Consider the following 72,089-nt stretch of genomic DNA (forward strand, 5'->3'; position numbering starts at 1 on the left):
ATTAAAAACATTGCCCTTAAACAATTAAACTGAGTTTCTTTCTTTTTCTCCTTCCTCCTTTCCTCCCTCCCTCTCCTTCCTTCCTCCCTTCCTCTCCTTCCTTCCTTCCTTCCTTCCTTCCTTCCTTCCTTCCTTCCTTCCTTCCTTCCTTCCTTCCTAAAGATTGCAAGTGTCTACCTTGGTGGTTTCTAAAGAAATTCTGAATTTTCTAAAAACAAAAGGTCAATTTCAACAGGTTTGAGTCTTTTCTGTATGCCAGTGAGTAGAAATTGACAAGTAATGTGCTAGAGGATTAATAATGAGCCTGATCTTGACACAGCCAGAGAACTAGCTTTTATCATGGGATGTGCTGGCTTTGCAAGTAACTTTCCATCCTATTTAACAAAATGAAGCCTGAAGAAAAAAATCAGAAACGGGTTCCAAACTACATGTGAGCTGTTTATCAGTTTTCTGAATTAGACATCATGGAAAATGTAGAATATACAGTTTAGTGATATTTTATTAGAATTACAGGACAAGAGGGGAAAAGAAAAAACCACAGCAGATACATGCACGGTACACTTTGTGGTTAGAGTAGATGTTACTTGAGAATGTTTGATTTTTATGACCCTCATTTTAATGTCTACAATAAAGTTACATTTTTCTCTGGGTGTAAGGAAAATAAGGATACTATGTTTATGTGGCTTTCTTTAAAAATATAGTACAAGCAGGCTATACAAGCACATACTATAAAATTTAGAAAGTAGAGGGGCGCCTGGGTGGCACAGTCGTTAGCGTCTGCCTTCAGCTCAGGGCGTGATCCTGGCGTTCTGGGATCGAGCCCCACATCAGGCTCTTCTGCTGGGAGCCTGCTTCTTCCTCTCCCACTCCCCCTACTTGTGTTCCCTCTCTTGCTGGCTGTCTCTCTTTGTCAAATAAATAAATAAAATCTTAAAAAAAAGAAAGAAAGAAAGTAGCAAAGGGATTTGAGATAAAAAGTAAGCCTTCCCTCAACTACCCAGTAGCCAGCTATGTACCTAATCGCTTCTCTGCAAGTATACTTCTAGAGACACATTCCATGAACTTACAACTATGTGTGTCTTTGTATGTGTGCACGTATACACAAATGATAGCACACTGCATGGTGTTCTCTACCTTGAGTTTGTTTTTAATTTAACAATACTTTTTAAAAAGTTTTCCATATCATTACATGCCGTTGTCTCATACTTTCAAAAAACTGCATAGTAATTCATTCTATGGGTGTACCATAATGTATTTTACCAAACCTCCATTGATGGACATTTAGGTCTTTTCCAATTCCTTGTTGTGCTGAATAACATTGTAACAAATATCCTCTTACATAGATTACTTCTTACACATGCAAGTATATCTGTAGGTTATATTTGTGAGTGGAATTGTTGGGTCAAAGGGCATGTTTAAGGAAAATTTGGGCAAGCATTGCCAGAGTGATGTTTTAATCTTTAACAGTTGGTTCAGCACAGGGTCTGATCCGTCAGAATAGATGTCAGCTGTATGGCAACTGGTCAAGGCTGGATATCAGATGAGAACTCTGTCAAACCCCCTCCAAAGATGTAATTGATTGGTTTCCTTTAAATCATGTTTATGAGAATAGATACCATGCTCTTCCGTTATTATTTCCACTTATAGAAAATCTAAATCTCTAAAAATCTCACTGGTTTTTATATGACCATTATTGCCAAGAAAATGTTACCTGGAGACCACTGCAGTGGTAAATTGCCATATTCAAACTACATATTAAGTGTAGTAAGTATTCATAACAAAGACAAATTCAGCATTGCCTGTCAACGTTAATGCCATGCAGGGGTCCCTGCCCACGTGACTGAGTAGGTGACTAGAGCAAAGGGTCTATCTGCTCACCATTAGAAGGTAAGCTTCACGGGGGCAGAAAGTTGTTTTTTTTCCTACGACATTATCTTCAACACCGAGAGAAATGCCTGGTGGTAGAGAGCAAAATTGTATTTCCCTATTGATTAAATAAATGGACATTGAACTGAGAATCAGGGAGATAGAGACTCTTCCCTACAAGAGCAGTGAAAGCTTGTGGAATATTCACATAGTGACACTTTTCTGCTTGTATATTTTCTGTTTCCTAACTTTTTGAAATTGGTCACTTATTTTTTTTTAATATTTTATTTTTATGTTTTTATTTTGAGAGAAGGAGACAGCAGAGCAAGAGAGAGCACGAGCAGTGGGGAGGGGCAAAGCGAGAGGGAGAAGCAGGCTCCCCACTGAGCAGGGAGCCAGATGTGGAGTTTGATCCTGGGACCCAAGGATCATGACCTGAGCCAAAGGCAGATGCTTAACCGACTGAGCCACCCAGGTGTCCTGAAATTGGTCACTTACTAAAGATATACCCTGAAGTCAAAATTGTTGAAGCAAAGCCTAGATTTCACCATTAGGTCTTTTAATTCAGCTCCTTGAGGAAGAGTATCTATGTTTGAATATTCTTAGACCATGATTATTGCTAAAATTTGCACATTTTATAATGTGGTAATTGTATCTAGCTGGTGGATGTCTTTTGTTTTGGAGGGCTGGGGTGTAGATACTTTCGAATGTAGAATTTAACACCTGAAGTAGTAATTATGTGTACTTAGAAATTACAGGGTAGAAATTGGAAATTGGAATGGAAAAGGCAGGTTATAGAAAATAATATGCAATATATAGATGTATGTGTTGAGTACTGTGGGGACACATAGCAAAAAATGCTTGTGATACCTTAAAACAAAGTTGCTGAGTTTCTTAATTCTCTCCCACCTCCCTTCCACCTCCAATTCATGAGAAACAATGAAATAAAGTCAGGTAGCAAAATGATGCCTCAAACACCACAGTAGTAACGCGGAATTTAGTGCTGTCTCATAAATTTAAATTGTCTAGGAAAAGCATGCTCTAGAAATATTGTTTCACAAATAATACAATGTCTTCAAAACAAACAATTATTTGGACTTCTTCAGTCTTTCTCCCACATAAATGTAATACTGTATTATAAACACAGGGACTTGAGATGACTAAAAAAACAGCCCAGAATTTCACATGAATGGAAATTAGCTAAATGTAGTAGTGAGTCTCTACAGAAACTTTATTTATTTATTTATTTATTTATTTATTTATTTATTTTTAATGATTTTTTATTATATTATGTTAGTCACCATACAGTATATCCCCGGTTTCCGATGTAAGGCTCGATGATTCATTAGTTGCGTATAACACCCAGTGCACCATGCAATACGTGCCCTCCTTACTACCCATCACCGGTCTATCCCATTCCCCCACCCCCCTCCCCTCTGAGGCCCTTAGTTTATTTCTCTTAGTCCATAGTCTCTCATGTTTCATTCCCCCTTCTGATTACCCCCCTTTCTTTATCCCTTTCTTCTCCTACTGATCTTCCTAGTTCTTATGTTCCATAGATGAGAGAAATCATATGATAGTTGTTTTTCTCTGCTTGACTTATTTCACTTAGCATTATCTCCTCCAGTGCTGTCCATGTTGCAGCAAATGTTGAGAACTTGTTCTTTTTGATGGCTGAGTAATATTCCATTGTATATATGGACCACAGCTTCTTAATCCATTCATCTGTTGAAGGGCATCTCGGCTCCTTCCACGATTTAGCTATTGTGGACAATGCTGCTATGAACATTGGGGTGCATATGGCCCTTCTCTTTACTACGTCTCTATAGAAACTTTAAAAGAGTGTGAGTGCTATGCAGTTTTCTGGAAAGGCTCTCACTGTAAGCTTCACGAGGAGTGGGTTTATTTGGTTCACCATCATGATCTAGGATCTGACACATAGTAGGTACTCAACAATTATTTGCTGAATGAGTAGGAAGAATGCTCTGTGTGAGGCTCAGGAGGTTCTCAGCAAAAGCAACAAGTGGTCAGCATTTGTTAAAGTGTTGAGCTTCATACAGAAAAGAGTTTGAATGTTGAGTTATTAAAGAATGGTCATGAAATCACTCCTGGATCCCATTAAGCCCCAGGCTGAGGGGTGAGCCGTTAATTTTCATAGCTGTACTAAATAGTTACATGGCGTATCAGTCAAGGTGATATATCCCTCTAAATCCCTTGGAAAGCACCCAAGGCCAGAAGCCAGATATCATTATAAACTTGGCTTGGAAAACTGCTCATAAAGTGGGTCCTGGAATTTTTTTTCCCAGTGTAAAGAAAATAATGTAATAACTGGATGGTGTCTCTTCCCCTTTTCCTTTGAAAATGCTTTTAGTATTACGATCTATTCAATCAAGGATTTAGGGGTATTCTAATAATAAATGTTTCTGTGTTTTATATTCAGTACTTACTAAAGTGGATACTTGCTGCGTTGTGTTATCAGATCAAAATCTCTATCAATCAAAGGGGGAGAAGAGAGGAGCTTATTGGGTTTTGTAAAGATCGTTTTATCAGGAAAACTGAAAATTACTAAAGTTTTATTTGAGGGTAGTAAATGGGAAGATTTTCCGTGTAAGGATTGAATGTAGTTAAATAATAATGGAAGAATGTTGAACAGATAAGGCTTCAACAGATAAGGCTTTCGAATTTTACAGAGAGCTTTAGTTATAATATGCAATTAAGCGTATTGGAAAAGCTATTGAAAAGAAAGCATAGTTCCACATTGTTAAAGAAATGAAGCCTGGAAGCAATATTCACAATTAACATCAGGTTAGTTCATCATCCCTTGATTTACAGCGATACAACAATGTAGTGTGGCACACATTTTTCAAAATCCAATTGCTCATCTATTTCAGGGCGAAATGAATTGGAACACTATTAGAACTTCATCTTGGTGGCTGACCTAAAGTGGAAATGCACGCAGCAGTGCTATCAAGCTGACATTACTTCTGGGGACTACATCAGGTTTCTAGGATTGTTTTTCATCATGAGTGTCCCTCATGGCCTTTTTATTCCTGGAAAGGGTGGAATTCCCTTTGAAGTAAAAGTGAGTTCTGCACGTGAGGTAAATGTGAGTCTCACCGCGGATGTGGTAGGATAAGGAGGGATTAGGATGAACGTAAATTACTCTTCCAACCCTTTTCGTGCACCTGTTCTTCCACCCAAAAACATCCTGCTGAAGCCCTTCTCTCCCCTCCCCTCCCCTCCTCCTCGTCCCTGCTCCTGCCCCCCACGCCCCAACCAAATAAAGCTTTTTGGTGAATCCATTTTCCACTTGTTAGTCAAGAGATGATTTAGCAGGTTTCCAAGGATTTTTGCAGAATGTGTTGAGAAAAATATTGAATTTCCCACATACAGTTTCCTTTGGGGCCGTGTGGTCAAGACGCAGCTGTGTTAACTGGTGAACTCTGCTGATGGACTGAAATCTCCTTGGAATACTGCATCCAAACTTGACTTGATCTCCCCAACCTAAGATTCCTGCTTTGTGTGAGTCTAAACTGTGAAAAGTAAAGGAAGAAACACTTAACAACCGGCCTGCTCATGCCTTCATAGATATTTTTTTAATGGCATCCATGCACGCTCCTTTAATAAGCTGAAAGAACTAGATAGGCTCATCATAGCAATTTCTCTTCACAGCTGCTGCACAGATGTAACTTGCTTTGAGAAAACCTAATTTAGGGGTGCCTGGGTGCCTCAGTCAGTTGAGGATCGACTCTTGGTTTCAGCTCAGGTCATGATCTCAAGGCCGTGAGATGGAGCCTCATGTGGGGCTCCATGCTCAACACAGAGTCTGCTTGTCCCCTTCTCTCCCCCTCTGCCCCTCTCACCACTCTCTCTCTCTCTCTCTAAGATAAATAAAATCTTTAAAAAAAAAGCAAGGAAAACCTAATGTATGGAAATCCAAATTTAACCTGAACTTTACAAAAGAATGACCCTTGAGAGTCTATGAGAAACTAATAATCCAAAGAACCTTAACCATTTGCTTAGTTCTGAAGGCTTTTCTATATTTAAAAATGTCTAAGCGTGCTCTGGAAGGCGGGCGGTGGGGGGGGGTTGTTTCAGTTTGTTGAACAGAGTGCTTGTGGCCACAAGTGAATGTGTGGATTTTCCACACACCGATGGGAGTCCAACACTTCTTATAGGATGCCATTGGTCATTCTGGGGGAAATGGCAGTTGTGAGGATTTGAGAATGAGCTAGAAATAAATGCCCTGGGTTGGACCTTGGACCCGAAGGGATTCCACAGACTTGCCTACTATGTAACAAGAGAAATGGTAGTACTTCCTTGATAGGTCAAGGTAGCTCTTAGGAGTCCCGGAAGCTGGAAAGGTGACTCCCTGGGGGTCTTTGCTAAAGGAAGACCCTGAAGCTTAGGATATGATTGATAACATAATGTATGATTTCTCACTCCCTGTGTAAAGCAAAATACACATCACTCTTGAATAATAATATACTGAGCTCCTACTCTGGGCCAAGCACCATGTCAAAACCTTACTGAATTAGTTTCCTCGGGCTGCTATAACCAAATACCACAAACTGGGAGGCTTGAAACAGCAAAATTTATGTTTTTATAGTTCTAGAGGCTAGAAGCCCCAAACCAAGGTGTTGGCAGGGCCGAGTTCCCACCCAAGCCTCTAGGGGCAGATCCTTCCTGGGCCTCTTCCGGCTCCTGGTAGCCGCAGGCATTTTGGTTTGCGGCAGCATAACACCAGTCTCTGCCTCCGTCTTCACAGAGAATTCTTCCGTCTGTGTGTCTTCTCCTCTTATAAGGACACCAATCACATTGGTTAAAGACCCACCTTCATTCATCATCTTAATTTGGTTATATTTGCAAAGACCCTGTTTTTCCAAATTTGGTCACATTTACAGTTACCAGGAGTTAGGACTTCAACATTTATGGGGAACACAGTTCAACTCCCAGCATTTACAGATCCCTGCTTTCATCCTTGCAACAATCCTGGGAAGAAGTCACTGTTATTACCCTCCTTTTGCAGTTGAAGAAACAGACTCAGGGAAATGGTATTATCGCGTGAGGTCACTGAGCTAGATTCGCGCTAGGATTCCATAATTGCTACTGAGGCCTGCTGACTCCTGCACCCACACATTTAATTCTGATGGAAGTGAGTTAATCTTTTTCATCTGTCTATGTGATAATTATAGCTAGAGCTTTATTTAGTAGGAATCAAGAGAAGGGACTTCCATCACCCATTTCTTAATTCTCCTTCAAGATCTTCTTGAACTGCTTGAAGGACATCATGTCATAAACCTTATTGGCAGTGGGGGACAAAGGGGTCATTCCAAAGTATCTGATGGTCACATTCATGTGGTTCGAATAGTCTCATCAATCTCCCAGTTAAAGCTACCAAAATTTTCCTGGCTCAGGTTTCTTATATGCGATTGTGTGTGTGTGTGTGTGTGTGTGTGTGTGTGTACGCACGTGTGTAGTTGAGATCAGAGCAACACAGCTAGAATTTTTTAGATGTTCAGTGGCAATGTGGTGCTACCAAGTATTTTTGGAAGTAGAGAAGTAATTGCTTTTTTTCCCCTCTCTCATGATTTATCCATGTTAACAAAAATAAAGATGGCTTGATGAGTTCAAAGAGAATCAAAATATTATTCACAGAAATTTTCCAGCTGTTTGGAAAAATCATACACTTTTCTTTCTTGGGCAATAGAAAAAACTCCTTGCCAGAGAAATGATTGAGTACATGGTAAAAGGGAGATTTGATTTCCCAGCCTGGTCACAAGTTATTTAACCCCTCCTGACGCCAGTTTCTCATTCATAAAATGTGGAAATGAGTAAAGATAATTAAGATACTTTCTATGTCAAATTATTGCTCTGAAAAGCTTTCATACAGTGTTGACATTTAAAAAAATGTTAGCTACAATTAATCATGAAAGCAAATAAACAATTTAGAATAAACACCCACCATTTTTCTGATTTGCTAATTGTTTGTTGTATTGGCGATGAAAATTTTTGGTTAATAATTATGTATTTAATGTCACTGATGAATGTATATGTAGAGTTTCTATGGCTGTGGGTCCTTTTACTCTTTGAAACACATAGTATAGATAATCTGTTGAAGTATCTCAGATCTAGAAACTTCCATGTACCTGGGGTAGGTTCCCTGATCGGCTGGTCCCACGCAGTGCCCGGGGTGTGGGCTTCTGCCTCAACACTATCCCGCCCCCTCTCTCCTGTAGGATGCTTGCGAGTTGTACCCTGCTCAGGTGGCACGGAGCCCAGCAAAGGCTCAGGGCAGGGTTACAAGTCCTTCTGCTGGGCAATGCCCGATGTATGTGGGCAGCTGGGAGAACGGGTCCATACCCCACAATAGTGAAAACTTCTGGTGAGGACAGGTGCCATTCCCCAAGGAGAGCCTGAGGGAATGGCTGCAGGACGGCATCCACATGGCGCTGAGAGAGCTCGTCCGCGCCTCTGGCCATAGAGCTCCGTCCAGGACGGCGGGCCCAGGTAGGCCCCCTCTGAACAACATCCCTTCTCCTCCAGTCCTCCAAATTCGTGCTCTAATTCCCAGTTCCTGCCAAGGTCTGGCTGGAGGAGGATGACCTTTAATAACAAACATACCCATGAAGCCACATAACAAGGGTCCATCGAGGTAGTGATATGGACTCAATGATTGCCTCCCACCCTGAATTCATAGCGTGAAACCGTATTCCCCAGTGGGATGGTATTTGTAGATGGGCCTTTGGGAGGTAAATAGGTGATGAGAGTAAAGTCCTCCTGCTGGAATTAGTGCCCTTATAAAAAAGGACATGGGAGAGCTTACCTTCTCTCTCTGTCCTCTGCCGGGCATGGAGACAATGAGAAGATGGCAGCTCAGGAACAGGGCTCTCACCATAACCTGAATCTGCAAGACCTTGATTTTGGACCTCCCAGCCTCCAGAAATGTGAGAAATTCATGTTTATTGCTTAAGCAATAAAGTTGATGGCATTTTTTTTACAGAAGCTCTCACTAACATAGGTAGGTATTCCTATGTCCCTTGTGTTAGTAAATGAACAGATGTTAAACTCTGTCCCCTCACCTGTCTAAAGCAGCATCAGTAAAGTACACTTTTACTGACTAGTTTTCTTGCTGTGTAGGGCCCTACGAGGCAGTGAACTGAGATATAAAAGATGTGTTACTTTATTTATTTACTTGTTTGTTTTCTTTCATAATTGAGATTTTATTGAGATGAGGGTTAGTACATAGATATTTCGATTTATACACTTCTGAAAATTTGTGCTGGAAATTTTAGAAGTCCTATAGTTGTGATTCTTTTCTAAAGTTATTCCAGTGACTTTCTAGCTCAAAATTTATAGGCAGCTCTTCTTTAAGAGGATATTGAGTGCCAATATCTTCAAATATTGATTAGCTGTTACATTATAGGTCCCACTAATTCACAATATAATATATACACCACATGCCCCAAATTTCAGTCGTTCACGGCACAGAAAAAAAGTTATTAGAAAAATGGGACCACCATGACCAATGAATGATGGGACAGAGGACACACAGTTCGGCTAGGGAGAGCCAAGACCAAGGAGTGGTTTTCTTTTGGGAACACTTCCTCAAAAACCACATGGGAATAGAATTGACCTAACATGTTCGAGACATATTAAACGCGCAACTGCGACTCCAAATTGCCTGTCAGTATGCTTTGTGTTACCAGTGTAGAAACTAGCCCTTCTCCAGTCTACAGAGTGTTAAACCAACACTCAAGACAGTCAACCCCTGGAATAATTCAGTATCTCACTGTTTTCTGGTTGTACCAAAACATAAACAGCAGGCAAATGATTTGCCTCTTAATAAAAGCGCTTACACTTAAAAAATAGGATGAGGTTAGATGTCCTCCTTATTAAAAGTGTTTCCACTGAAAAACACCCGCTTGCAAAATAATTGGTAACAATATTCCTCTGGATTGTTCAGGAAGGGAGACAGCACTGATAAGACCTGATAGGTGATATTAATCAGATCTGGCTTCTTTCTCTGCAGCTTTGTCAGGGGCTGGACTCTTCTTTTTACTTCCTCCTTTTTCTGCAGCTTGACCTTGAGTTTCTTGGCTAGACACTTCATCTGTTTTCCCTTTGCTCTCTTCTTCCCTTTTGTTTCACTCTTTTGTCTGAAGATTTAACCTTTCCTGCTGCCATTTTTGGTTTCTTTTCCACTTTTGGAGGAGCAGGTTTAGCTGACAACTTTGCCAACGTCTTGAGTTCCTCCGTCACGGCCCCTTTGGCTGCGCTGACCTTCCTCCTGGGCCTGTGGGCACTGGGGAGGGCACGTGCCAGATGCCTGGTGCCCGGAGCCTCGGTGAAGCTGGACTGCCTGGAGGCTGCTGCTCTTCCTGCTACCTCGCCCTTTGCCCTCCAGTTTATTTAATAATGCCTGTTCATTCATTCATTTGTCCGGTCAGCATGTTTATTGAGCGATCATTTGCTGTGAATCACAATTCTAGGTGTGCAATGGTAAGGAGCAAACCAAAGGAAATATCTCTTGCTCTCATGGAGCTTACAGTCTCTTTTGTTTAAAAAAAGGCTGTGTCAATGTATAACTGAAAGTTGAATTATGAAACACATTTTCCAGTATTTATTTTTATTTGAACTTTTCACATTCACTAGATTTAAAAGGTATGCCATATTTGTTTATCCCTCTATTTCATCTTTTGTATTTGTGACTATTGTTATTTATTTTTGGATTATGGGATCCTTATAAATAGGGATTTGTTTTTTCTAGCTCTCTTTGGTGGAAGCCTTATTGTAACAAATGTATCTTATTCAACACTAGTTAATGATTTTTTTTTTTTCATTTAGATCCACACAATTTTAGCCTTGGAAGACACCTTAACTGATCATCTAATTTAATCTTCCAATATACAAGTATAGGTGAGACAATGGACGCTCTAGGTGATAGAATTGTTTTGTGTAATAAAAGGTTAGAAAGAGTTGTGGTCATTATTATTGTTGCCAGGTACACATAGCTAATTTTGTCAAAATGGCCTGGAATCTAGTTCTTCTGAATTATTTAATTAAATATATAATCTAGTAACTATTGAAAAATTGGTGTTTAAAGAACTTTAACTTCAGACAGATGTCATGAATTTAAGGTCTGTTATTTCCTACCTGCACAATCTTTGCTCATTTCTTAATTTCTCTGAGCTTTGTTTTTATCACTGGAGAGAAGAATATACATGGGTGGCTCAGTCGGTTAAGTGTCTGCCTTTGGCTCAGGTCATGATCCTGGGGTCCTGGGATTGAGCCCCATATCAGGCTCCCTGCTCAGTGGTGAGTCTCTCTCACTCTTTCTCTCAAAATAAATAAAATCTTTAAAAAATATGCATTCTTCTGTGGGTTTTTATTAGGCTTAAATAAAATATGACATACAAAGTACTTGCCATATAATAACTCAAAACACAGCTTCTGATTGTAAGGCTGGCCTGTCTTCAATATGGCTGCCAAATCCTGGAGACAGAACATGAAGAGGTGAACAGTACCTGAGGTGGGTTTAATATATTCTCCAGCTCTGTCTTAGAGACAACCAGAAATACCACTTCCATCCTCAAACTAAGAAATCTGGCATTTGCATGTCATAGGGAGGAGGCAGTCTAACCCGGATTCGATAAGAACTCAAATGACTAATTTGAATATTAATGATAAATACTTGGTTTTTTATGTTGTTGCTCCTCAGGAAGGTGAGTTGGATCGTACTGATTACAGGACGATTACTCCTTAAGCCTGCCATCAGCGGTTCATGCAAGCATCTTTCACCACATGACAGAGATCATACTCCTGTCCTCTGGTAGAGCAAAAGGTGAGTGTAATAAGCATTACTTGAAACTATGAAGATAACATTTTTCTTTCTTTTCACTGGGAAGTTTCATTATCTTAGACCTTTAATCTCTGCAATTGTTTGCTGTCTTTTAAATAAACAGTATCTGGGGAAGAGAAGCATAGAAGCTTTTATGTTTAATAGCGCCTGATTACCCAGGCCTTTATTTGGTGGTGGGACTTTGGCTGTGAGGAGTAAGAGGTATACTTGTCAAATGAAATATAAGTTTTATTCTGTTATCTTTTTCTACCCTGATCACTTAACCACGTCAATGGCTATTTCTGAGAAGGGAAGTATTTAAAAAATAAAGATAAGGTCAAATATGCCTGAATAAACAAGGTATATCCATGCAGTGGAATACAAAATGATCTGAGACCTACTTGTGATAGAATACTTGACAAACTATTAACATGCATTAATTTCTCAATTCGAATGTTAGTGAAAAATTTTAATCAAATTGTTATTAATATAAAATTTCAAAATGCTACTATAATTTAGGAAAAATATATTTTAAGAATGGGTGGGAGAGATGCTCATCACGTTCAGTATAGTGGTTCCCATAGGGGATGAAGGGAACTGTAATTGAGAAATGGGACAGAGTCTTCAGTATACTTTTTTTGCATTTAAAAAATATGCAATAAAAAGTACCTTAAAATATGATTGGAAGTAATAGCCCTAGGATAAAAAAAGGGAGGTGTTCAGACTAGACTACTTATTGGTCATTTTTTCTGTTATTTAGACTAGCATTGTCCCATAGAACTTGCTTCAGTGAAGGAAATGTCCTATCTCGACGATGCCCAATCAGGTAGCCACTAGCCACATACAGCTACTAAGCACTTGAGATATGGCTAGTGTGACAGAGGAACAGAATTTAATTTTAATTAATCTCAATTTTAAAGTAATCTAAATTTTAATGTGGCCAGTGGCTACCATATTGGACAGTACAGATCACAAAGAACATTATAAGACTTACATTTGACTTCATTTTGGTAAGACCCTATCTTGTTCTTCATGATGAATGTGGATGTGCATATTTGAAGAAAAAACAATAATCTCTTGCTAATACCAAGTATGGCAAAGGGCAACTGAAAGTTATTGGGATACTGGGGGAGGGTAGAAAAAGAAACCTTCCTGACTGTTTACATTTGTGAAGTAGAATGAGTAGAAAGGTCACCAAACGGTTCCATTGGGTGTCTATAGAAAAGAAAGAATCAAAAGCCCTCCAAGTACTCATGGGGGTGCTTCGGATTTGGTAACAGATTTGATAACTGAAGACTTAATTTCCCCAGTGACTCAACTGATACAGGAGGTTTTATCTTTTCCAGAAAATTAAGAGTAAATTGGCTGGCTCAATAGACTTCCTGACTCTGGTTAGATAAGTATTTGCTGTTTATTAAGTTGTTTATGTAGTGCAATAATACAAGGGATTTAATAAAGATAAGACTTCAGATAAATGTCAACACACTTCCCACTCTGCAGCTGGTCCATTTCAAGCAGTTAAAATAAATTAAAAGATAAAATACCACTCACAAAAAAATTGATCATTGTCCAAGGGAAATGTTTAAAATTGAAAGAAATCTCCCACTTTCGGTGCACAAACGCATATGCATATGTGTACGAAATGACCCTCTCTGTAATCTTTACTGAGAAGGAAAGGGACAGGAAGCTGCGTTTTGTAGGTATTTGCTATAATGAGATAAAATTAAAAAGTACTTACAGTATTAATAACCAGTATTATTTATAGTGCAGTTAATGGAGATCTTTGAATTAGAATAAATACTATTAATTATGTTATTTATCTATCTTTACATACATCAAGGCATAGCTAGTGAAAGCTTACTAGGGTGTATGATGTAGATGCTGTTACTGGAATTTAACATAAAGTGGATCTGAATTTTACCCAACCGTCTCTGTTTACACGGCTTTGAAAAAAAATTATGCTTTTCTTGTAGTTTCTGTAGACATAATCTGACGTGTGAAAAATATAGTACAAAGGGTGATAACAGACATGTATCTTTATGGTGGTCAAATCATTATTTCTGTTGCTTTCCAGGTTAAGGTGGATGAGATCCCTTTCCTCTATTCTCTCAAATTACCTGGGGCAAATCTCTACCATTTCAGTATGCCCTTGCCAATTTTTGCCATCCAAAGCCTATCTCATATAGGCCTATCTCATATCTCTTGGCATATAGTACTTGTTCAAAAGAGCGTTTAAAACACTGTTCAGTTTAGAAATGGCAGTCGAGTAGGCCTACGGTGAGCTGAATTCTGAGTCACTGAATTTTCTTATTAGACACACAACAGGAGATATTGGATTGAAGCATGAAGCATGAGGCTTATGACATCAAGTTCTTGGTTTGAGCGGGAGAAAATTATTCATCATAGTTCTAGATTACTCTACTTGAAAATTATGTGGAATATTTAATATTTATAGTATTGTACAGCGTGTTTTTCAAATGCTTGACACGCGGAGACACTGGACATGGTCCAGTGTCTGGGATTAGATGTCCACCTGCCCTATCAACGGGGAAGTTGGGCTTTTGAACAAGGGCACTAGATTGTTTAATGACCACAAATTCCTCCTCCCCCTTTGCAGTATAACTTTGCTGTTCCTTCCTTCCAGAAATGGAGTCTTTTTCTCTACACCTTGAATCTGGGCTGATCTTGTGATTTATTTGACTGGCAGAATGTGCCAGAAGTGACATTGTGTGTTCTTGAAAGGATTTGCAGTGTCTGCCTTGCATTCCTGGAATGCTACCCTGAGACCTCCACAGGAACAGACTTGCTTATTGAAAGATGGGAAGCCGTTTGGTGAACTGAGGCTCCCCAGGTAACTTGTCTCTACCGATATTCTTGTCTCTGAGTATCAGACTTGGGAGCAAAGTTACCTTAGGTCTTCCCATCTCTCTCATCTTCTAGCCGGCTTGGCCACATGAGTGAGCCTGGCAAAATCAGCACAGGAGTTGTTGTTTGATTAAAGCAGTCCACCGAGTTTTGTGGTAATTTGTTGTACAGCAAAGGGTAACTCGAGAAACAGCTTCTCAAGAGAGATTGTTGAGATAGCGTATAGAAAGATAAAGAATAAGGGTGCATTATTTTTCTAGGCCCTTTTGTGTTTGGGAAGGATCTGAATTCCCTGATACAGAGTGACGTGAGTAACTTAGTAGTCAATGACAGATAGTGTAATCAGTACACTGATTACAGTGTTTAAAATTACAAGATCAATGTCCATACATCATTCCCCACTTGTCCATTTTGTTCTTGCAAATGTATTTTGTACAACGTATTTTTTTAGTGGTAGAAATTAAAATTCTTTGGGAATTATAAGAATGAAGTCACGTGATGAATGGCAATAAGAGCGATTGGGATTTCCAGGGATTTTATAGGTAGGAATGACCCTTCTCTATATCCTGACTTACACATATATTGTTCCCTTGTGTATTTGTTAACCACGAGAAAGTAAGTGTGCCTGGAATGCTTGGAATACATTTCTGTCTACCCATACTTCTTGTCATTTTTCTGTGTTTTTTTTTTTTTTTTTTGTGCTTCTGGTGGTGGTTGTTTCAAATTGCTTTGGGCCTCTAAGCATAAAGTGTGAAGTTTTTTCCCAAGTGAAAAAATTTAGAAAAGATTGAAAAAAGAAAAGGTGGAGGAAAGATGAAGAAGTAGTCACAAAAATCACTCTTTAGTGCATCTTGCTAGGAAGCTGCAGGCTACAGAAAGGTTAAAAGTTGACTGGCGAACCATAAGCAGTCTTAAAATATGCTCATATTAATCAATATTTCTCCAAATACCGTAACAGTGCACAATTTCAGGAACAAGAGTAAGTATCTTTTCACCAAGTTGTAGGCAACTGAAAATGCTTCTCGATAAAACATTTTCCAATCTTGGCTCAGAGAAATAATAATCTTATAAAAATATAGTGTTTAGAAGGTTGGAAGAAAGAGCAGAAGATTGCAAAACTAGGCACAAGAAGTCTACCAGCTGTTAGAAAGTTCAAAAAGTCAATAAACGGAGCTAAATACTAGTCTTCTAAAATCATTTTTCAGGTAAGATAAATAGGGTCCTTTTCACCTTAAATTCTCATTTGACAGTATCCCAGCACATGTCTTGGCTATTAATACACTTGGGTAGCCTCAGGGAGACTTTCAAAAAGTGGTTCTTAAGATACTGATATTCTTGTCTCTAGACTCATGAGTCATTTGGACACAAGCGTTGAATTTAAGAGGTACTCACTCCTCACCGTTGAGGAGCTGGTAGAAAAAAGCACAATTATTATATTGAAGATTCAATAAACATTCTTTCATTTTCAAAGTAGATTCTCACAACACTATTCTCAAATCTTTCATGACTAGGTCTTCCGTGAGGAAGAAATAACATGTCTTCGATTTGTCCCTAGACCTGTGGTTCTGGTCATCACTGTGTACCCCTCCCCAAATAAAAAGCCAGGGAAGTAAAATACACAGCTGCCACAGGTATGCTGCCATGGGAGGCAGTAAGAAATCTTGCTCACTAGAACATGGATTCTGTTCATCTTTTTTCACATGAAGATTTCTGTGGCATTGAGATTGTTTTAATGGAATTTGTTGTTAGGAGAATTCACTTTTTAAAGATGGATGTGGGATGTTGACTTTTTTGGGAAATGGCTGAGATGTTCCTCAGTCTTGGTTTAGTTAGGGAAGGTTAGCTGAAACTGAGGCAGGGAGTAGGTTTTCTAAATATCTGGGTCTAATCGTATTTCCTTTTCAAGAGGGGCATAGGTGTGTGTGTGTGAGTGTGAGTGTACTTGCGTGGGTACGCACACTGATGTGCTTGCACGTGGTGAGCTTTACAGAACCAGTTCTTCTGTACTAACTAAACATTACATAATATGTTAGCATTCTATGCCTTGCATGTCCACTGTGGATATGGCGCTCCACGGAGGGTGGCCAAGGAAGCATTCTTAGCTTCCCCTCCTGGATCTTATCGTATACTGGGTTTATGTTGCCTGTTCTTGGTGTTTACATTGAATTACTTGCATCCCAAGAATAGTGTTCCTTCTTAGGAGGTACATATAGTTTTCATCAGTCACTAACTATAGAAGTAACTTGGTAACGTGGAAATGCTGTATCTGTGACCCGTTCATAGGCTGTTGGTGCATCGTTTCCTTTGGCACAAAAAGAATAAGGTAGTGTACAAACCAATATTTAATGAATGAACAGAGAGAACAGAATATCCTGTTAAACTAGTACATAATTTGTGCATGTTACTGACAAATGATTTGTCAATTTATGCCAGAGTAGGTAAGAGGGAAATTATTTTTTTAAATCTTTTGAAACAAATAAGAGAAAATTATATTAGGTCTCTAATATTGCCATTAGGAAAAAAATTTTTGGCACACAACCATGGCATTTTAATTAGTTTTTTATTTCCTATTGTAATGACTCTTGTTTTGTGTCCACGGATTTTGTGCTGGCTGGTTAAGTGACTCAAGAAACAGTTTTGTGGTGGTATAATAGTTTTGTTTAATCTATAATATACATAATGTACCAGGCAATGTCCAATTTAATGAAATATACTTTATGGGTGAAAGAACCCATGTAATATCCTAAGGTACCTTAGTCAAATTTATGATGGCCAATTCATGGGCAGGCACAGCATTACCCAATTAGCAACCTTGGCTTTATGAATCAATTGCATTATGTATTTTTAGATTTCAGTGTCTCTTGTGGTCAATCATCTTTCAACATTGAGTATTCAAATGCAATTTCAAAATGAAGGAGCCAGAATCATTGAATAGCTTAGGTACTTGGCCAGTTGTTTTATGGTGCTGGTTATTGAGAAAGTTAATACGTCTCTGTTGATGGCAATCATAGATTTCTAACAATGCTATCATCAAATTAAATATTATAGAAGTTAGCTAATTTGTTTGAAATATTATTAGGCAGTAATTGTCAGATATATAAACCAAAGAAAAGGAGAATATTTCAATCCAATTGTTTTATTAATCATCTCCTTGTGGGGTTTCCCAAGTATCTATTATATTTGATGAAGAGAATGATGCATTTTATTCAGTAGAAAGCTGAGCTATGCCCACATGTCATTCAACCCAGCTTAACTGTACAAATTAAAAAAAAAACTAAGATAAAAGTTAATATAGAAAGAGGGGTAACAGAGACCTTTGAACAGAATAGCTCTGTGTCAATTCAGCAACAACTCTATTATCTAAAACAAGCTTATCTTAGGATCAATTTATCTATTGAACAGTTTAGAACTCAATCCCTTGTTGAGTGGCTTTGTAATTATTTGAGTGTTTTCTCTCTCCATCTCTATGGCCTTCTTAGAGTTAAAAACAGAGAAACATAACTTACTGATTTAGGTAATTCTGCTTAACTTTATGACTTTAATGATAGAATTGTTTTATACAATTATGGGTATCTTATTTTTAAAAATACCTACTGTGCTTTTCAACATATTAGGAGATTTTTAAAGTCCAAAGACCCATTCTTCAAAGTTTAACTTTAACAGGGTCTATTTAAGGTGGGCTACATATTTAGAGAAATTTTCCCAATACAGAGCTTTCAAGAATGCTGAATAAAATTCTTAAATATTATAAATGCACGACTGAACCCCATTGGAACATAAGGGAAATTCTTGAAAGACCAGAAACAAGGAGAAGTGAGAATGCAGAGCTAAGCAAGCATGGAAACCCTAGAATGTGGGTTACATCTGCAGGGGGACAGGAAGCAAAGTTGCAGCTGGAATAGTGTGGGAGTTTGTTTGGAGACGGGTAAAGAAGGGACATGAAAAAGATGCTCAGAGAGTGACCTGGAACTGCTCCCCACCCCCAAAGGTGAGAGTGTGCAGATAACTTGTCCATGTTGACCTTAGCTCTGGGCAAAGAGCTAATTTAAAAAAAAAAATTTTTTTTTTTAAATTCTCCTTTGTGGATTGATCCTTAAAGCCAGTTCACCTATGAGTTTGGGTCCAGAATCCATACTAGTGTACTATTACAGAGAAAAACAAAACCAACTTGGACTGATAATAAAGTTGAAAGGAATCCAGGCTGAGCTGGTCCGTGCTCCCTGGAAGAGGCAAATAGGAATACATTTGGAGCAACACCATTTAAATGAAGAGGCTGAAGTGATCAGCTTTGAAGGTGGAAGAAGAGTTCATAAATCAAGGAATGCAGGCAGCCTTTCACTGGAAGAGATAAGAAAATGAATTCTTCCCCAGAGCCTCCAGAAAGAAGGCAGCATTCCTCACACCCTGAGTTTGGCCCCATAACACTTATTTCAGTCTTCTGACTTGCACAACTCTAAGATAATAAATTTTACTGTTTGAAGCCACTAGGATTTTGGTACTTTGTCACGGCACCAATAGGAAACATATATGGTGATTAGATAAATTGGCTTCTGGAGAAGTGGTTTTAAGTAGGGAGCTGATATTAGAACCACCAGAAAACAGGGAAAGGGATTTGTATTGGGATTGCGAAATTGAAGTATCTGTTTAGAACTTGAAATATCTGTTTAGAGCATTGCCTTTAGGAAGTACCACTGATTCTTCTCACTCGCTTGGAGGGCATATTCTTTCCATTTTGTGCATACAGAATACCAGGCTCGAATTTTAAGACTCTGCCAATGTGTGAGACACATGTAGAGTGATAAATCCAGAGTTACACAACCGAGAATTGGCTGCCTACTCACAACATGTGATTTTATTTCCTGACAATCAAAATGTTTTAAATTGTTCACCAGAACTTTGATCTTCAGTGTTGAAAAGTGTTTTCCAAAGCAGGTGTAACAAAGGGTATTTAGGGAAACTGAGCCCCAAAATGTGATTTTGTACCTGACTTTTAAAGTACATACCAGTGACACAGAGTAAGACAAAATGCAACAATAAATAAAAGTGTTGCAATATGAGAAGTCATATTTGAGTCCCTGACCCAAGACACCGTAACTCAGTTAGTTGTAGTAGTAAGTGTCTGTCCCCATAACCAGCCACTTTGCCATAAGATACAAGACCACAGATGTACCAAGACGCCTCTCTGGCAATTTTTATACATCGATGCAAAAGTGTGTTAAGCTGCCCTTCCTGTTTTTCAGGTGAAAGTCCTGATGCCTGAGCCTGACTGCTGGCTACACGCATCCTGAATTAAGATTCTCTGTGGTGAAGGCTGGTGAAAAAGTAAATCTCTCTCCCAGTCAATACAATTGCACGCTATGATTCTACCTAAACAATATTTCCACCTATCAGAAGATCACGTAGTATCATTTCCTCGTAGTGTTTTCTAAATATTTTTTATTTACGTAGATCTTGAACTTGGGATATATGAACATCTCTGTGTTAAGGGGCACCTGGGTGGCTCCTTTGGTTGAGTGCCCAACTCTTGATTTTGGCTCGGGTTCGGATCTCAGGGTTGTGAGAACCAGCCCTGTGTTAGATTCTGCACTGGACACAGAGTCTGCTTAAGATTCTCTCTCCCTCTCTCTCTGCCCCTCCCCCACCTCTTAAAAAAAAAAGGAGAAAATGTGTAAAGAGAATTTGAGCTATCTCAAGACTTAGTCTATAAAAAATTTGGTTGAAAAAGCTAATTTCAAAAATCAATATTGCGGAATCCCAAGAATTTGGGTTTTCCATGTAAAATCTGCTTCTGGTTTGTCTTTCCATCCCCATGGAGTGTGTACTACAATGCCTGATCATGATAAGCATTCCATATTTGCTCCCAATATACAGCCACTATGCCCACAGTTGCTGGTTTTAATTCGGAGTCTTCTTTGAGATTCCTGAGTAGCTGGCTTATGGGAGTTGCCAGGATGCTTCCTTAGGAAGTCTCAGGAAGACAAGAGTAGGAATATAAATTGGAGAAGAACGGGACATTTCTCACTCCTCTGCCTCTTCACACTCCATTGTTCTATATCCCACGGAGCGGTGGGTTGGAAAGGAATGGTTGACTTGGACCATCTTGTGAGGATGAGTGAGATCACAGCAAGAACAGGGCTGGGGTGGCAAAATAGCCGAACAGGTATGTGCTGAAACATTAATGCAGCTACAGTTTAAGAAATATGGACAATTATTTCATTCACTACTAGGAACAATACTTAAGTGCAAAAGAACTTTTAATATGAGGCAATATGTTCATGCTAAGACGTCTTAGCAAGCAGTTATGTGCATAATTAGCAATATAATCTTCTCTACCAAAGTAACCTTCCTTCTCTTAAAAATATAATCCAGACCACAGAGCCTGACCCTTCCTTCTGTGAGTATTTTAATATTCAGGTGAGCATAATAGAAATGTGAAAAGTGAGGTGCTTGGGTGGGTCAGTCAGTTAAGCATCTGACTCTCCTTTTTTCAAAAGATTTTATTTATTTATTTATTTGAGAGAGAGAGAGAGCGCGCGCACGCGCGCGCTCGAGCATGAGCAGGGGGAGGGGCAGAGGGAGAGGCAGACTCCCTGCTGAGTAGGGAGCCTGACCCCAGGACCCTGAGATCATGACTTGAGCTGAAGGCAGACTCTTAACCGACTGAGCCAACTGAGGCACCCAGGGGCCCCAAGCGTCTGACTCTTGGTGTCAGCTCAGGTCATGATCTCATGGGTCCTGAGATCGAGCCCCACGTCAGGCTTCGTGCGCAGTGGGAGGGTCTGCTGAGATTCTCTCTCTACTCTCCCTCTGCCCTTCCCCCCACTCACAGGCACGTGCGCTCTCCCTCTCTCTAAAAATAAATAAATCTTAAAAAAAAAAAAAAAAGAAATGTAGAAGTAAGGAAATTTCAGGAAAGAGTGAAAAGTGAAATTAAGGAGAAAAGTGCTATCTTTAAGATTAAGAAAATTCCTTACGGCGGTGCCTGGCTGGCTCAGTTGGTAGAGCACGTGAGTCCTGATATTGAAATTCTGAGTTTGAGCCCTGCATTGTATGTAGAGATTACTTAAAAATAAAAATTAAAAAAATATTTAAAAAAATCTTAAAAAAATAATTCCTTACAAGGGACTTTGGAAGAGGAAAACTGTAGCCACATCATAAAAGACCACCCCTTTATTACCCAATTCACTGTGGTCTTTATATCCATCAAACTGTAAAATTGAAGGTTAAAAAAAAGTAGCCAGAAAATTAGTCAAATTAATGAGTGTAATTTTTCTATTATCCAATAACAAAAAATGTGCATCCCACACGTCAATATTTATCCCACATGATTTTCTTGATCAGTAAATTTGCAACAATCTAGAATGATCTAGAAAGTAGTTAGACTGTGTCTCGCTCTTATGCAATTTTTGTATGGCTGTGTGCCTGAGTCAGAAAAGGAAACGGAATTTGTGTCTGTAGGTGTTCCTGAGAGAGGGGCATGGCCTGCTTTCATAGTAAGTGATGCGTGTAAGTAAGTACATAGTAAGTAAGTACATGGAGAAGTAGCTGTATAGTATATTGCTGCTTTTCCCAGCCGGCCCTTGTGGCACTTGGACTCCAGGCATTTTATAATAAAATGTTCATGGAACGTACAGATGTCTGAGTCTTGCAGTCTCTGTGTAATTGTGATATAGGTGAACGTGACTGTGAGGTTCCACCCAACCTTCACGTGAGGGATTAACTCATGAAGATTGCAGTAAAAAGTGCTTACAGGGGCACCTGGGTGGCACAGCGGTTAGGCGTCTGCCTTCGGCTCAGGGCGTGATCCTGGCGTTATGGGATCGAGCCCCACATCAGGCTCCTCTGCTGGGAGCCTGCTTCTTCCTCTCCCACTCCCCCTGCTTGTGTTCCCTCTCTCGCTGGCTGTCTCTATCTCTATCGAATAAATAAATAAAATCTTTTAAAAAAAAAAGTGCTTACAAAATTAGGCTCTAAGCACTTGGGAATCTTTGTCTCAGGACAACACCTTTGTGGTCTTATTGTCCTGGTGGGCAGGCAGAGTTCCCTTATGTCCATGTCTAGCAGAAATGTCCCTGAAGTTCATTTTAGAATGATTTTTTTTTTCTTATTGGAACCTCCATCATCAGAGTCACAGGCCAGGGCTCCCAAAACCTGAAGCATCTTAGAAACAGCTTTCAGGTCACCCTGGAGCCACTTTTTGAAAGTGTTTTGTCACCTTTTCTGCTTGGGCTCCTTTTCCATCCCATTACCTAGTCGTCTTTCTCTTTTTGAATGCTTTTGGGTTCCTCACAGATTTTCGAGTGTGCTGTCCAAACCAGGATGCTTTCCTCCCTCTGACTAATGGGGAGGAGAGAAGAAGAATTATGTCTGAGCCTTGCCGACTCTACTCCTATTGATTTGTGCTGGTATCATATTGACTTGTATCACAATAGCCCTGAATTGCTGATTCACATTCAGCTTGTGGCTGTCCCCTAGCTCTCTGTCTGCTTTATTTGTCCATACTTGCTTTTCCCTGTTATGTATGTGTTAGAGCTGGTAATTTTTCCAGGGTGTATTACTCTGTACTTGCCCTACTAAATAGTTTTTAGCTGTTCCTCATAATCTAATCAGGTATTATTTTCTTTTTACAGCAAAATATGCATATGTTTTGTAAAGCACTAGTATCTCTCTGGGTTGTCAGCAGACTGATCTGAACACATAGCTGATTTTGCATAGCTTTTTATCAAAACCGCATAATGTCCAATCACACGTACATGTCAAATATCACCGTTCGTAACGTGTTGTACATACGTAGTGCTTGGAGAGTAGATCCTGGATAAATATTTATTGATAGTTAATGACCACAGACTGTTGCACACAGAAAGCCTTCCCAGAGCTTGGAGAAATCACTGATTTTTTTTAAAAAAAAGCATGCATTGGCCTGTCTTTCTTTCCTGTTTACATTTAAACAATAAGGTTGAGAAACTACAAGGCAGAGGGCTTCTGTTGTTCTCAGTGAATAACAGAGATGGTGTTTGGGTAACATGCTCACAAGGTTGGTGGAAATTAACTTCACACCAGGAACTCCGTATTGAAATAGATTGTTTAAGAATAATTCTTCTCTTTGAGAAGGGTGAGGGATTAATCTGCAGAGATGTTCATGCTAGAGCTGTGCATGTGTTGAAATTTGTCAGGGGGAAGATAAATGGGCCCTTCTTGAAAAGTAAATCGCACCATGGCTAATCCCTTGGGAAAGCTGGAGAATTGTTATGGTAGCAAAAGCAACCTCAGAAAAGGAGGCACCGTCACTGTTTACTTAGGAAGGAGAAAGATGGGAGAAGACATGATTGGAAAATGAGATGAAAGCATACTTGACTTTTAAACTGTGTTTATTAAAATATATGCACAGGATGTAATTATATCTGTGTGTGGATTCTTTGGGGAATCATTTGTGTGGTTTAAAATCAGAGTCGTACTTTGGGGTGATATTAAAAATATTTAATAGCCGTGTGTCCAGGCACTGACCATTCAGAACGGATGTCATGGAGGTACCTGGAGCCGTGTCTTGGAGACCCCAGTCCAGGGCCAGATGTTAACCCTTTCGTTGCTGACTCAAGAGAAGGTGGGAGGAGGAGGGAAAGTCACTTAGGGGGCTCAGAGCAAGTGTGTATTTTCTAACATGTATAGAAGATACTAATATTTTAGCAAATACTATGACTGCAGTGTATTTTCTAATATGTATAGAAGATACTAATATTTTAGCAAATACTGTGACTACAGTTTACAGGTAAACTGTAAAACTCTCAACCCTCATTCCAACAGAAAATTATCTAGTAGACTGAAAAAGATTTAAATTTCCTCAAAGAGGAAAGTCACGAAATGTCCATGAAATTTGAATATCGGGTAACAACAAATACTTTTTTTAGTGTTAAGTATGTCCCAGGAAATATTTGGGATATATTTATACATTACTTGTTCATCCGATATTCAGATTTCAAACTGGGAGCCCTGTATTCTATGTGGCAACCCTAAGTAGGATATAGTTAGCAGGAAACGCATCAGTATCCTGTGGAAGATGTTAAATGAAAGAGAGGAGAAAGGTATGCTACAGGCGGCCTGGCACACTGGGCACCTGAACATACTTGGCAGAGAGTTGCTTTGGAATTCCAGACATATGGCACGAAATCTTAGCTGTAGAGCTACGGAACCGTAGGATACAAAGGTTGCACATAATAAAATGCTTTTGAAATTATACTGAGAGAAGATAAGGTGGCACTTGGATTTAAAAAGTTGCATTTCCCAACTAGGAGAAGCTAATTCAGTCATCATCAAATAGCATCCATCAAGGGCTGTCTATATGATACTGTGCCAAGTGTTCTCAGAAAACTATCATGGCAGATGGCCTTTGTCAGCCTGTAACGTAGACATCTATACTGAAATGGAATCATAAAGGAAATAACTTGAAGAAATGTTGATCAAGAATCCATAATCTCTCTCATTCACCTGAAATGGGGAGGAGAAAAATTAGTCTGATTTATAGGAGAGGGTTTTATAAATTGTTCTAAAATACAGTTTTATTACATAAAAACCTTGGTATATACAACTATATTGTAGGTTCAGAAATATATGCCCCTGAGCAGGGCTTTTCAACCTTAGCACTATTGACATTGTGTATGAGTAATTTTTTCTTGTGAGGAGTTTCCTGTGCCTTGTGGGTATTACTGGCATCCCTGGCTTCTTCCCATTAAAGCCAGTTACATGCCCTTTCCTAGTCGTGTCAGTCAAAACTGCCTCTAGACATTGCCAAATATTCCCTGGGGGACAAAATTGCCCTGAGTTGAGAGCTACCATTCCAGGAAACTACGGGAGGGAGATCCCGAGCAATGTGGGTGGGTGGGTGGGTGGGTGGAGGTCTCCCTAAACTCACAAATGTGTCCACAAAAGAGTTAGTTTTAAACATCTGCTATGCACACAAAGCCCTCATATTCAGTCACCACCAATGGTATTAAAAATACTGACACCTGGCCCCACCTGAGACTCCGGTTTATGTGGTCTGGAGGAAGGCTTGGGCAGCCTGATGTTTACAAAATGCCTCAGGGGTGCCTGGGTGGCTCTGTGGGTTGGGCATCTGACTCTTGGATTCAGCTCAGGTCGTGATCTCAAGGACGTGAGATCAAGCCTTGTGTCGGTCTCCGCACTCAGCTCAGAGTCTGCTTAAGAGTCTCTTTCTTCCTCTGCCCTTCCCTCCCCTGCTCTCTCACCCCCCCCCCCCATAAATAGATCTTTTTAAAAAATGCCTCAGGTGGTTCCGTGTTGAGAATTACGCTATGGAGCAGTGGTCCTCAAACCTTCGTGAGCATCAGAACGACAGGAAAGCCTGTAAACACACATTGCTGGGCCTCTATACTGGCCTCAGAACTTGCGTTTCTCAGGTTCCCAGATGCTGCTGATGTTGCTGGTGTTCGCATCACACTTGGAGAACTGCTAGTTTAGAGACACGCTCCCTGCCTCTCTTCAGCCTTTCACTTCCACCTCTCAAGGGAAGGAAGTATGGCGAACCAGGACACGCGGGACTGGCGAGCGATAGAGGAGGAGGAAGCCCATGTCTTCCCATCCCTGTTAAGACCTTTTTTGAATCCTTCCCTCTGTAGGCTGGGTACATTCAGGTGTTCTCTGTAGTACAGCAAAGCCATCTGCTCCTACCCCAGTACCTGGTGGTGAGTTTCGCTAAATTCTAGACTGTGTTCCAAGAATCCAACAGTGCTCACATGTCTAAGCATTGTTCTCCAGAGCTTGACCAGGCGTGAAGCTATTTGATCTTCATGTGCCAGAATCCCTTATTTATCTCTTAATCAGTTCTGACCTTGGATGGGAAGGAGAATAATTGGTTAGACCTCTCTCTTTACTGAGCATGCCCTAATTCAGTCACTTGGACTTCTGTCTTGTTCTTCAGCATTGGAGAGGGAAGGTGGGACCAGAGGGTACATGTAGAACCTCTTTGCGGTGTCCTCATGCAACTCTTGACAAAACATAATTGTGAGAAGCATAATAAAAGTACATAAAATGTTAGGAAGCATAAATCTTAGGATTTGGTTGTGGCAAGGTTAAGTCTGTAAATGTACATTCACATAGAAACTTGTGAGAACTCCCTGGAATGGCCAATCAATATCAAGGCTGAGTTCACTGTACTCCTCCCTTCTTGACTCTCCTCTCGACTGAGCCAGGTCTGCAAACATCACTTGGTTGCAGCAGTTGGGATTCTGGCTCTTACTTGCGTCTCTAACTCACTCTCTTGTTAATCTGTCTTATATTTTGTTTCCCCACTATTGCTTGCCAGGTGATATTATAATTCCAATTAATCAGGTTAAAAGTTGGCCTGGAAGAGGGTCATGAGAACCCACTGAAATTTGTTCACAGAGCACTGCAGTGGTCTTTAAGGGGATTGCCTGCTAAAGTGCTATACATATTAGAGCTACACATAAATATTCATATATTCATTGATGATGGATTGCATGAATAGAATAATGGACAAAGGTGGTTAGGAGAGCTAGTCTATTAGAAAAATTTAAAATACAACCCTACTGTCCTACAAGTAGAACTTGAAAATTGCTATGCCAAGGGTATTTCTTATCCTCAGCCTTGTCATTCTATGCAAATTCTAGAAGACCCAAGGGGAATGCTAACCCTGCCTCTCCACGAGGGAAACTAATTCAGTATAAGTTCTCTTCCTCTACGAGCAATCCCTAAAAGTGAAGCATAAGACATAAACAGCATATCTTAAAAAATAGTAAAGCTGAACATTTATGTGGTTTGAGCAATGTACATAATCATTTATAAACATAGAAGAATCATGGCCAGTAATAATAATTTGAGCCCTAGATTGTTATTTATATGAGTGTTTCCTTCTTTTGCTTGTATTAAATTCCACCTAGGTCTAATTTCTAGAAGTTCCTCTGGACTTCTGAATAGTCAGATAGACCCATCTTGGTAGGAGAAGGAAATTTATGGAGGGATTCAGCCCAAATTCTACCTCTAGTCAAGATCTCCCCAGGTTTCAAGAAAAACAGCTGTTCAGCCTTTTCTCCAAGTTCTACCAGAAGTGGGTCCTTCATCCACCCTTGTTATCTGGCTGTAGTCCTTAGTCACCCTTACTGGCAGGTCTCTTTCTTCTGGCTAGCCTGTGTCATTTATATCCATTTTCTCTGCCACATGGTGCGTAATTGCTCACTACGAATACCCTTTCCCCTTCTCTGCCTGACAGGCAGGTCCACCTATTGTTTGTTTCCTGGGATATGGTTTCTACTATTTTTCACAGGTGACTATCAGTCTGAAATCTCCAGAGAGGCAGAACAGTTAGAGGGAGATGAGGGAAAGAGAGAAAGATTTACTGTAAGGAATTGGGTCGTGTGATTATGGAGGCTGAAAAGTGCCAAGTTGGTAAGCTGGAGATCCAGGAGAGCTGATAGTGTGATTAATTCTAGTCCATATCTGAGTCCAAAGGCAGAAGACTAATGTCCTAACTCAAAGATAGTCAAGCAAGAGAAAGAATTCTTTCTTTCTCAGTCCTTTGTTCTATTCAGTGCTCCAAAGAATTGGATGAAGCCCACTGACACTGGGGAGGGCAATCTGCTCCACTTAGACTGTGATTCAAGTGTTAACTTCATCCAGAAGCACCATCAGAAATACATAGAGAAATAATGTTTAACCAAATATCTGGTCCCATCAAATTGACACATAAAATTAACCATTACAATGACACATCCCAACAATTGAACTAGGATGCTCTTTATCTCTGAATCTCAAATATTTCCATGATCCTTTTTTTTTTTTTTTTTTTAAAGTAAGCTCTAGACCCACCACGGGGCTCAAACTCACGAGTCACGTGCTCTGCCTACTGAGCCTAGCAGGCACCCCTCCTTGTAGGGAGACTGGCACTGGTCACAGCATGTAATGACAGCTGGACCCAGCCTAGAGGCAAGGAGGTCTGTTTCCCAGCCTTGAGGTGGCAGATCCCTCCTAATACAACTTGCCACCAAATTGTGATGCCACGAAATTGTTCTCTCTGCCGTGAACACAGAAGGAAACGGTTTTTGCTCCTTGCTCCTGGCAGCCGTAGAGACAGCCACTAGTCTGAATTCAATCCTCTGCAAGCCTGAGGATTTCCCTTTTCTTCTGATGGCCTTCGAAGACCTGTATGTTTCAGATCTGGGCCTATGATGCAATTTGGGCACTGTTGCAAATAACAGTAATGATCCTGCAGGTGCCCTTTAGTGAATGCCTCCTAAATGCCAGGCCTTCTGCATCATTATCTCACTCAGGGCCCCTACCATGTTGCATGGTTGATATTTATTTTCTCACTTTCAGAGATGACTCTCAGGTGAATAACTTATGTCAGGCAAGTGAAGGTTCTTTGAAATCATACCCAGTCCCAACTCTAAAGCCTGTGCTTTTTTCATTGCCGGCACAAACCCCGGACTCGGGTAAACACAAAGACACACACTGGGTGGCCTAGTTTAGGCCAGTCCTCTGAAAGGATTCTGGATTATATGGACTATGATGATGGATCTTATTGAATCCTGGGACCTGCTCCAGACTCCAGCCCAGGATTATAATTGGAGAGTCAGTTTCCAGGGATGGAAATGTCTAATTGATGTTGGCATCCTCTACAACATCTGACAAAGTGCACTCTACAAATAGGCGATCAAAAGATATCGATTGATTCATTGATGGGGAAGCGTGCAGGCCTGATGCAGCAAATACTATCTCCTCTGATTCTGCTTGTGCCTCAAGTTAGATGAGTCGTCTTGGCATTTCATTTTTTGGGGGGAATTGGCAAGATATTCAGGGTACTTACATTCCAGTCCTGGTACTGCCAACCTCAGTCTGGCTACATAACGCTCAAAATCTTGGTTTCCTCTTTTTTGAAGGAGAAGGTGGAACTGGACATGCCCCTTTCATCAGAACCACTCTCTAGTTGAATGACACGGTGAGGTTCTAACAGTTGGTAGTAGTTCCCAAGTTACACGGTGACTAAGGGGAAGAAGACAGGAGCTAGTGTCTCCAGCCTGCCACCTCTGGCAGGGCTTAGGTCACCTACAAAATTAGATCAGGATGTTCACAGACCATTGACCTGCTGGTGGATGAAGATTTTTTTTTTTTTTAAAGATTTTATTTTTATTTATTTGAAGAGATAGAGACAGCCAGCGAGAGAGGGAACACAGGCAGGGGGAGTGGGAGAGGAAGAAGCAGGCTCCCAGCAGAGGAGCCCGATGTGGGGCTCGATCCCATCACGCCAGGATCACGCCCTGAGCCGAAGGCAGATGCTTAACGACTGCGCCACCCAGGCGCCCCTGGTGGATGAAGATTTAAAGAGGAAGTTTTGAGGCCTGAGCTGGAGGCAAAAATGACAACAGGTCAGTTCAAGTCACTGTGCCAATGGGCTAAGCAAGAGGGGCAGGGTTTCTGCTTCAAAGAATGTAGTTGCTGCCACCCCAGATTCCTGCCTTGGAGTTTCCACAAAGCCTTTCACCAGCTATGGCAGCTTCCTTGACAAGGGCCTTGACTGAGCCTTGCAAGTTCAACCCCGGGGCTGTCAGACCTGTGTTTATATTCTCACTCTATCGCTTACCAACAGTGAGGTGTGGGGCCTTAGTTTCTTCATCAGAAGGCGGCGAATAATTATAATTGTAATTATAAAATAAATATTTCCTCCTACCTAGAATTATTGTGAGGATACAATGAGATAATAAATAGTAGGTACTCGGCACCATGCTGGGCTTACCGTAAGCCTATGATACGATGTGTAGCTATGACGAGGGGGTGCTGTGGGGTGGTCACCACTGGTGCCTCTACCTTTTGACAGAAGTCACACAACCAAGGAACCAGAACACTGATTTCTCCCTGTTTCTTCAGCACTTTTGTGCATTGACCTGTTTGAAAACTGGTGCCAAACTCAGGAAGGGGGAGGCATCCTGTGGGGTTTGAGTTTAGGATCTCAACATTAGAATTATTCATTCCTTCCTTTACCCATCCTTAACGCAATCGATAAACTTCTCTAATACACCAGCTTTGTGCTACTTACTATACTCAGGAATTAAAAATGAAGATATAGTTGACCCTTGAATAGCATGGTTGTTTGGGGTGCTGACCCCCATGTAGTTTAAATTTGACCCCCCAAAACTTTACTACTAATAGCCTACTGTTGACCAGAAAGATTTCCTAATAACATTAACAGTTGATTAACATACATGTTTTATATATTACATGCATTATATACTGTATTATTATAATAAAGTGAGTTAGAGAAAAGAAAATGTTAAGAAAATCTTAAGGAAGAGAAAATACATTTACAGTGGTAAAAAAAAAAAATCCGTGTATAAGTGGACCTATTCAGTTTAAACCCATGGTATTCAAGGGTCAGTTACATTAACTCTGCCATCTAACTGCTTATTTCTAATTTTTCCGATATCTGGCACAGTGGGTTATTAGTTACTTCTCAAGTGAAGCAATTGATTCCAGGTGTTATGAATTGAGTTGTGTATCCCCAAAAAGATGTGCTGAAGTCCTAACCCCAGTACATCAGAACATGACTTCATTTGTAAATAGAGTCTTTGCAGACTTAACCAGGTTACGATGAGGTCATTACTGTGGGTTCTAATACAACATGGCTTGTCATTACGAAAAGGAGAAATTTGGACGGAGATACACACACACAGGGAGAACGCTGTGTAAAGAGAGGATTGGAGTGATGCATCTAACAAGCCAGGGGTGCCAAAGATCACCAGCAAAGCCCCAGAAGCCTGGAGGAGGCAAGGCAGGATGCCCCTGCAGGGTTGAGAGGAGCACAGCCCTGCCGACAACCTGATTTCAGACTTCTGGTCTCAAGAACTGTGACACAATAATCTCTGTTATTTTAAGCCACTCTGTTTGTGGTACTTTGTCTGGCAGTCCTAGGACACTAATACACTAGGATAGGAGATAGATATGACTAAGGAAAATACAATGATATGTGTGCCTGGGTAAAAATATACACAAAGAAATAGGTGCCTATAAAGTCATGTTGCAAAGCTCTAGTGACTGAGGAGAGAAAAGGACTTAAAAGTGAGATAAAATCTAAGTTTGGTCTTCTTGTGGCCTTTGTGTCAAATCTGTCAGGATGAATACTGATTTATGGCTTCATCTCTGATTTAGAGTACCCCAAATACTCTGGCCAGGAATGGTGTCGGTGACACGCACATTGAAAATCAGAAGTGACACCTGAGTCATTTAAAAATATTTAAAGCATAAATATATTTCCAGTTGTTTTATACATATTAAATATTTTCAGTTATTGTTTATTCTCTGTTTTTCAAGCCCTGAAGTTGGTCTAAGTTTGGTTAGAATATTTGAATATCCATATTTCCTCATATTTGCGTACCAGGTTACAAAAAGTAGATCCACACGAAGTCCTTGGACCAATCTTTAAGATGGTCAATATATTTTTGTATGTTCAGACCAGTTCTCCTTGTTGATTCCCTCAAACTGGGGCCCAGGTTGGGTATCCATTATCCTCCCCCCCCCCCCCCCATTTACTCTGTCTGTGCCTACTCAGACATCAGTCTGGAAAGATTAAGGGAGGCTTTCTCTGCAGGCTTTGGTAGCCTTGATTTCTGAGTTTTTATAGGCAGGACAAGACCATCTTCTAAACAAATTTCTTACATACCTTGAGGTTTCCCATCTTGCTTTTCTGTACGACTCTGTTTCAGGGTCCACATTCCTATATACGCAGCTCCACAAACTGACAGAGCACAAAAATTCAGGGACACAGGGACAGAGGATTCAGGATAAGTGAGTATTTTTTTTTTTTAAAGATTTTATTTATTTATTTATTTGACAGAGAGAGAGAGAGAGAGACAGCCAGCGAGAGAGGGAACACAAGCAGGGGGAGTGGGAGAGGAAGAAGCAGGCTCATAGCAGAGGAGCCTGATGTGGGGCTCGATCCCATAACGCCAGGATCACGCCCTGAGCCGAAGGCAGATGCTTAACGACAGAGCCACCCAGGTGCACCAGGATAAATGAGTATTCTAAGGAAAATGATTATATGTACAGAAAGTTACACATTGTGACAGGTGAATTTTGCCTTTAGGTTTAACTGGTTTGAAATTGATTTGATTAACTATGACATATGACGAACATTTTACACACATTGCAAAAATAAATAGTTACTTTGGGGTGGAAATATTTGCCTCAGCATATTTTTTTGGGGGGGGATAGAAAGCATGGACTTTATTTTTAAACACATTCTACCATTTTCTCATATGTTTTTCTGTGAGTCTGGGGAAGAAAGTTAACGACACAAATGCAAGTTATTTTTATTGACTCTTAGGTTATGGTGGAACTAGATGAATAGAGCTTAAAGTCAAGTGTTGCTAGGTATATCCAGGCCACTTGGCACCTCAACAGGTAAGCACTTTTTCTCAGAGAGAACTGCGCTGTATTGATCTTATTCTGCTCCACTGTTGGGCAATCATATGAAATTTTAAGCATCTCTTTAGAATTCCTAGCTTTTTGAGGGCCAATTTCTACTCAAGGTTTTTATAGCTGATCTCTTATGACATCTATCATTCCAAGCATTTGAGCATCCATATTAACACTCGTATGTTTCTCTGCCATGCATTTTTTTTCCATTTGTTTGTCCAAGCTTATCTAGATTGTACATTTCTTAAGGTCAATGAGAGAGAGAGAGTGTGTGTGTGTGTGTGAGAGAGAGATTTCCTTTGTCTCTCTGGGCTTTGTCCACAGGGCATGCGCAACTCATGTTGTTATGGTGAAAATAAAGCCCAGAAATAAGCATACAGCTCTCTCTGCCAAAGACGTCGTGTCTTTCCTTCTCTTTCTTCTTGCCCCACACTGACCCAAAGATTCTAGATGCCTGCTCTCATGAAATCTATGAAATTACTTTCTGTCTCACCCTCTTTTCTCTCCGAAGGAATACGTGTTTTGCCTTTTTTATCCCTTGACTCATCACAGAAGCAGAGAAATGCTTGACTCTTTGTGAAGTCACCTCCAGCCCACCACACCAAGTCCTCTCACAGCATTAGCATGTGGGCAGGGCACTAAAGAGAGGAGGGAAGGAGAGGCGTACTGGGGGAAGAAGTTGGAGGGACATTCTGCCTAGTACCCCGAGTGTCCAAATATTATCTCCCAATGAAATCAGCCATGAGACAGAACAGAGTTCTGATTTAGATATGCCACTGCCTCATTGGTGACCCTGAGTTGCTTGCTTGCTATCTTGGAGCTTTAGTTTCCTAATCTGTAAAATGGAAAAAATAATATATCCTGCTTACCTCGTGCATGTATGCGTACAAATGCAAGGTGGAATGATTTTGGGGCAGTGTGGCAATCATGAACCAATCTTTAAGATGGTCAGTATATTTTTGTATGTTCAGACCATTTTTCCTTGTTGACTCCCTCAAACTGTGGCCCAGGATGGGCGTCCTTTACCCCCCATTGAGTCTTCTGGGACTAGGATGGGTCCAGTTCCTCCTGGGAGAAGAAGGGCCATGAAGGATTTAACAGGCATCTGCTCTAAGAGCAGAACACATGTTCATCAAGTCTGCCTTTCATGAAATGATTTGGTAGAATATATTGAAATTAAATAAATAATGTATTATGAAATTTTACCAAATTTGAGAAATAGCTCCTGGGGGGCATCTCTAGGACAATTTCCTGAGGAGGTCAATCTTGTGGAACTTTGTCTGAGGAAAGAACCTATTTGCAGCAACTGTTCGGTTGAACCATACAAAATTACAATATCTGACCTTTTTTGACCCACAAAAATTGGGTCAAAATGACAATTTTGCGTGGTTCGACCTAATTCATCTTAAACTACCACGTTCTGCTGTGGATTGTGGAGTCATACTCTGGTTCCAGGGCTCTGGAGCAGTGATGAGACTAAAATCTGCTGAAGAGAACTTCTAGCTGTTACCAAAAAATTGTTTCCTCCAATTTTGCAAATCTTCCATATGTCTTTCTTTAATTTAAAAACAAAGCCATGAAGTGTAGCTGCTACGTGTCTGGCAGAAATCTGTTTATGCCTGGAATTGGTAAATATCAAGATGCCTCTTAACACTGACTGGCAAAAGCTGCAAAAGTAAAATATGTAAACAAAAAAGAACTCAGTGGCTAGGCGGGTGCGTAATCCAAAGAGTATTAATTTGCATAATAAATAGTTCAATACTCAGGAGATTATAAAATAGCAATTACTGTTGAGTTGCTCTATTAGGGCTTGCTAACAAAAAAGACATTTAAAATGCAATGGTTTGCTTTTTACAAAGAAGTTCTCCTAAAATCTTTATTTTGAAACACGATTTTATTATTTTTTAGAGAGGTTTTACATACTTGGCACACTTCTTCAGTAGAGAAGCAGAAATATCCTAGTCAAAAAAAAAATAATAATAGTGAAAAGTAATCTATGGTTAAAAAAAGATAACGAGCCATTAATATTTTTTTATCTGTTAAAATAAAAAGTACCTGCTGGGGAGTATGTTTCCCCGCGGGACAAGAGTAGGGGAGACCAGTGGGGAAGTGTAGATTCAGACTGTTCAGTAGTAGGCGGTACACTCAGGCAGGGGGTCGAAACAGAAGTCATTACGTTTGAAAAAACCACAGCCTACTTATGCTAATAGAAAGGTAGGCTCCTTCTAAAATACCATCTGTGTTTTTTAAAATGACTCAAATGTTCCAGGTATTGTGTATCCAAGTGCAGTTTCCATTTGCTTGACATACTGTAAGCATTTACTATTGGAAAAGAAATAGAGCTTTTTCAGTTAGTGTATTTTTGAAATAAATGTCACCATTTAAATGCCCTTACATAGAATTCTTAATTTTTCAATAACATTGGGTTTAGAGATTTATATGCATACATTAAACCATTTGATTAAATGTGCATGTACATGTATAAACCTGTTTTTAAAAATCTTTGTTTCCTGCTATGAAGAGGATGTGGTGACATCAAGGAAAGGTTCTGTTTACACCCGTTTATCGGGGAAGATCCCTATTGAAATGAAGATCTTGGTATTGGGGTGGCTTGATTTGTTGGGCTAGTGGTTGCCCCAGCAAGGTTGCAGGCTGGAAGGATGAGAAATGAGATAAAAAAAATGAACATTCATTGCACACCTGTTAGGTGCTAGGAATTGTGCTGAACAGTGGAAAGCTCAGTATTCTACACTGAGATGACATTACACCTCAAAGTTAGAGACATCATTATAGTGCTCTCCAGTAGCCCCAGGGTTTAAAAGCTCCCAGAGTGCTACACAAAGGAACAATTTATTTGTGTGTGGAAGAAGCCTCCTCTAAGTAAGACTCCATAGTTATTCCCCCATCTCATAAGGAGATGAATTTCTAATAAAATTTTATTTTTGTATTTAATAATATTTATCAAATATTTTTGAAATATGCGTATTGTTTTGTTAAATTGTGTACTACCAATACTTAAGAAAAAAAACTCTACCCAGAAGAATGTTTTTTAATACTTAGGACCACATGATAACAGGATATTTTTAAGTTAAAAAATTCAATTTATATGCCTTTTTTTGTGGTTGCAGAGAAGTATGATAACATAATCAATAGAGTGCTTTCAAATATTAAAGACTTATTGTAGTCAGATAAAATTGTGTGAGAAAACAGGAATGGAAACAATTTCTATGAGACAAAGGAATCATATAAAATTTGCAACTATTTGAGAAGCCTTGGTTGAATCTCTTTTTCAGTGGATGATGGCGGGTGTAAAATCACTATGGCGTTTATGTCCCATTGAATTCATTGAAAAGAGTGATGTAAAGTTGTATTTTAAAATGTCAATATTACCTCCTTTACAACTATTTTCACTTATGATTAATTTAAGATGTCAACTTGAAATGTATGAGGGACACATAGTTTTTTCAAATTTATGGGCATTTTCTCCTGCCTCCTTGTATGTGTAGCCTCAAAGAAGACACCCCTGAACGCTGGCACTTTAAAAGAAGTTTAGAATTCAGTTTATTTTCTTTTGACTATTAAAAAAAAAAAAAAGTCGCCCAACTTCAATTTTTGGTACATCGCAAGGTAGATTAAAGATATTCGTGATTTCATTCCCCATCGTCCCCACCAATTCCTGTACTTTTTCTCTCTTTGCTCCTTGCCTTCCCATAGCACTTGAAGTCGGTGTCCAGCACAGTGACGGCATTGTCAGTGTTTAAGATCTGTATTTGAGAACTTGAATCAAATGTTTATCTCTTCATGGCCTGAAAACCTTTTTTTTCCCTAGGATAACGTATGTGCTGGGAAGCTCAGCTCATGTTACTAAATACGTCTTTTTTTTTTTTTTTTTAAGATTTTATTTATTTATTCGACAGAGATAGAGACAGCCAGCGAGAGAGGGAACACAAGCAGGGGGAGTGGGAGAGGAAGAAGCAGGCTCATAGCGGAGGAGCCTGATGTGGGGCTCGATCCCATAACGCCGGGATCACGCCCTGAGCCGAAGGCAGACACTTAACCGCTGTGCCACCCAGGCGCCCCACTACATACGTCTTTGAGAGAGTTCTGAGTGATGTTCCGGTCTCATGTGTTACGCAAACCGAGTGTCCTGTTCTTCTACCGCCACGCATCTTGGCTTTCTCTTGACGATGAGGCATCTCCTTTTCTTTACTAGGATGGGCTTTTCCTCCATTGTCGCCCATGGGGAAAAAGATCTGGAGACGCCACTGGTTTTGTTATGGCTTCTTTGTCTTCCAGATGTCGATAAGATCTCAGCCGCTGTCAGAATCATCTTTACGTGATTACATTGACTCTGTATTAGAAGATAACTCGCATTTGGTCTCTGTGTCCTTTTGAAGTTCCAAATGTAGAAGTTTTGATACTTCCAGATCTTCATTCTAGATCCCATTTGCTAACATTTCACATTTCGTTATTTAAAATTACTGTACTTACTAAACTGATAAAAATTAAATATAAATGCGAAGTCATCAGATCCATAAAGTAGTTGCCACGTGTGATCTAACCTGTTCAGAATTACAGCTCTGCTTTCTTGCCAAAAGGGAAATCTAGGATGCTTGGAGTCATCAGCTAATCATCACTCTCCCGTGAAATAGATCTCACTGATTCCATTAGTGATTGAGCACATCCCGTGTCTCATGCAGGAACTCCTGGGTTCTGAATAGGAGGGTGATCCGGTAACATAATACAAAGGGCATAAACAGGAAAGGGCCAGCAGGTGTCAGAGACAAGTTTTCATTTGGCCCTGCTAACAAGCTACTGTTCCCCGCTTTACCCCGCAGAATACTGTGTGAATACACACAGCAGTAGACTGAGGCAGGGTTGAGAGTTGTGTGGGTGAGCTGGTGACCTATATGAGATGCTCAAATAGTGAAATCATTTGCACCAGTCGGTAAACCACCACGGGCCCAGCCCCAAGTGCTGCCACCCCACGTCTTTGCCTGAGCTGCCTCTGCTTCTGTCTGGAGCCCTAGACCCACCCAGGGTCCGGGCATTCACTAGTTAGCCCCTGGCAGGGCAGCAGGCCTCACCTCCAGCACCTTGATCAGCCTGTGTTCCGATCGGTCTGCACCTAGACCATCTAGTTGCTACATATTTAAAATATTATCCCTGGTTAAAAGTATCATTTCAGACTCCCGAACTTAATTTTTGGCCCTCTGCCATTTCCTTTCTTTGCAGAAGTATTGGCCCAATTTCTCACAGTTTGAGAAGAGGAATAAACCCTGGGTTGATAGCGTATATTTGATTTATGCACATTTTAGTGCATTTGCTACTTGTTCCTCGGTTCTGTGTTTTATGACGGCGGTGTCACTGTTTCCCTACACCATAATTTCCTGGTGCACTTCACTGCTCCTTCATCGCGCAAGAAACTGTAAGGGTCAGTGATCTTCGGCACCACCACTTCCATTTCCTCATTACAAAAATTGACCTTCTTTCTGTTGTTTGAAAGGGCTCAGGCCACTGTCATTCAGATTTCAGGACTGTTGAACAGTAATAACAGTATAGGGGGAACAGGCAACTACCGCAGCAGCTGGGCATTGTACTCTCTTCCTGGAATCCATTTTGGATTTCTTAGTCTAGCCAGCAGGTGCTGTTTGCTGCCTTTCTCCCGCATTATATTTTACAGTAATTCCCTACTTGTCATTAAATCATTTAGTTGTATTTAAGCGTCGTGCTCTACTCTGTGAATATTTGCCAAGGTTCTTGTGCTTTTTGGCAATTTCACATTCATCACTCAACTCGGTATGTACAACCAGCATCACAGAAAAATAAACGAGTTAGTAATCCCTGTGAAACTACCGACGGCCTTCTCATTGTCTATGACTTCGGTGACTGGGTGTGTGTGGAAGGGGGACTAACATGAAACATGTTCAGACAAAAAGAAAAGCATGAGCCAAGATTAAACCCAGACCTCTTGTCTTTTCGTGTAGGGTGCTTGGTCTAGTCCTTTTTTCATTGCGTGTCTACTGTCCACGTTCTAGGTGTCTGGTTGCTCTCTGAAGGGGAATTTTATAAATCGGAAGTGCAATACTGAAATTCAAAATGATCATTATTAACTTAAAAACAAGAACGTCTGTTAGGTGAACATTTATCTTAATAGTGCAAATGAGTTTTCTGATAAAATCCGGCATTTGTCCCTTAGACGTATCGTTCCGTTCAATCAGAAGAAGACAACTCACTATTTGTGTCGTTAAAGGAACCTGCCCTATTTCTCCCATTCGGCCAAATGAAAAGCAGAAGCGTGTGGCTTAAGGCTGTTCTTTTAAAAATATGAATTCCTTAGATTTTAGCATCATGGAATCAGGAGCTATGATGTTCTTTGTTTCCATTTTTTTAAAAAAACACTTACTGAGTGTCTGCAGAAGGTAACACAGTAAGAGACCAACTCTCTGCCCTTGAAGGATTTATGGAAGATGTTTATGTTTTGCAATCTCTTTTTCTTTAAGTGTTAATTTAAAATCTATTTTGACTGGAACACACTAGCTTTGAGATTTAATGAAATCAGAAATAATTACGTCTCCATGATAGAATGTTGTACGTTTAAAAGCCAGTGGATGGTGCAGCAGGCTGTGGGCAGCAAGCTGTGATACTAAGTGAAAGACAATTCAACCAAAAATTCGTGCGGAAAGAATTCCTTCTATAACTTTCTGAGCCTTTAGCTGAAGGCTTAGAAAAAAATGGTGTTCCAACAATCAATTGCAACCTGTATTTGCAGGTAACTAATTTCATTTCAGGTTCTCTTTGTAAAAAATCTTACGGTTTGATGATGAAACAAAACCGAAACGTTTGATCTATGATGTCATAAAAATATGTGAGGTTTTAAAACATAATCTACCAGTTTCTAAACATGTTGTATTAATATATTAGTTCCTTTTTTTATCTAAAAATATTAAATAATGCCTAACAGAGTTTATTTTAATGGCACCCGGTGTAATGACTTGGTCATGATTATTCAAATATTCCCTCTAGCCAAGAAACCTCTTTTATATATGCATTTTCTACAGCTTGTGGGAAAGTGCATGAGAGCTCAGCTTAGGCAATTCTGAGCACCATTAGCATCTCTTATTTGAAATGGGGCTTTAGAATACAAAAATATAATAATTTCCCTGCATAAAAAAAAAAAGAGAATTAATTATGCAACCTGAGGAGAGAAATAAGGAGCAAGCAGGTGTAACACCGGCTCAGGAGGAGACAGGCACGTGTTCAAATGTAACCCAAGCCTCTCTGTTATTAAGGAAGAAAAAAGAAGTCAGACATTTCCTATTTCTAGGAGAGCAGTTCCATTTAGCGGGAAAAGGAAATCCAGCACATCTCTGCATCCAGAGTTTGTGCTTGGCCTCCCCCGAGCCCCAGATGACCTTTAGGAGGGGAATGTGGAGTCGCCGGCACAACATGGGGATATTATGGTTTCCCCAAAATGGAGGAATTAACTGCATTAAACCAAAGGCACTTAAAAAATGGAAATACAGATTAATTTTTTTTTCCTGTCATGCATGCCCAGAAATTTAAAGTAAGAGGAAGAAATACTTTGGGTCATATTATCAATTCTCTTGACATAGCGACTTTTGTCTAGAGCTAGGAATAAACTGTAAGAAATATCTTCTGTTTTCTATTTCTGCTGGATGGAAAGAGCACCCAACCCCCACCAGCCACAGAGGTTAGAAAGTTGCCTTATTTTTATGTCCATTCTAAAAAGAGCAATCACCACCCCCACCCTTCTTTTAGAACTGCTCATACCTTCCTTACCCAAAGAGGACATTGCCCAGGGGAAAGAATTTAGTCAGTTTGCTTTCTTATCACACAAACTCGAGTACTTGGTTCTTCATATTTGCTAGCTCTGACCAAAAGTATGTATTCATTGCCATAAAACAGCGATTCTCAAATCTTTGTTAATGTGTAAATTGAAGAGAACAAAAGACCTTATGCCATCCTGTCCTTTACCACTATTAAAATATTTCTCTAGGATGGAAAAGAATAATACTGCCTCTGATGGCGCATGCCCATAGATGAGGTGATTCCTGTTTTTTGCCAATAATGATGGCAACATTAGTAGTACAAGGGCTCTCATAGAAGACAGTCTAAAGTCAAGTCATACTTAACCACCACTGTTCCAAAATAAATATTTTGCATTTGTAGATTCAACCCTTGGGTCACTGGCACGCTGCATGATTTTGTAGGAAAGCAATGCCACTTTAAATAAAAACCTCCCCCTGCAAAACCAACAAAAAAAATCAGAAATGCTACCTTCGGATGGATCCATCCAAGCGTGACTACAATTGGAGTAAACACTGATAATTTGAATATTCAAAGAAGGGAAAAGGAGCAGATGAAGGGAACATTCATGAGTGATTTGGGGGGGTGCACGTGCATCATGTCATCTTATTTAATCACCCCAACAAACTTAATGAAGTTTCAGACAAGAAGCTGAATGTTCGAGCTATTCAGAATGTTGCCCCAGGAAGTGGCAGTTGAATCCATTTCCGTTTATATATAATTGCCTCCCCCTCCCCAACAGCGTGCTTATCTGGTACCTCTGGGGGAGGGGGCACTGGAAATAAGCAGAAAATGCAGGATTGCCATATCAAAGGTATTTAGAAAATGACAAAAAATGAAAAATTGAAAACACTTTTCTCCCTTTCCCACCTTTAAAAAAAAAAAGGCAAGAATCTCAGGTTTACCCTCCCAGAGCTGATGAACCCTCTGTCCAATAACTTGCACCTTTGTGAATGTGATTCCTTCATCCCGTGAACACAGACAAACATTTCTAGCCAATCTAATGTTGTGCTGGGGGAAATAAGAACAACCGGTTCCCTGCCTTTCAGGGCTCGTGGTCAGTCTGATGAAGGCAACAGGCACAGGCAGGAGGAATTCCATCATAGCGACTGTGAGACAGATCAAAATCACAGAGCCACGTGCTTTGGGTGAATGCAGAAAGCATGGGGGGGGGGGGGGCTCGTGCTCATCGCTCAGTGACCTGGCGGCTGTCCCACCTCGGCACGGCTTCACTGGGTAACTTGGGCACCATCCACTGTTTGCACACCTCGTTTTAATTTCAACTTTATTCTTCCTCTCATTCATATGTCACAGGAATATTGCACAAATTGAGGAGCTGTCTGTAAGTGCTTTGAGCCTCTTTGAAGGAACAAATACGAAAAGTGGCATCTTATGACAGAACCCTACTTTGGGGGGGCGCTGGGGTGGCTCAGTCGGTTGCGTCTCTGCCTTTGGTTCAGGTCATGATTCCAGGGTCCTGGGATCGAGCCCCGCGTTGTTGGTCTCTCTGCTCAGCTGGGAGTCTGCTTCTCCCTCCCCCTGCTTGTGCGCGAGCTCTCTCTCTCTCTCTGAAATAAATATTTTTTTTTAAAAAAAGAACCCTACTTTGGGAAGGTGTGAGAAAGAAGGAGGGATGCTCTACAATTATAATTATGAGGTCCTAGGAAGCGCATGCTTTCCTTTTATATGTAAATAATAAGGAAAACAGTCTCCTTTAAGAGAATCCAGCAAAGTGGATTTGTGGTTTGGATTCAGATTTTCATGGAAAATGCAAATGAGAAATCCATTGTATGAACAGGTCAAAAACAAGCAATTGTTTTTCTCCTCCTAAACCAGAGTTTAGAATAGATCCCTTTTCATTGTTTTGTCCTGAGGGAAACTGGTTCGAGCTGAACCAGACCTGAAGCGCCACTAGTTCCAAAATAGAATTTTCTCATTAATCGATTCAACCCTTACTCTGTAGACTTGCTCTCATGGGCCACTGGGAAACTGTCCAGTTGATATCTGGAGAAGTCTGAGCTGTTGAGCATATTAATGACATTGCTTTCTACTTTGAGATGTGAGAGCAGAAATATGGGCGTCAGGCAAAGGGTCAGCTTTCCTACTGAGAAAACTGGATTGGAAAATGTCCCTTGCCCCCAAAGGCAAAAGAGGCTTCTTCATCCTCTCCTTTCATTACTACCCAAACAGGCCCACGAACAAACCAGTAAACAAATAAAAACACTGGGGAGTAGAGGGCTTTGGTTCACAAAATGCAAATTTCCCTCCTGTCAGAGTATATAATTCTGTGTTTCTGCCCCGTGCTCATTTGCACCCCGCCCCGAAGGAGAGGCTGCTGACTTGACTGAGAAAGCTGGAAAGAGGTTCACTTGCACACAGGTGGCCTGTGCTCCCTTTGGCAGTTTTGCTGGGAACTTGCCTGGTAGCAGGTTGTGCCCATTCCCCTCTCTTTGCTTGTTAAGCCCACGGGGGATGGTGCGTGCCACCCACGTTCTCCAGGCTCGCCTTAATGCCCATAAAGCTGCTGCTTTCAGCCCTGATGGCCTCGTCTGTCTTCCAAATGGTTCCCAACTTGAAGAAACCAAGAGTGAGTAACTGGCGCTTCCTTCAAAAATTCCAGCAGCCTCCAGGAGACACCAAGGCCACATTCCACCGGGCAGAGAAGTTCCCAGATACGTCAGAAATGGGAAAATGTCAGTTAACCTCATAACAATTCTTAAGCCCTGTGACCGATCAAAGCTAGTCTTTGCCCTACATGCTGTTTCCCTCTTGAAAATGCTCTCCACGGATGTCCCAAGAGAATTGTAGTGAAGGCCCAGCACCTCAACCCTCTGGCTTTCAACCCCAAAAGAAGAGCAGGTAGGTTTTGGTAAAGGCCCAGTTCCAAGCGCCTCCCCAAATCGCCTTCATCTTTTCTCTCACCAGATTCCATTATTTGCCCGTGTCTTTTGAATAGGGTAACCCAATACACTGTAAGAAATCCAGAAAAAGCCTTGGTCTGGAAGCCGTGACAGGACATACCGTAACTACAGTTGGCAGCCAGCACTCAGCTCCCAACTCGCCACAAAGAACATATGAACTCTTTGTGCCTGACACTTTACACAATATGCTCCCTGGCTTTAAGAAAACATTATTTCATGTTCTTGCTCTAATCAGTCTTGTCTGCCAGCCTCGAGCACGGAGAGGTTCATTGTCACATGCGGCTGTCATGTGTCCCATCTCCCGGCTCCCTCTGCCTTCAATATCTTTGTGGTATTTAGTGAAAGTAATTTTCAGTTGGAAATCTTCTGCCCTTTCAGTAACAGCAAGTATAGCACTTCATCAATGGCCAAAGAATTCTGAGCTATCTGGGATGTATCAGGACAGTTGATAAAACCTCACGGAGCAACCTATGATAGTACATCCCATCATAAATTAAAAAAAAAAAAAGGCAGAAAGGGCCTTTGTCAGTGTTTATCTGAAGCGCTTTTATTCTTTGCCCTTGATTTCCTCTTCAGAAAATTGATGCGCCCTTAAATTGAAGCAAGAGGCTTGACAGGTGATGGTTAGTGTGATAACTGCTCAGATTTCATCAGCCAGTGTTTTTCTGGTGGTGCAATTGTCGGAACTTTCAGCTAGATTACCTGTCATCCACTACATCAGATAAAAGAGGCAGGGGAGAGATGCCGTTTTGCCACCGTACCTTATAGGAAATGAAAAGTGCAGGTGTGGTAACAGTAGCGGGAAAGAAGCACAATTATTTTCTAATCAGGCTATTTCTTCGAGAAAGTTGGTGCCCAAATTGGCAACCGTGGGGCAAAGCCCCTGCGAAATTTGCATTGTTAAACGTACGAGGAAGGAAATGAAAGGAATCGTCAGTCACGCTGTAGGTAGTGCCACACGCTCGCCCTTCCCGGTCCCTTTTATTTGTTCCGCAAATTGAAACAGTCGCGGTTTATTTTTAGGTACAAGAAAAATGTTCCTATTTTGGATACATCTCAATATGCTGATGTTAAGCCTGTATTTTGATCTGCTGTTAAGCTGTTTGGAACCGTGAAGGGAGACATTATTGCACAGAAAGTTTTACAGAGAAACTTTTCAGCTAAAAAGACGGGCAAAAGCACGTTTCAGAGACGTTGTGCTATATAGTCAGAATAATTTTGTGACAGATTTCTTCCCCCCCAGATTTTAAAAGCAACAGAAGGTGATGAATCAAAATAGGAAAGACTCTGGGTAAATAGGTGTTTTTATTTGTGAGATTATATTGTGCATATTTCCTAAACATCAGATTATACGGAATTAACTAACTCTGTCCCTTTTAAGATGTCACTTCTTCAGAAGAAAAACAGGTATTCAGATACAGTTGTCCCACGAAAGATGGAAATTTGTGTTCCCTGAAAAGCAAAAGGTGTACCTTGCTTCTTGACAGGATGAAAGAGAGCTCTGCGCTGCGATCTTCCCACGTTAGATAAGGCCCCCTTGAGTCCCCACTAGAAAAGACTTTTTTTCAGAGTTTCCTGCAATTATCTATGATCATTTATTTTCCAGAGTGAAATTTAGCTTCCAAATCTGGCTCTCATACAAGGAATAATTGTTTGCTATTGGGACAAAGTAATGATTGTCCATAGCACAGTCACATGCACAGTTAGACCTTCCCATTTCAGTTTAATTACACGTACTCATCGGAGTAAATCCTACCAGAAAATGTTCAGCCCCACGTGAAGACTCCTGTGTTGGCGAGTTTAGTATACTTTGTTAGATATCGATTTACTAAGAGCAGTTGATACTTACTTACTGTGTCATTTCTAAAATTTCCCTTCTCATTTTTTTTTCATTTGGAGGTAGTTTTCTGTGCTAGAAATAAGACTGAATTAGGGAGGCCACGAACCACAAAGGCCAAGCATTGGGGTGTTAGGCTCTTCTGTGTAAGATCTTATGTACCAAACTGGAAACGTTTACCTCAAGGAGAGCGGCTGAGGAGAGGAGAGAGGCAGATTATTAACTTTTTCTTTATACATCTCTGTACTGTGGGACTTGAATTACCTTTGTAACTACAAAGTAATAATAAAATAGAAATGTTGAAAAAATGCAATCTTAGAAATTGATGGCTTGATTAACTTATTATATTTATTGAAATATCGTTGGCACACAATATTACATTAGTTTCAGGGGTACAGTATAGTGATTTGACAACTCTCTTCCTTAGGCTCTGCTCACCACAAGTGTAGCTACCGTGTGTCACTATGCAAGGCTATTCCAATACCACTGACTGTTTTCTCCATGCTGTACCTTTTATGCCTGTGACTTACTCATCCCATTACTGGAAGCCTCTATCTCCCAGTCCCTTTCACCTCTTTTGTTCATCCCCCCACACTCCTTCCCTTCTGGCAACCACCAATTGTTCTCTGTAATTATGGGTCTGTGTTTTGTTTGTTTGGTTTTTTAAATTCCACATATAAGTGAACTCATATCATGTTCCTCTTTCTCTGTTTGACTTACTTCACTTAGCATTATACCCTCTAGGTCCATCCATGTTGTCACAAACGGCAAGACCTCATTCTTTTTTATGACTGACTAATATTCCATTGTATACACACCACATCTTCTTTATCCATTCATCTATCAGTGGACACTTGGGCTGCTTCCATATCGTGGCTATTGTAAATAATGCTGCAGTAAACATAGGGGTGCATATATCTTTTTGCATTAGTATTTTCATTTTCTTTGGGTAAATACCAGAAATAGGATTACTGGATCATATGGTATTTCCATTTTTAATTTTTTGAGGAACCTCCATACTGTTTTCCACAGTGGTTACACGAATTTACATTCCTACCAGTGGGAAACAAGGGTTCCCTTTGGTCCACATCCTTGCCAACACTTGTTATTTCTTGTTTTTTTTATTCTAGCCATTCTGGTACTTTAGCTTTAAATCCTGGCTCCTCTGCTCTCTAGCTATTAATTTGGGGCTAGTGATTTTTTTCCATTGAGCCTTAGTTCCCTCGTTTGCAAAATGGCATTAATAATAATACCCAGATTATAGAATTATGACAAGGGTTAAATATATAATCCATATGAAGTGCTCTGCATATGGAAAGTACCCAATAAACATCAACTCTTTGGAATAAGGAATCTTGACTACCTATCACTAATTACATTTGAAAAGTGTTTCTTTTTTTTTTTTTTTTAAGATTTTATTTATTTATTCAACAGAGATAGAGACAGCCAGCGAGAGAGGGAACACAAGCAGGGGGAGTGGGAGAGGAAGAAGCAGGCTTATAGCAGAGGAGCCTGATGTGGGGCTCGATCCCATAAGGCCGGGATCACGCCCTGAGCCGAAGGCAGACGCTTAACCACTGTGCCACCCAGGCGCCCCTGAAAAGTGTTTCTTGAGTGAAAAATACGAACTTCTCTGAGTCTAGTTTTTCTCCCCCTTTATAAAATGGGTAGATTAGAAGCGATTGTATCCGAGGCCCCTTTACTTCCAATATTTTCTTATTCCATTTAAAATGTAATTGGAAGAGTGCATGAATGTTGATTTCGTGCAATAAAACTCAAGTTGGGATCTCGGTCTACCATGTATGTCATTATTACAACCATTTGATTGAGTCTATGTATAGAAAAACATTCCTTCAGACAATCACAGTCTAGATGTGACCGAACTGTTGGTTCAGAGCTAGGAGACATCTTTAGGTGATACTTCCCCACAACAGAAGTCTCTGCTTCAAACAGAAAGACCAACTTGATATCTCTTCCTTGACCAAGATCCCTACCTTCGTGTCTTTAAAACACAAAGCCACTAACCATTTAAGAAGTCTAAAAGGTGGGGAGCCTGGGTAGCTCAGTCGATTAAGCATCCGACTCTTTTTTTTTTTTAATTTTTTTTTTTGTTATATTAGTCACCATACAGTACATCCCCAATTTTTGATGCAGTGTTCCATGATTCATTATTTGCGTGTAATACCCAGTGCACCATGCAATATGTGCCCTCCTTACTACCCATCACCAGTCTATCCCAATCCCCCATCCCCCTCCGACTCTTGATTTTAGCTCAGGTCATGATCTCAGGGTTCTGGTATTGAGCCTGTGTTGGGGGGGTCCATGCTCAGCAGGGAGTCTGCTTAAGAATTCTCTCTCTCCCTCTGCCCTTCAGTCCACTTGCACACACAACACACATGCACTCTCTCTCTCTCTCTCTCAAATGAATAAATAAATCTTAAACAAACAAACAAACCTAAAAGATACTCTCCACTCTGTGAAATCTTGCCTGACCTCTTCAGCCTATAAGAAAATCTTCCTCCACCAAATTCAAAGTTCCTCATCCCGGCTAGAGACTTGTGAGGTCATGTGGGTCAACTTCTCATTATAGCTCATGCAGTTTTATCGACAGGGAATTCACTATATTTTGAAGTGGATTATTCCATGTGTATTCCATTTGAGCTAGATCATAACTTGTGATTGATTAGCATAAATTATGAGAAAGATTTTCCTCACATTGAACTGGAATCAAGCTTCCTATAACTCCCACCCTCTCATCCTTGCTTGTTCTTCCCAAAGCTGTTCATAATCCACCACTCCTTTTGTGAGATGGCCTGGTGAACCTTTCGAATTTGCCTCATGCCTTCTTCATGCTTACTGTTTTCTAGGCTTACTATCCACTGTCTCACTATCCATCAGAAGTGAAGTGAGCAGTACACGGTCCTTCAATATTCCTCAAAAGTCATGGCTGCGTACCTATCATCATTTGGCCTTTCTTCCCACATACACCTTGATGTGCTCTTAAAGTATATTACTGACAGGCAGAACTCTACTCCAAAAATGCTCTGACAAGTATCAAATATAGTGGGGCAAAGATCTCTCTCTCTCTCACTGAGCACTGTATTTCCATCTAGGGCTATATGTATTAAATTTATTTTATTTTGCCAGCGTTCTCCAAATTACCACTCATAGAAATCTTACTGGTAAAAAAAAAAAAAGTTAGATTGACTGAACTGGGTTTTAGTGAACCCACTTTCTTTGTTGTTAGTCAGCACTTTCTTTTTCATGCACGGATAACCAACTGTTTAATGATTTCTTTTAAAATACTTTCTTGCTGAAGCAATTAGACACCCATAGGGGAAAAAAAAGAATCTTGATTTAATTTCACAACTTACACAAAAGTTGACTCAAAATGGATCATAGACTTAAATGTGAAATGTAAAGCTATGAAACTTTTAGGAAACAACGACAACAAAAACATGGGGAAAAAAAAAATCTTTGGGACCTGGGACTGGGGAAAGTATTCTTAGACTTGACACTTCCAAAAGCATGATCCAAAAAAGAAAAAAAATTAATAAATTGGATTAAAAACTTTTGCTCTGTGGAAGTCCTTGTGATGTAGATGAAAAGACGAGCTACAGACTGAGAAACGATTTGCAAACCATACAACTGGCAAAGGGCTTGTATCTACAATATATCAAGAATTCTCAAAACTCAACAAGGAAAAATGAATGAAGACAATTAGAAAGTGAACATAAGACATAAGGTGACACTCATTTCACTGGAAAAGATATATAAATGGAAAATAAGCACATGGAAAATGTTCAACACCATTAGCCATTTGGGAAATGTAAATTAAACCACAGTGAGACGTCACTCTGTGTTTATCGGAATGGCTAAAGAAAAGAATAATGACAACCTTAAAAGCTGTGAGGATGTGAAGAAACTGGGTCAGTCACACATTTCAGATAGGAATGTAAAATGGTACAGCTCCTCTAGAAAAAGTATGACCATTTCTCAAAAAACTAAACAAGTGCTTATCCTATGAGTTGGCAATTACACTCTTGGGAATTTATCCCAGAGAAATGAAAACTTAGGTTTATACTAAAACCTATACATGAATATCCATAGTAGTTTTATTTTTAATAGAATCTAGAAAAAACTCAAATATCCTTCAGTGAATGAATGGTTAAACACTCTGTGGTATGTTTGTACTGTGAAATTCTACTCAGCAATGAAAAGTAACTATTGATGCAGTTTCCTCCTGAAATGTGATGTGGCCGTGTCACAGAGTTTGGGTCAATGGGAAAACAACACAGATATCCTTAAAAGTCGGAAATATGCTGGCTGGATTGTTAATGGGATGGCTGGAGCCTGAGCTAACATCTTGGACCATGTAGTTTAAGCCGTGTGTAGAGGATAACAGAGCTATAAGCTAGAGGAAGCCTAGGAACCTGATGATGACGGAACTACCATACCAACCCTGGACTACTTCTGAATCTCTTTTATTTGAGTGTGTTATAACCAAGATGGGTAAGCCATCTTTATTTGGGGTTTTCTGTCCCTTGTGGATGAATCCAAACATAGCAGATGCAAGATGCACATACAAGGAACAGAAGGAAGAGCAGTATGACTGGAAGATAGTAGCAAGGGCAGAGTGGAAGATGCAGTCAGGGAGGTGACCGAGCCATATAAAGGGTAGAGTTTTATTTAGAGTGTGACGGAAAGCCATTTGGGAAGCCGTGTTTTGAGTAGGAGAAAGCATGATCTGATTTACATTTTAAATGTTTACTTTGCTGGCATGTGGCAAGTGTGAAGCATGGAGTCTAGTTATAAGGCTATTGACAAATTATAGGCAAGAGAAACTGAAGGAAGTCCATAGATTTGGGATATCTTCTAGAGGCAGAGTTAATCAGACTTGCTGCAGGGTTAGATTAGGGTGTTAAGGAGCAAAAGGAGTAAAAATAACTCCTAGATTTGGGCAAGTGACTAGATAGTGATGGGGAAAGCATTCTGTTTGGGAGTGTTAAGCCTGAGTGGGGCCTATTTGGCCTCCAGGCAGAGATGTCAGATTGGTAGTTGGATGTCTTAGAGAGAGGTCAGATAGAGATTAGGAACCGTTGACACACATCTGGACCATGTGTAGTGAGAAAAAAAAGACTCCCAGACCACAGCCTTGAGGCATAGGAGCAAAATGGAGGGTCCCAAGAGCCGGATGTGGGGGTACAAGAGGGAGTGATCAGGGAAGCTTCCCTGAGAAAGGTCTGTGGTGAGACATGCAGGGTGAGTGGGGGGAAGTCAAGCCATTGGGCACAGGGTAATAATGAAAGTGTCCCAGGCACAGAGAGTACCATGTGCAAGCACACGAAATCATTCAAGGAGCTGACTGCAAGAAGTTCATTAGTGATGGAGCAAAGGGTAGGGCGCGGGATGTCTGGGGGGGGAGAGGGTGGCTGTTGAAGTCGGAGATAGAATGGAGAAATGAACAAGATTCGGATTTTGGTGGGAGTAAGAAGGAATTTGAGCATCATCCTAAGGGTAATGGGGAACCGTTAAAATGGTTGTTTTTTTTTTTAAGATTTTATTTTTAAGTAATCTCTACATCCAACATGGGGCTTGAACATACAACCTGAAGATCAAGAGTCACATACTCAACTGACTGAGCCAGCCAGACTGCTTGGTAACCATTAAAATGTTTAAGCAAGGGTGCGACTTAATCCAAAGAAGCTAAGTAAGACAGTGGTAAAGAGCACGGGCTCTGGAGCTGGACTGCTTGGGTTTAAATTTCAGATCCACTGCTTTGTAGCGACAGGACTTAGAGAAGTTACACAGACACCTGGTGCCTTTTTTTTACTTGTAAAATGAGAATAGTAATAGAACCTATTGCATAGGATTCCTGGGGGGTTTCAATGGATGTAAAGTGCTTAGAGCATGCCCGGTAAAGTTAATTACTTTTATTAGATTTGAATAACTAGGGGGAAAATGAGGCCAAGTTGCAATATTCAGATGGAAAACAGTAGTGACCTACAAGGGGGTGGTGGAAATGCGTCCTAGATAAGTGAATGATTCCAAAAAAATACTGAGATATTAGTATCGGTAGCTCTTTGTGGTTGACTGGATAAGTTTGGGTGAGAAAGAAGTCAAGAGTGACATCCAGATTGATGCCTGGGGCAACCTGCAAGAAGGTCATGTTCTTCTCTGAGAAAGGAAACGAGCGGGAGGTTTAGAGGAGTAGAGGATGAGTTCAGTAGGGACATGTTGAATTTGAGGGGCCGGTCAATCGTCAGAGGGGAAAGGTCCAAAGGTATCTGGAATTCAGGAGACAGCTCTGGGCTAGAGTGCCACTTAGCTGTCATTCGAAAATAGACGTCATATTATGGATGGAAATTGAATTCAGGGCAGTAGATAAGACTATCGAGTAAGAACATGAGGAGAAAAGAGGATCACAGCCCATACCCACTAGATCTCAGGACACACTCTTTGGCGGGAGATGCGGCGTGGGCAGCAGTTTGTAAAACATAAGGTAAGTCTACTGTTGCTTTTTGCAAGGTTGTTTTTACTTGATGGAACTTAAGATGCGTTTGTTCCATCATTCAGTGAATATTTCCTGGATACCCAAAGGGTGCCAGGCACCCCCTTCCTTCATGAACTTATCCCATTCTAGTAGGGATAGGCAAAGTAATTTAGCACTCTGTGTAGTGTATTAAAAGCTGTTCCGTACTATGAAGAAAAATAAAGCAAGGAAAGTAGATGGGGAATGCCAGATCCGGGCTCAGGGGCAGCTTACAGTTTTAAATGAGGGCAGGAAAGTGCTTCCTGTGGCTTGAAGGGGTAAAGTAGCCATAGAGCTGCCTATTCAAAGAATAATCCAGGCAGAAGAAACAAAAATGCAAAACCTCTACAATAGGAGTGTATCAGCGTGTTGGAGGAATAGCCAGGAGGGCAATGTGGGGGTTGGGGGGGAGAAAGTATTTAGGGGAAGAATAGTAAAAGAAGTCAGGAAAGTGACGAAGAGTCAGATTATGTGGGGCCACACTGACCATTGTAACGTTGATTGATATTCCATAAAAATTGGATGCCACTGGCTCGGGGCAGGGGCTGAGGGTTTGTCCAGATAGACATGATCTGACATAATTTTAAACAAGATTACTCTAACTGCCATGGGCCGACTAGAAAGACTGGGAGTGGAGCGTGAGAGAAAGAGAGATCTTGACTGGTTACACTTTGATTCATGGCACACTCTCATCTTTGGTCCATGTAATGCCACTTATTTGCTTTATTTATTTATACTCCTATTTCCTTTTTCATTCCTCTCTTTCCAACGGGTAGCTCTAGTGTAACGTCCCTCAATATCTTCCTCCCTCCTCCCCTTCTTCCTTCCTTCTTCAAACATTGTATGCTTACTAAGAGGCAGTGGCTGGTGTTCAGTGTCTGAGCTCCAGAGATGAACGGCAAGCCAGGAGTTCAAGGCAGTGCCAGGCAGGTGATAACACCACAGTGCACACTATGCTTCCATTTGGAAGTTTGTATGATGTGCTGCGGGAACATAGCGGACGGAGCCTTGCTGTAGAGAATAGAGTAATGGTGAGGGGTGCTTCACCGTGGAGATGATGTATTATTGATATAAAAAATTATCTCATGGTCTTTTATTTATCACACTGTTATGCTGATAATTTCATTGGATAGCAAAGATAAATTGTTTACATGCCATTCCTTGAACATGAAATTGTTCTTTAAAAAATACTATATATTTAGAAACTTAATACAATCATGTGATAAAAATTCAAGCAGACCGGAGGAAACTCAGTGAGGTCTTTCTCCTTTCCACCCTAACATCACAGTTTCTCTTCCTGGAGGCAACTACTCTCATCACTTCTTGTTTATATATGTACATAATATCTTCTCCAACCTGATCATTATAGTGGTATTTTCTGCTCCTCATTTCTTTGGAACTGTGGTAGTTTATCTGGATCTTAGTGGACGAAGCAAGGTTTGCTAGACAGAGAAGGGCAAGGCAGGCTTTCCATGCAGGGTGAACAGCCTGTGCGAAGGCATGAATGTAACCGCGACGCTCCATTGTTGAAGACCTTGGAATGAAAGAGTGAGCAGTTCTGAATGGCTAGTGCACGGATGATTGGAGAAAAAGCAAGAAAGCTCTGCCTAGGTAAATCCAAAGTAAGTGTGTAGACCAATAAAACAAAGCTGTATGTATAAAGAACTTATTTGCTGAAGGTGGAATCTGAAATTGGTGAGAGAAAAGATGTGTTATTCAATAAGTAAAGCTGGGGCAATGGTAAGGCCATCCAAAAAAATTAAGTTTAATGCCCTCTTTTTATCCTACTCCAGGATTATCCCCAAGAAGGTTTAAAAAATGAATCTATGATAGTGGAGAAGACACCATGAGAGAATCGCTTTATGACTTTGGACTGAGAAAGGCCTTTGTAATTATGACTAAAGTCTAAAGACTGGAACAAAAGTATAGATAAATTTATAGAAAAATAAAATTTAAACTTCTGAATGGAAACAAGACAAAAACACTAAACACATCTGGAGAAAAATAACAAAACAGAAAAATGATTGCCTGTCATCCAAAGAGCTAATTGCCTTAATATGAAAAAAGATTCCCTGAAGTGATTAAAAACCCAATAGGAAAATAAGCAAAGGATTTGAACAGCATTTTATAGAAAAGGAATGGCTTTAAAACATGAAAAAATGCACAGCCTCACTCAATATAAAAGAAAAGCAAAGTAAAATCACACCAAGATACCATAATTTACCAAAGTATGTAATCAAAATTCCAGATTTTCCAAAATGCAGAAATTTATTGACATTTTGTTTTCAAGACTGTGGGGAAACAGGCCATTTCAGACGTTGCTGATAGCAATGTAAATTGATGTAGTATCTATGGAAGAAAGTTCGGCATTATGTTTCAGAGGAACAAATGCGTATGTCCTTTGACCTAGCAATCCCACTTCTAGGGATTCGTCCTACAGATAAACATGTACACACGCGAAGTCACATATGTTCAAGGTTATGGACTGCAGCATTGTTTTTCATAGCAAAAGGCTGTGTCAACCCAATGTCTACCAATAGGCCACTGGTTAAGTGCCAACTGTGGTCTATCTAAGCAATCAAATACAAAAATTGAGCAATCTCTCTGTTTATCAGTATAGATAGAGTTCTAAGATACATGAAGAAAAAAAAGCAATGTGCTGAACAGTATGTACAATATGCTACCTTTTGTTTTAGGAGAGCAAAGATAAATGTATATTCATCTTGTATAAAACATTGCTTATACAAATAATTACTCAAAGAAACTAATAAAAATTGTACTGTTTGGAAGGTTGTAGGAACTGCTGAATGGGGACGGTGGTAGAAGCAAATGCTTGTACTGTGTATGTCTTAACATGTTGGATTTTAAATTATGAAGATATATTAGCCATCCAAGAACTCTTTTAAAGGGTCTACCTCCACCTCATTCAGCATTGCGAGTGATACTTATAATTATTATCTACTTACTCATTTCAGTCATTGGGGTTTTGCATTTACTTGTTTTTGTTTTTGTTTTTTAACCAATGTTAACCACTGTTTTTTTTTTTGTTTGTTTGTTTTGTTTTTAACCAATGGTTTACGGTATTTTTGATGTGCTCTGCACTATGGTCAATGCTTTTTGGTGACCTGACACTTGCTGGGGTGGAGGGAAGTTTCCAGGACATAAAAATGATTGAGTTCCTATTCAGGATCAACATGCTTTTGCTCTAAAAACGGTGTTAAGTATTCCTAGAAGACATGCAGGGAAATAAGGTTGAAAGTAGATTGAAAAAGAGAAGGAAAGAGAAACTTGAAGGAAGTCAGTTGGTAGAATGAGATGCCAAAATCAGCACCCACATGCACAATCAGCACCCATGTGAAGATAGGCTCCAAGTCCAAAGAAACTACCTACTCAAAAGCTATTGGAGAAGAAAAGGGAGGAAACTCATAATCAGGGAAATGCATGTAACATGAGACGGTTAACATTGATTTATCTAGAAGTCATGACTGAGAAATATCCCAAAGATTCCCCAAGAGGTAGAGCTGAAGCCTTAGAGCAGCAATACTGGGACGTTCTCATTTTATAGTAGAGGAAGGTAAGACCTTGCACTGTGACGAGATTAATCGAGGGTCACAGAAAACATGTCTGAGATTTCTAGCCTAGTGTTTGTTACGTTTTGTTTTGTTATTTACTTGCTTGTGTATTTTCATTTAGTATCTCTTTCTAATTTTCCATTTTATTTCATTTGGAGGCTCTCATTTTAACAGGAGGAATCACTGGTGACTATTTCCACAAAACAGGAGGAGGGAAGGGGAGAAGGGGTGGGGAGAGAGATTAAGCTTGTAAATGAAAGTAAAGTGGTAACAGCAAGTAATGGGCATGCATATGAAATAAACACACACACAAAATATCATTTGTGCTGAAAGTGGGCCCAGAAAAGCTTATTCTGAGAAGCGAAGGTCAAAAGTTGCGTGACCTTGGCTCTACACCCTTCTCATTGTAAGGCTTTTCTGTAAAATGGTGGCAAGACATTTTTTAAAAACTGCCTCTTATTGTCTATAAACCATAAAGGAAAGAATCTGCCCCTCAGGGTCTTTATTTTTGTTTCATTTATATTTTATTTTTATTCCAGTGTAGTTAACATACAGTGTTACAGAGCCTCAGCGTCTTTAGGTCTTCAATATATTATATATATTCTACTACAGTTGTCCTACCAAAAAAACCACAAAAAAAAACAAACACAAAAAAACCCCAAAAAACCCTCTTCCAGAATATTCCTCAATATATTCTTCTTAAGGCAGAGTTCTTCCCCCAAATTGCTGTTTAATCAGTTTATTCTTCATATGTGTTTTTCTCTGTGGTTGGCTACAAAGTGTTTGATATTCTCCAGAAATAGGAGAATATTACACAAGTATGAACTCTTTCTTCCTAACAGTACAAAAATGTGTTCTCCAGGCACCTGGCTGGCTCAGTCGGTTGAGTGTCAGGCTCTTCATTTTGGCTCAGGTTGTGATCTCAAGGTCGTGGGATGGAGCCCCTCGTCTGGCTCTGTGCTTGGAGCTGAGTCTGCTTCTCCCTCTCCCTTTGCTCCTCCCACCACTTGCGCACTCTCTGTCTCTAAGGTAAATGAATAAAATCTTTTTTTAAAAAAAAGTATGTTCTCTATCCCGGTTCCTGGACCCACACCACACAAAGGTTTACATCAAAGATATTCCCAACCTTCGTGTGTGACTTAACAGTAAAATTGATTCTCGGATGACACTGACCAATTCCAAATAGTTGCAACGTGGACCATTCTGTTTATTTTGAGCTTAAGTCTCAGAAAAACAGCAAGCAAACAAAAACCAAAAGATGCACTCGCCATGGAAGAACAGGAATTCTCACTTGTCATTCAAGAAAAGATTTAACATTCTATACTTTTGTTCTAAACTAAGTAACTTCCAAATATCCACAAGGATCCAGGGCAGTTAGGAATGATCACTTTTAGAGTTTTAAGGCAGAATTCGCTCCTTCTCTTTTCCTCTAAGAAGATTATGTTCTAAGGTAACATGGAAATTATAAAGAAACCCCCCCACCCCCCACTTTTTGGAAATGTAGGTAATCAGCTAAATGCACTAGTAGTGAAAACTCTCATTTTATACTCATATTCTGATTTAAAATTCAGTCCTTTCTAAGTTTGTACCATGTACCTTTTTGTTTTGTTTTGTTTTTTATAGGCTTAGGAGGACAATTGATTCCTATAACTTCAGACTGATCCTCTATAAACCCTCTCCCTGTGGGAAACTATAATAAGGGTGGTGGAATTTCATTGTCTCTGATGACATTATAAAATTACCTTTTTGTTTTTATCAACAGAAACACACACATAACCAGGACCTCCTCCTAGTTGATCTCTTAAGGTCCATCCTTTGTGCTTCCTGAGCTTAACAGTAGCTACTTGACTCTTGAAATGAAGTGATGCCGTGGATATTGTATATAATTACGTACTTACTGAGGCTTAGAAATCTTTCATACTTTCAGGGATTTTAATAAAATTTAAAACATGAGACAGTTCATTTCAAGAGTGTTTGTTAAGTAGCTGTTCTGTATTTACCATGTTCCCCTCTGCCCACAACCTTCACCCACAGTCCTAATGCTTTCTACTCCCATCCCAAGCACTATGTTTATGACAAACCTCCAAGAGTTCATGACAGTGTTTATGGGCAGAGCTTCAGTTCTAAAATTTCTGAGTCAAAGAACAATGCCAGAGAAGGAGTGATACAAGATAAACCAGGATTTCCAAAGTTCTAATTACCTTCATGCCATTAATCCAAAAAAAAATGTATAATGGCATTTACCATTTAGTATAAGCCTACGATAAGCCAAACATCTAATCTCAGAATAACCCTGTGAAGTTGGTATTCTTTTTCCATTTTATGTATGGGGGACTAGGGTTCAGAGAGATTAAGTAAATTCTCCAAAACAGCAACAGCAAAACACACAAAAAACTCAACTAGTAAATATCAGAGTTAGGATTTGAGATTGCATTTACCAAACTCCTGCTCTTTCTACTCTTACCATAGCTGTGATCTAAAGCCTAAGTCTTTCTACCCCAAAACATCAGACTACTCATGCTTGCTTGATTGTAAAGGGACCTTTACAGTCCTTGGTTCTATACTCATCTCACCCTATTAAAATAGTATTAGGAATATGGGGTACTTAGATGGCTAGTTGGTTGAACATCCGACTCCTGGTTTCAGCTCAGGTCATGACCTGAGAGGGTCATGAGATTGAGCCCTGTGTTGGGCATGGAGTCTGCTTGAGAATCTTTCCTTTCCCCTCTTCCCTTTCCCCTCCCCCCACTCACACACACTCGCTCTCTAAAATAAATAAATAAATAAATAAATAAATAAATAAATAAATAAATAAATAAATGAATAAAATCTTTAAAAAATAAAATAATATTAGGAATAGAAGACTGAATAGAAGCCATAGTATTAGATTAGCTGAAATATCATACTTCTCAATGATCGTGTGTAAATGGAAATTCACCCAACCACCCACCTATCCATCCACCCACCTCCACCCATCCACCCATCCTTGTATCCATCCATCCATCCATTTAACCAATTGAGAGCTGTTATGGATCGATTGCTACTGTGGACACTGGTCAGAGCTTTCTCTTGCTCTCAAAGATTATATTCTAGGTGAGCATTCTCTAACAGACCTTTCTGTGAGTTGAAACTGTTCTCTATCTACACTATTGAGACCAAATGAGGAATGGAATTTGCAATTTCATTTAATTTTAATTAATTTAAATAGCCATATGTGGCTACTGGTTATTGTATTGGACCTCATAGTTCTAGAGGGTTTGAGAATGTGGGGAAACAGAAAATAAATAGGTAAGCAAATTAATTATTTTATTTTGACGAGTGTTATGGACAAATAAGTGTCATGTGGTGGAAGTTGGATGAGGGGCAGTAATTAGGATCGTCAGGGAAGTTTTCATTGAATAGGTTCCATTTCAACCGACTCCTGAATGAAGATTAATTGTCAGACATGCCAAGAGGAGGGGAAAGGACATTCTAGACTGAAAGAAACAAGTCAACAGCCCTAGAGAGAGAAAAACTTCGGCGTGTTCAAGTCTCAGGAAGCAGATTGGCGTCGGTTAGAGCACGGTGAGCGAGGAGCAAGGGACCGGCAATGGTGTTGGGAGTAGGAGAGACTGGGTAATGCAGAGTTTCATAGGTTGTGGTAAAGGGTATGGATTTTATTCGAAGTGAAATCTTTTTTTTATAATAATTTTTTATTATATTATGTTAGTCACCATACAGTACATCCCTAGTTTTTGATGTAAAGTTCCATGATTCATTACTTGCGTATAACACCCAGTGCACCATGCAGTACATGCCCTCCTTACTACCCATCACTGGCCTATCCCAATCCCCCACCCCCTCCCCTCTGAAGCCCTCAGTTTGTTTCTCAGAGTCCATAGTCTCTCATGCTTCATTCCCCTTTCTCTTTACCCCCCCCCATTCTTCCCTTTCTTCTCCTACCGATCTTCCTACTTCTTGTATTCCATAAATGAGTGAAACCATGTGATAATTGTCTTTCTCTGCTTGACTTATTTCACTTAGCATTATCTCCTCAAGTCCCGTCCATGTTGCTGCAAATGTTGTGAAATCTTTTTTTTTTTTTTACAGATAATCTTTTAAGGATTTAATTATCCTATAAAGTACTTAGGTGCAAAGTTAAATTATTTAAAGATAAAGTGAGTGATAATCTGGAGACTTATCATTTTTATTTTTTATTTTTTTAAAGATTATTTGAGAGAGCAAGCACAAGCGGGGGGGGGGGGGGGCGTGGCAAGGAGAGGGAGAAGCAGGCTCCCTGCTGAGCAGGGAGCCCGAAGTGGGACTCAATCCCACGACCCTGGGATCATGACCTGAGCCGAAGGCAGAGGCTTAACCAGCTGAGCCACCCGGGTGCCCTGGAGCTTTATCATTTGTAAAAGCTTTATTTACAAGTTAGTTCAAAATGTGCCCCATGTGAAAGAACTGTTGGTGGTTCTGAAATTGGCTTAAAGATCGAAGGATTCAAGTCCTCCAGATACTGGAGTTGAAGATGGCAAACAACCTACTTATGTAGACTGTCCGAGGAGAGAGTGACAGAACCAAGGCACTTCATTTTTCACCTTTTGTAAAGTTAATTTTTAATGCCTCTCAGGGCTGATTTGATTTGGAACACAGATATGAAATCTCCCTTTTCTAGGTGTGGCCTCATCTGTCATCATCAGGAAATGTAACTCTTTGAACATCTGGTCTATAGCCAGTTTCCAGTGGGTAAGTCATCACATCAGGAAAACATATCCTAAAAATAGGGTACTCAAGTCGTAGCAGAGAATCCTAGACTCCTTTATCAGTCCTGAAAATTGTTCTTTAATTGAGAATGGACTTTAAAGATACCATCCTTGAATTTGCCTGAAGATCTGAGCTATGGGTGCTATTAATTCAATATAGTATCTTTCAGGAATCACAAATCTACTTGGGCCAGTTCGTGAAAATGAGGGTCAGTGGTAACCTAGTCACCATAGAAACTACATTACCTTTCTTTGCTCTCTTGCCAGATAAAGCGTAATTGATGATACTGTTAACATTATTGGTTGAAAATCATGCACATAAGTTATGAATCATAAAATGGTGGAGAAAACTAAAATGTTACAAAAATGAGCAAATTGCTAAATTATGCATATAATACAAATAGATTACTAAAGCCCTACAATAAGTCACCAGCATATATTTAGCGTCTACTTGAAATACGGATGCCTAAGACAATCCATAAATGATGTGAACTTTTCAGTATCCTTAGGGTATTAAAGATTGTTTTGCTTCACCATTTAAAAAATACAACAAATTACAAAACTGTCAAAAGAAAAAAAGTTTCCAGTTTATATGTAGGACTCCTTTCTTAGAACAGAGGGTCAGCGCCTGAGGTGCTAAGAGGGGGAGAGAGAGAGAAAAATCCCATTTCATTCTTAACCAAATTAGTTCATGCTTATGAAGATGTCAAAGCTTCACTTTACCCAATAAAACATTTTTGGTGTGGTAATGATGATCCCCCTGGTGTGTTTCCATAAAACTAAAATGATTAAAAAAATCCAGCTTTGTAAACAAATGTGGACCTACGATTGATGGTTGTTTTAAAGCCTCAGGCATGGTTTTGTCTTAAATTTAAAATAAACTGAAAGAATACATTGATGTTCTTTGTTTCAAATACATTTTGGAACCCAGCAGACCACATTCAACCTAGTTAAATTATCTGAATGGATTTTGGGGGAAGAGAAAGGAGTCTGTTCATTTTCATATACCTTCAGAAATATTTTACTTCTGATGATGACAGCAGCTCTTGCTGACAACTATTAATACATTATAAACACCCCATCAGAGTTATATAAAAACATGTCAGTTTTAAAGAGAACATCTTTGACAGCAAATTTTCTGATTGTGAAACAGCTGTGCCTTCAGTACAATGCATTAAGTAGTTTATTCCTTTTAGATAGTTAAATTGTGCATGAAATGTTGCTGGCGCAAGGGCTCCAAATCTGGCCTGATTAGCGAACATCTGTTACATTGGAAAAATTCATGTCTACCCTAATTAGCTGTCAGGCTGACGTACATCAGGCCTGATGGTGAGGGATCCTGTGCTGTTTAAGTCAGACCAGGTTGCTCTCCTCTCCCGTCACCTGCCCTTTCAAATCTCTTCCTCTCATGTGTTGCTGTAATTAGAGATGGTTGGACATACAATGGAGCAGGCTACGGTCAGTTATAGTCCCATCTGTGCAATATTTTTATTCCCACCAAACTTGGGAGCGGAGAGATAGAGTAGCTCAGAGCAGTGAGGCTGTTAGACCCGTTAGCTCTGTGACATTTGATCATCCCGGCCCCAAGATCTTCTTCGGAAGGGCTCTGAGAATCCATCCATAATGACTGAAGGGAGAGCTCCAGCTTCTGCAGAACTGATCTTTGTTTTGTTTGTTTGAAGTAGGGGTAGCTCTTGCCTGAACGGGAACATGGCAGTGTCCCGTGGAAGTATCGCCGTACCGTACGTTCGGGAATTAAAGAGGAGTCAAAGAAAAAGGAACTGAGTGTTCTGAAAGTGGAATTTTCATAACTGAATAATATCCTGGGGCTATAGACAGCTACAGGAGGCCACTTGAAATCAAAAGGTCTGATTTTATCGTGTTTATTAGTCCAGTGTACACAGGGTTTTCCAATGTCAATAAAAACTTTCATTGACTTGTGGATGGGCACAAATCATAACTTCCTGTTCAAACTGGCAGGAGACTGGAAAGTGCAGTTTGTTCCCGAGCTGCTGAAATCCTCATTTGCTCTGTAACAACCTTTTATATAAGGGCTGCCTTGCCTGGGGCCAAGTTCAGATTCAACCTGAAAGATTAAGGATATATAAGATTACAACATCAGGTTTTATTAGAGTGTGATTTGACCTAGGAAGAATGAAAAATCAGCCTTTTTCTGACTTGGTATCATCCTTTCAAGATAATTCAAGTACAGGATTATTATTCCCAAGCATACGTGAAGTATAATTACAATGTACACTGAAATTCTGTAATTGAGGACATGCTTTATAAAATGCTTGATGTGTAAGTTATAAATGGGAAAACTCATTTACCCAGAGCATTCAGGATTTTTCAGGTGAACTCAAACGGGATCAGACATAGAATTCTGAATGCTCTTGTTAGAGTATTATAGCCAAACTGGACTAGACCTAAGAGAGGCCCCTCCCTCCTTCCCTCCTTCCTTCCTCCCTCCCTCCCTCCCTCCCTCCCTCCCTCCCTTCCTTCCTTCCTTCCTTCCTTCCTTCCTTCCTTCCTTCCTTCCTTCCTCCTTTTTCCTTCTTCCTTCCTCCCTCCTTCCCTCCCTCCTTCCTTCCTTCCTTCCTTCCTTCCTTCCTTCCTTCCTTCCTTCCTTCCTATGCTCTTTCTTTGACCTTGGAATACTTTCCCTGTCCATCCAAGGCTTACCTATCAAGAATTTAAGTGTGATCCAAGCACCAGCTGTTCTACAACAGTGTCAGTCTGGTGTAAAGGAAAGGGCAAAATTTAGTGAAATGACTACATCCTACACTGTGGCTTTACTTACATCGTCTACTTCTTCTCCACAGCTGGCATTTTGCATTTCTTTTATGGTACTTGCCATTTCTATCTCTTATTTAAATATTTATATGCCATAAACTACCTCTCATCCCTTATACTGGACTGTAAGCTCCTTGGAGACAGGGGCAATGAATTATTTCTGTATCCCACAAACTATAGTTCATAATAAGGTCTCAGTAAATGTTTATTGAGTGCATACTATTTGGCTCAGATGAATGGGATTCAAAAATAGCGGTAGGTCTCTGTGTGAAACTGTCCCACTAGACCGAACAAACTCCGTGAGTGGTGAGGATCCGTTGGTATCTCCAGCTGCCTCGAGACAGCTGCCACAGGAAGTGGGAGACCAGGGTGGCTGGATTCAGAGATTTAAGGTGTCTTGTAGATATGGGGTAGTGTCAGAAACATCTACCAATATTCCACTCAAGTTAAGAATGGCGAGGGGTGCCTGGGTTGCTCCTCAGTTAAGCGTGCAACTCTTGGTTTTGGCTCAGGTCATGCTCTCAGGGTGGTGATATGGAGCCCCGTGTTGGGCTCTGCAGTCAGCCGGGAGTCTGCTTGAAGATTCTCTCCCTCTGTTCCTCCCCCCACCTCTAAAATAACTAAATAAATCAATCCTCAGGGAAAATAGGAATGGCCAGACTTCTCCGAACAGAGATAACCAGAGTTCCCAAAGCATTCAGAATCGTCTGACGGCCCTAAAGCTGTGATACCTGGAGGGTACTGGGGGTGCTCCTTGTCTGGGCCTGGTCCCAGCTCGCTGCGAACTGGGATTCCTGTGGCAGCCTTGCTTGGAGGCTCAGAGAGGCTCTGGAGCACAGCGTCCCCCTTCCGCCTCTGTCTCCAAGATGCTTCCCAGTGACATTCCGCAGAGCCCTCCGCACTGGTTTCTCAGTTTATCAAGAACCAAGAGGATAGGAAATGCTGTAGGAACACAAACTTTCCGCTTAACATTGTGGATTTTAGAGAAACTAAACAATTTACATTTTTCAAACTTATGCCAAGGTTTTGGAATTTTGTTCATTCTATCTTGAAAACGACTTTGTAGCAATTCACCAAAAGACAAAGAATTGAAATGTGATTTCACTCTGCCTTGAAAAATACCTGTTAAGAAAGTTTTTTCTCTCTTTGAAAAAGAAATAGTACAATATTGGTTGAATTTTATTGCACATTTAAACATTTTTGATATAGGATGTCTCATTTGAATGTAGCAGCTATTTCCATGTGTATCCAAGGATACACTGTCTGCATTTGAAATACATAGGGAAAAAAAACACATTAAAATAGAAGTTCTTAAATGCTTACCAGGTTGGATTCCCAACCAGCAGCAGCAGCATTCACAACAAAAACAACCACCACAATCATAATTGTGGAAGAGCTTTCTTTAAATATCTAGTACGTCCCCATTTCATGCCGTACTCTCACTGCTCACAGATTCTGTAAGATTTATTTATTTCTATTTTACAGATGACAAAATTTGGACTCAGAGAGATTATGTTATTTGCCTAAGGCTGCACAGCTAATAAATACCAGTGCCAAAATTCAATCCATATCTGACCTTAAAGTGATTGTATAACTACCATTCAAGGGAATCTTTTTTCATATTTTAAATACTTTTGTAAAATTTAGAAATAGTTTTATTTTATTGTCTTCTAAAATACTTAGAGTACTAAAAATATTCATTTGTATAAATGGCATTGTTCCCTGAAAGGGGCTATGTTTTTTTATGTATTTTGCTTTCTTGGTGATGGCAAGTCCCACTGAGTAGTTTTGTAAAAATTTACATGATTTATCAGGCAAGTCTAACCAATGGATATATTTAGTTCAACCCAACTTAGTAAAGATTCTGAACCTCCTCTTTGGCAAATCCTATCTTTTAGATCTAAGTCTCTGACGACTGGATTACACTAAATTCGGATCCTTCTCCGAGATAGGCCATGCGAACTAGAAGAGTGATTTGGAAAGAGCTTTGATAAATCTGACACAATCTGCCTTATGGTCACATAGTTGCTGTGTGTGATTTTTGACTAACTTGATAAATAAAATCCAAACGCTTTTTCTGCAGTTAATAAAGAGTGATACAACAAAAATATTTACTGTGCACTATGCCAGCAACTAAATTAACCAGTAATAATTGTTTTCGTGTCACCAATCAACAGCTGAGAAAAAAAACCCACAGGTCATTATATTTATCAAAATTAACTATAGTTTCTCCTCACCCTCCTGTATACCACTCTCTTGATTATGCTGTACCACACACACACACACACGCACACACACACGCACACACACACACACAGGAAAAAAAAGCTAATTCTTCTCAATGTCTGTTTCTCTGGAAGCAATCTTACAAACTTTTGAGTATTTTGTATTGGTGGGATAGCAAACGTCTTACTGCTGTTCCCAGCCTGTAATTTACTCCTGAGGCCACTGATGCCACCCTTCCAGAGAATCAGCCCTGTCGTGTTGTGGATGGTAACAGAAGGTCAGTCCCTTCCTGCGGTGACTTGGTCTCTGAGAATCTGTCAGGAAATAGGTATCATATCCGTGCATACCTCCAGAAAATGGTTGCACACAGGCCACCTGAAACCAGGGAAGAAACCATCACCTGCTTCTGCCAGCTTCCCCCCACAGAAAATGTAAACCCTTCTCAGAGGATTGTGCAGCTCCCCACAGAGGCTCAGCCCTCAACTTTCAGCCAAGCAATGAACAGCTTCCTGAAGAGCCAGCATCATAACCTTGAACCCCAGTGGTCTGGACAATGCCCTCAGCGTCCGGGGTTGGCCTTCATTGGGCAGCATGGATGGCAGAGACCCCGTCAGCAGAGTGCTGCTTGTTGACATTCATTAAGATGATCACGGCAAGAGGCAGCTGATCAAACCTTTCCCTGGAGTTGACGCCGTTGCTTAGTACAGAGTAGTAGGGAGTAAGGTGTCTGGGGGGAGTAATACTTGACAGAGTGAGACGACTCATTAGTGATGACAAGAGGAATCATCCAGGGAGATATGTGTCACCACAATCCATTAGATCCCATAGTTTTGGCTTCTACAGGCCAACTCTGAATTCCCTTTTAAGAAATGACTTTTTATAGACTGAGAAGAAGTGAAAGACGAGACCTGTTGTGCAGGGAGAGTGAACAGGGGACGGAGTGGCTGTGATTACAGTGGACCTTTTCACTCAGCTCGTAATAAAATCATTCACTCTTCATGGCGTGCGTATCCCACACATGCATGTGGGATCCTCTCCTTTCTCTTCTGGCAGGGAAATCATGGTGTTCAACCTCAAGCAAGGCAGAGATGTTCATGAGGGGGGAAGTCCAACTTTGTGCGTAAGCCGAAATAATCGGTCAATTCACTCAAAAACAGAAGATGGGCCCTCTGTAGACATAGCCCTAACATAACTCCCACAGTCAGCCAATATAGAGATGAAAATTCAACTTAGATTTTCTGACACTCCACTCTTGTTCTCTCCCTGCTACATCCTCCCAGTTCATGGAAAAATCATTAGGTTTACACTATAAGCCAATTCTCCTCGAAGCCTGACAAATTTACAGCTTCTCCAAACATGGACGCCAAAGCAGAAGTTATCAATTATTTTCAAGGTGTCTAACTTTTGGCCGGGAATACATTGATATAGATATGTGATGGCATCTGTAATTCCAGCCAGTCCTCCCGGGAATATCCACAGACGCGTTTTTGGAGCCCTCTCTAAGATAATAAAACAGGCTCTGGTCAGACACACTGTACCTCACACGGTATAACAGCTTTCGACATAAATCTGGAACATGATTTACATTTGAAAGCACCAGATCAATATTTGAGGAGGGATTATTTTTTATCAACTTGGCTCTAATTCTCTGAAATATAAAGTTATTTTTTAAATGTCAAGACCAACTACACCCACCCTGGCCCAAGATGGCTTTGTCGAAAAAGTTGAAAAAAATTAAACGTAAATTTTGTGTTGACATAATCCAGGTTAAGTCTAAAAAAGAAAAATACTTACTTTTGTAAAATGAGAGGCTATTTTATCACTCAGAGAATGTCACGTCAATTGTAAAGCCATCAGCCCCAAGGTTTGGTGGTGATTGCTTCATATTTACTGTTAGTCCGGCAATGGGGATGGTACTTTTACAGTCTTTGGACAGACTAGTGAGTGTGACATTTAAAGTGTTGATTTTTGCAGCACTTATGTTAATTGTTGTAATTTTCCTGATGAACCACCATTCTGGTTTCCTGATGCAGCCAAGATAGTTTTACATTTTCTATGCAGGGCCTCTTTGCCATTTGGTCTGTGTAGTGTCAGCTTCGAGTGCTACTGAAAGCAGACAAAATTGCAAGCAAATTGCATCAGATTGCCAACATTGTGAAAAGGTAAATTGCTTGCAAATCTATTTAAACCACTGCCCTATTTTCATCAGCTTCAGTACTTGGTATTCATGATTGCTTAATTGGCGACCTTTCCTATTGTGTAGTGCTTTATGGTGTAATGGAAAGCGATCTTTACCAAACCAATTACCCTTTTTTTCTCAGCACTACATTATTGCTGTGATTGCAACTGCCAGTCCTTTGTAAATGAACTTTCTGATTTCAATGATGTTTTTAAAATGTAAGATAGAAAAAAGTGGCATTCATATTGTGCGATGTTCTATTTTGAAGCCTCTTTGTAGCCACTATTGTCTGGGAAAATGGACTGAAGGGTTACACAGTACCTACAAATATCCATGTAACTATTATTAATATTATTATAATGTCCTCCTTTGTACTGTGGCTCAATTAGGAAAGGATAGGAGAAATATTTTGTCACCCTGTCAAGTGCACAGGAAGTGCATTTGAGGCTTCTTTTTTGACACATACATTATCTCTAGTAATAAGACAAGATTCTTTTGAAGGAGTGGTGATGAAGATACAAAATCAATTAAAATGAAATTCACATTGCTGGTTTTACGGTCACTCAACATTTAAAAAGGAACCTTCAACGACTCAAATATTAAGACTGGGAATGAAAGCTTAATTTTGTAAGAGAAAGTTGTGAGCGAGCTGGGAAATAGTGAAATTTTAAGATCTCAGGTTCTGCACACAGATGCCAAAACACAGCAAAACACGACCATTCTGCACGTCCAAAGCTTAACATATGTACAATACAGACGTGTAGCCTGGATGGCAGCAGAACGAAGGTAGCCTCTTTTTAAAATTCTCTTAAGAACCGGTCTATAAAATTAGCGCCCACATGGATTCTCATAAAGATGGGGCATGGAACTGTGGTGAATCCTGTTTATGTATTTTTATGTGATTTAGAAAATTATATCATTACTCATAAGTGTACGTGCAGAAAGGGAGCTCCAAGTAATTTAGTCGTTCCCTAATACAGTAAGTGGAAATGGATGCATCGTTCTACCCCCTACAGTTAGAAACTCTATTGTGTGAGGGACATTTTGCAAAGATTTCTTTTACTCTCTTCTCTCATTTAATTAGGAAAAAAATGGAGTTCAGACAAGGCTGGCCAATGATGATCAGGTGATTGTTGATTTTAGTACCTTTGATGTAACGTAATGATTTATTTACAGCACAGCATCTTATTCTTTGAAAGCAAAGAAATGTGTTTATTATCTGCTGCCTCTGCAAGTGTTCGTAACAACCAATTTCACTGTGATATTGAGGTCTAATACAGTTATTATTTTCTATCAGCAACATATATTCTTCCCAAACAATTAGACCCCCGATTTGATTTCCCAACTCTAAATGTAGTCACATGGTTATAGATGACAGAATGACATTTGCTTGGGTGTTTAATTGGTATTTAAACCATGGACTTAAAAATCAGTGTCCCGTTAATTGGGAGCAGGACTCAGAAAAATTCTTACCTTGTGGAGGGACTTTGTTAAATAACTATTGTGGAAGACTTTTAAGACGATTTTACTTTTGTTGGATGGGGGGCAGTGGAGTTTTTTGAGAGGGGGATAAACTCATGGGTTAGCACAGACTGCAGTTATTACCGGGAATGTTACCGTCCGGGGTTGGGCATGAACTATCACTCTCATCGTTCATCTTTCTAGACCAGTACTGACTCCCGAGATGGTGAGACGGATGGTAATTACAATAGGGAATGTGGCCCAGGTTTATGAAGGGCCAGGCACTGTTCTAGTCACTTTAACTGGCTCGTCTCATTGATTCCTCCCAACAGTCCTATGGGGAAGGTACTGTTATTATTCCCATTTTATAGATGAGGCAACTGAGGGTGAGGAGACTTAGAGGTTGACACAAGGGCACGCAGCAAGTAAATGATGCATCTGGGATATGAATGCATCTGGGAGGTCCGGCTCCGGAGCCTGTGACCTGCCACCTGAAGAGCTTTGTTTCCCAGCTTCTGCTTTTTCTCTCTCGAGCCATGGAGGCAAAGCTGGTTGGCTGGGAGACACCTTACATTTTCCAGAATATTCTAAGTAGTTGTTGAGGAAATAGATGGAATGTGCCCAGCAGCCCTAACTCTTTCACCCTTTCATCTATCTAAAGATAATGATTAGGATCTGGCACTGAGGTTCATGTTTTACATGCAAAACTCTAAGAAACTCAGATGTTCAAATTCAACTTCTTGCAGAAGGAAGAATTCTTATGAGTGCCAATGCTCACAAAGTCTCCTGCAGCTATTTCTCCTTCTCCTTTTCTTCTTCCTTCCTTCGGAAAGGCTCTTGAATGCTGTGAGTGTAGTAAATATCCATCCAGTCCATGTCATCCCTCTGTTAAATGATATACTCTGGGGTTTGTTGTTGGAATTTGTTTGCTGATGGTCGGAACCACCTCATTCTAGTCCAAAGCTCTTTCAAAGTAATTGCAGTAAGAATAATGAACAGCTTCCTTCCCGTAATGAGCAGGGCGGGGGCTGGGGGCGTGGCTGGAATAAGGTTGGGGGAATAGGAGTTGTCGGATCCACCTCCAGTGGTCTGCAAATTTATTACAGCACCAGTGAAATGTTCTTCGACATTGTACGTGAGGCGTTTGTCACACTGATTTAAGCAAAACCCAGGTGTGTTCCTGCTTGATAGCCCAATCCTCACTCTGCCATGGGCAACCAGTGCACACTTGTGCGTATTCTCTATTCTTTTACATGGCACTTAACCATGTGTTGTACCCCTGAGGGCTCACAGATAAGGCCCAGTAACCAAAATATGGGGGAAAGTTGGAAAAAAGCAAGAGGCTGGAGAGCACCTTAGATTTCCCTTGATATAGACTCATATAACAATTTCTGGATTTACTGCAAAGAGGTGTGGGTAGGGTGGGACTATCAGCTTAGAAAAGGAACATTTCTCTGAGAATTTCTGGCATCTTTATTTAGTAAATATCCCGAGTGGGTTCAATATGTTTCTTTCATTGATGAACAAAAAAGAGTGTATTTAAAATTTTCAGGCTGCCCCCGGTTTTGGACACTCGCTCTTGTGATGTGTCCTTTTGTGCTGCGGGTCCTGCTGCCGTTCCTCCCACTCCCGCAGGGCGGGAATCATGAGGGTCATGCCTCCTCTCTCATCACATACTCCTTATAACTAACGGCATCCGTTTGTGCCGGACAGGAGTAGGGAATACACTAGACTGACTATGCAAGTACTAACTGACCCCTCATAGATACTTAGTTTTTGTGTTTTTTATAGCCTGTATGATGCAGCGTGCTTTCACCACTGATAATACTGCTAAGGAAGCAGAATTCTGCGAGCTCACTTGGCCTTCATTCCTTCTCTACAAGAAGATAAACTGTGAAACTCTGCCACAAAAAATAGCTCACATCTCTTATTTCCAGTTAATGAATGATTTTTTTCACTGTGGTTCACCCTCAGAATGGTTGTATAATTTAAGAACAGACGGAAATAGTTTGCCGTAGAGAAGACTTAATAAAATTTGTGGAACAGGATCGACAGTTCTGAGATAAATAGTTCATTGGCTAAGGGAGAATGAAACTATTTGATATACTGGTAATAATAATAAACTGTTTAATATTTATTTAGGGTTTATTATGAGCCAAGCACTGCACTAAATATTTGGCATTATTAATCCATTTGATAGTCCTAATAACTGTATGAGGTAGATACCGTTATCACCCCCATTTAATAAATGAGGAATCTGAGGTTCAGAGAGATTATGAAAAATTTCTAAAATCAGATGGTTTGTCAGTGGTGGATCAGGGATTCTAATTTGGGTGGTCTGTGAGGTATTACTGCCTTCCCACTGAACGAGGAAGAGGATGAGGGAGAAGAGAGAGGGATACAGGGAGGGAGAGAAGGGAAGAAAAGAAAAGCGAAGGGAAAGCCCAAGTGCTTGCTCACGCACAACAGGATTTAGAATCTCCATAGGTTTCTATCTTTCTTTTTAAAAATTGTTTATTTTTTTAAACGTAATGTCTACACCCAACGTGGGGCTTGAACTCACGACTCTGAGATCAAGAGTAGCATGCTCTTCCAACTGAGCCAGCCAGATGCCCCAGAATTCTCCATAGGTTTCTGTGAGATTACTTCTTACAGAAGTATGTCCCTGCCTGGGAATCAGTATCGTTCTTGTCTTTACAAAAACAATTTTTTTTCAGTTGACTCTTGATCAATGAAGGATTCCTTACATTTTACCTTCTGGGTGGCAAACATTATTGTCACTGACATAATAGTAGTAGATGCTCCTGGTATCTCCGTATAAGCACATTTCCACCCAGCAAGAGGCTCTTGATGGAGACTTGTACAGAGAAATACCATCTTTCTCTCTCTTAAGGTGGATTTCTCAAAGGCGTCAGTTAACTGAGCAGCAGAGAAAGAAATGGCAAGGCTCAAAAGGGAGAAGGGTGTAAAATCCGGGGAGATGGCA

At 40.2% G+C, this 72,089-nt stretch overlaps 1 pseudogene; it reads right to left on the minus strand.

Moving 5' to 3' along the window:
- Positions 1 to 9,869: 9,869 nt before the first annotated feature.
- On the minus strand, positions 9,870 to 37,238 carry LOC113266867 (non-histone chromosomal protein HMG-14-like; annotated as a pseudogene).
- Between the last annotated feature and the right edge of the window lie 34,851 nt (positions 37,239 to 72,089).

The sequence above is a fragment of the Ursus arctos genome, unplaced genomic scaffold, assembly GCF_023065955.2.
Source record: "Ursus arctos isolate Adak ecotype North America unplaced genomic scaffold, UrsArc2.0 scaffold_3, whole genome shotgun sequence".
Lineage (NCBI taxonomy): Eukaryota > Metazoa > Chordata > Mammalia > Carnivora > Ursidae > Ursus > Ursus arctos.